Below are 69,035 nucleotides of genomic sequence, written 5' to 3'. Positions count from 1 at the left end.
GGCCTTAATTACCTACCATGCAATACTAATACTAATTGACACTAAACCTTGTGCCACTAACTACACTTGGACAGTTGGACATAAGTAATGGCTAATCTCCAGGGATGGCTAGTTACGTTTGCTATGATCTTTTGGAGGTTTATTTGGAATGGCTAGAACGGCTCGAGACAACAAGAGACAACGGTAGTTCGCTTTAGTTCTTCGTTCTAGAATATATGCATAGTGCGTTGCATGAATGCGTCCACTGTAAATGATTTTTTTTTAACACTTTTTGTAAACTAATTTTAAATCTAACACTATTTTTTTAACTACACACTTTTGGCCGCGCCTATTGTCATGGCGCGGCGAAATGCCTGTGCCGCGCCATGCATGGTGGCGCGGCAGGAGGGTGACGTGGCGAAGACTGGAGCCGCTGACCGGTGACGTGGCATGGTCTGCCGCGCCACCGATCTTGGCGTGGCACTGACGCGCCACGGCGCATGGCGCGGCAGGACCTAGACGCAGACAGAAGATCGGCCGCTTTGGGTTGAGGATCGGCAGTGACGCGATCATGGACCATGGACCCCGGCTTCCTCGACCCCTTCCTGGTGGGCTCCGACCAAGTGCTCTAGTCCGATATGGGGTCGCGCAGCACGATCGACTACTGCACGTCTAACCACGGTGCCTTCTTCGGCGATTTCGTGGCGGCGATGACCAAGCTCGGAAGGATCGGAGTCAAGACGCCGGCCATTGGCGTCGAGGTACGCCGGGACTGTTGGTTCCCGAACTAGTTGCTACTTAATCTCGTCGGCAGTGCTGCCGCGATGCATTGAAATGAATATGAAGCAAATAAATGTAGTCCGTGCGCAAGTTGACAAGCTGCCACATAAAATTTTCATTGGTTTGACATAAGTTCGACATAACATAACCAACTAAGCCTGCAAATTTCGAACGGCAATATTCGTTCGACCTAACAAACTAAGACCCAGGAGTGTAAGAATCCCTCGGACGTCTCTGTCTCTTCGGATCTATTGGCAACACATTGGGAGTGTAGCAAACGTCGGTATGGTCGCGTCGCTGGTGCGTACGGCTCGTACCCTGCAAGTATATGATACGCACGATTACTTATAATCTTTATGATCGTTAGTTCATGGAGCCTACGTATTTAAAGAAACTACCTTTGTTAGTACCTGTGAGGCTCCTTGGGAACCAAGCGGGGCACCACCTAGCTGAGACATGCCGATCTCGTCCTGCGGCTAATCGTCCCACTGGTCGTGCTGTCTGCGGAAGCCCAGGGGGTCGTCGTCGTCGTCATCGTCGCCCTCGTCGTCCTCGGTTGCAGGGTCCTTCCCAGCGCTATGATGTGGTGGTGTATGCACCACGGAAGTGGCACCTATCACCGGCTGAGAAGAGTCGGCTGGTGTCCTCAAAGAGGCTGAAGACATACCACCCGACCGCGCCGGGAGTGGCGGTTCCACATAAGAAGTGTCCATGCAGTTCAGCTTCTGAGCTAGCTTCCTGCAGCTCTTCTTCACCTTCTGCATAAATAGACGTTAAAGTTAGTGCATTTTCCAAACGCATATACACTAAAGAATAATTTCGGAACTGACAAGTTTATGTTTACCTCCATAAAAGCCTCGAGAACGTCTGGCCCCTGCCCTCTAGACTCGTGTAACCGGAACGCTGCTTCGTTGGACATCCTTGAAAATTGTGTCGCCTGCGTAAAAAAAACACGGTTGGATAATTTTAGTACACATACTTAATACCAAACTGTCTGCAGACCCTGATGAGCAAGTGAATCTCGACCACGTGGAAGAAAATAAGAGGGACATGGCAGTGATACTCGTCTGCCTCATCCCTAGTGACAGGACTCAGATAGTACTCGAGCTCTGGAGCATCCTAAGGACACCAATGCACCTGAACATTTCGTAATTGAGTTAGGTTGTGATATAGTGTACATCGAATAAGATATATGTATGATATTAAAGAGAGCGTAACCGGTGCTGTGTCAGGACGTCGAGACCATCTGTGTACTCCCTGTACTTGCTCCTCGCATTCCCTCTAACTAACTCTGCTTCCGTCCAGATATACAGAGCTGTAGGGAGTATATCCTGCCCGTTCCATTGCTGCATTGAACACGATAATGAAATAGCAATTAATAGTTTAATCATATGTAACTGCCTCAAATAATATAGTGAACCAAAGTACTTACCGGTAAACCAATATTAAGAGGCCTTCCAACGGGCCATCATTCCCAACACCAAACCTGGAGTAGGTAGGAGCACCCCCTAAGGTTCGCATACCCTGAGGTGTGACGGCAGGTGCGACGGCAGGCAACGCACAACTGTCGATACGTCCATGTCAGGACTACGCTGCCCCAGCTGTACGCCGCTATGTTCTCCCACGGCTGGCGTAGTATGTCAAGGAAGATCCAGCTGATGGTGTTGCCCGAGGCGTCTAGGAAGAGGAAAGCACCAAGAAAGTGCCAAAGCCACACTCTAACGAACCTGTCGATCTGAGCCTCCTCAGCCTGTGGGTCCAAGTAATCAAAGCGTTCTGTGATCCAGGAGGACAAAACACCAGAAGTTTTCCTAAAATTGACCAAAGAAAATGAGACCCGATGACTGCAGAAAAGCAATACAAGTATGAAATAGGCTTGAATTGCTCACTTATTTTTCTTGAAAGCCTCGTCGTCCGGTGGAAGAAAGCCAATGAACTAAGCCACCAGCTCCCTCCAGTGATCGTAGTCAACTATCCCTGTCACTAGAAGTCCCCCCAACCGAAGACCAAAGATGGCCTTCACGTCCTGCATGGTCAAGGTCATCTCGCCGCAAGGTAGGTGGAACGTGTGGATCTTAGGGCTCCACCTGTTATAAGAATAGAACGACTGTTAGTTGCCTCAAATTTGTTATAAGAAAGTTTACGTATAAAGAAGGCACTCGCACATGTCTACAGCTGCAGTAAGTAGTGCTGGGTCAAGGGGCGGAAGACCATAGTTGACAACACGGACAAGCTCAAGGAAGCCAGCACGCCGTATATACGGTGCGTAACGCTCGTCCCACTGGTGCGCCCTGGTGTGCGTGCGGGGCCTCAAAGTAGGCAAGGCCACCTGTGTGTCGGTGTCACTCAAGATGTGTGCTCGGTGCTGGTCGTCGTACTCTACCTCAAGAATGGGATACAACGGGTGATGTGTGGGAGGGGTCATCCTGTTACAAATTGATAAACAAAGGGTTAGAGTATTCAAATTAACAATATTCAAATTAACATTATGTAGCATTGCAAAATTTAAACTACTTGTTATGCAATACGAACACAATATGAAAGCACATGTATATATTTAAAGTAACATTAATAGACATATTAAACAACTTCACTAGAAAAATAAGCATTTGATTAAACTTCATCAAGTCATCCAAATCGCCGTATCACGCACTACTAAGTACCGACAATCAATCCCTAAACCCAAAATCCTAACTAACAGTAACCTAAACCCTAACTACCTAACCAAAACAACCTAACCTAAACCGAAAATCAATCCCTAAACCCTAAATACCTAACCAAACCTTAACTATCCTAAATCACTAACAAATTCTAAATCACTATCCTAACAAATTCTAAATCACTAACAAATCCTAACAAATTCACTAACCTAACTGTCCTAAATCACAAACCCTAACTAAAATAACAATCATAATAACATGAAATCGAGAGAGCCTACCTTGATATGAGCGGGTGGGCGGCCGGCGGCCGTGACGCGCCGATGTTCGTGGCGCGGCCGGAGTGGGCGGGCGGGCGGCGGGGCTCTGCGCGGCATGCGGGCGGGCAGCTGCGGTGGTCGGCGTGCAGGCACGGCGGCGGCAGGCGCTGCGGGCGCGGCGGCGCTTCGGGCAGGGGCGACAGGCAGAGGCAGGGCGGGCGGCTCGGGGGTAGGGGCGGCTCGCGGACAATATTTATCTGACCCTGCCGCGCCATGCGCCGTGGCGCGTCAAGATCGGTGGCGCGGCAGACCCTGCCACGTCAGCGGCCCCGGTCTTCGCGACGTCACCCTCCTGCCGCGCCACCATGCATGGCGCGGCACAGGTATTTTGCCGCGCCATGACAATAGGCGCGGCCAAAAGTATTAGTTAAAAAAAATAGTGTTAGATTTAAAATTAGTTTATAAAAAGTGTTAAAATTAAAAAAATTCAAATAAACCAGGGTGTGCATATCATATTTTTAGCTCATCATTAGTCTGTGCTACTAGTAGTTTATACTCGCTGCATGAACCGGTGTTTCAAGGCGCTTTGTTGGAACGACATGTAAGTGAGAAACAACTACTACAATTACAGAAATCTTGATTTGGACATGTTCATATATATTCTCGCACGCCTTCAATAATCTCGATGTTGATTCACTTTGTTCGAAAAAGGCTCTGTTTGGGACAATTTATCTCAAAACAGGGCCGAAGAAAGTAATAGGCCATCGGATGCCAGATAAACAACTGAGCAGTGTAGTAAGATGAATGTAATCGGTCGTCGTATGCTAGATGGACGGCTGAGAGCATTGCTTCATGGAAACCTCGTGCACCTCGGGTGTCTGATAGAAAACATTTCTCATGTATTATTGTACATGATACAAAGTGACATGAGTCTTATTGACCTATAATGGAATCAAAATTTGGAAACTATGGATTCAATGTAACTACATGTGCTTTTGCAAAATTTGTTAGCACGCATCACAGCGACGATCGACAAGGTTAGCTAGCTAGCACACGGTAATGTGTAGACCAAAAGAATCTCGTGGACGGACGGAGTTGTCTAGTCTTGGAACGTCAATGTTCCCAAAGCAGCAAGGGCTCCTCGAAGCAGAGGTCATCGGCGATGTCATCCCACGGCGAGCCACAGTAAGACGGCAGCGGCAGCGGCGACAACATGTACCCGAAGTCTAGAAGAGCGTGTGGCACGTCCAAGAACGTACAGCCCAGTCCAATGTCAACGTCGCCACCGAGCTGGTCGAGGTGAGCTTGGTTCTCAGTGTCGCATGCTTCCGGCATTGCCCGCTCTGGCGGCGGCGGCAGCTCCTCCGTCTGGGTGTCGGCATTGTCGTGGCCGTGGGCGCAGGAGGACGGGACGACGGGTGAAGCAGCCGCCACAGCTGCCGCCGCGAGCGTGGCGGCGGCCTGCACGTCCTTGGGCGCCGCGGACGCGGCGCGGGGCAGCTGGTGGGCCAGCTCGGGGAAGTTGAGGTGCGCGGCGCGGCCCTTGATGGCGACGGAGGCGGCGTCGTGCGCGCGCGCGGCCGACTCCGGGTCGGCGAACGTGCCGAGCCAGATCCGGGACTTCTTGCGGGGCTCCCGGATCTCCGACACCCACTTGCCCCAGCTCCGCATGCGCACGCCGAGGTACGTCGGATGCTTCAGGTCCCTGCGCGGCCGCTTCTTCGTGCCCTGCTTGCCATTGCCACCGCCGCCGGAGTCGTCGCTGGAGCTCGGCGACGACGCGTTGAGGGAGCCGCTGCTGCTGCAGGTGCAGCCGCCCTCGGACACCTGAGGCGACACCTGCTCGTCGTGCTCCATCGACGACGACGACGACATGACGTGGCGAGTGTGACGGTGGCGATCGAGTGAGCCCTGCCTGCTAGCTTGCTGCTGATCACGACGCCAAGTAGTGTCTCTCTAGCTCTGCTTCTACAACTTAGGACCGATCGCTGTGAGTTTGCCGGCACTTGGTGACTGCGATATGTGAGGTACCATTCGCATACCATATATATATGGATCAAAGGATTGGCTACAGTTGCACTGATCTCCGAACAGAAAGTCAGTGTGGAAACCGCAATTGGAGTGTCATATTTCTTTTGATTCTCCAAAGAAATGTGAATGGCATTGAAAAAATATAGAACGATATAGGACAAATAAAGGGCAGGGGAGACGGGAGAGCAAGCAAACCCAAGAGCAAGAGGTTGTTGGTGTACGCGCTTCTCTGACGGTCAGTGGTCGGTTTGCAGTACCGAGTACTGACCCCACATTTGATTCCGGTTGTTTATTGGTCTCATGCAGCAGCAGCAGCACAGTATTCGTTCGTGCAAAATGTGATTATGTGAGAGTGCGTTGCTTCCATTGGATGGGTAATGATTAAAGTAAGCTGAAAATGGCATCCCAGGGCAACCAATCCGTGGGCCGTGTGCGCAGTATTAAGCTCTGCACCAAATCCCTCATTCAGAGATCCAAAAGATGTGAATCCGTGCTAACATAAACCTGTTCGTTTGGCTGTGGTTTATTGTAAATGATCGTAAATTTTCAGTCAGAACAGTATTTTTCTTTCACATAAATCAGTCAGTAGTACTTCTTCACGAACCAGCCAACCGAACAGATTGATTAGCTTCAGTTACAATAACACTGCCAGATTCCAGGGAGAGCTAGGGCATTTAAAATACGTCGTGGGAGGAACTCGTGGCATGAGTTTTGAGATACGATGCTTCCTCAGATCACACTCCAGAGCCTTTTTGAGCTTTGTTTTAATTTGCGATCGATCAGGCGACAGAAACTCTCCTCTGAGAAGAAAAAAGGCTGGAATGGAGCAATCATTTCGGTCTTTCGGCTCGCTGCAGCCTTCTATCTGTATATTGTATGGTTTAGTCACATGAACTTTTTTGGCACTTTGATCCTAAACAGAAAAGGACTGTTGACCAATTATAGATGGTGGGGCTCCGTCGATCGTCGTCGTTCTTCTTCGACCTTCATTCGTTCTTGGTTTTGCTTCTTCGCTTTTCAGTGTTCTCCGGCTTTGCTCCCGCGAATCTGATGCAAGTTAAACCCGTTGCGTTTTTAGCCTTCTAAGAGGCAAAAGCAACAACACTTGATTGGGCCGAGACTCATTGCTCTGTCCTGATGGCAACTGCCAGCCTGTTCGGCTGGAGCTGCTGGTTTGTAGATTATTACTGCGGATTGGTTTGGTGTGAGAGAAAAATACTGTTTTGACCATATGTAAACAGTGCCCACGTGAGAGAGCTGGCTAGCACCAGCCAGCCAGCCAGCCGCTCCAGCCGAACAGGCTAGGAAAATCTTTGAGAGAAAGAGTGGCTTGTTCTTGTCTTTATTGGATTCATTCAGTTTATATTATTAGTTGCTAATTTTGCGACAGCCGGGAGCTCTGACGACTGCGCATGTGCAATTCTGTAATCGGAATGCCTTACGCTGTGCCACCTGCATGGATTATTGGATTCCTTCCGTGCTGTTTACTGAATCTCTCGACGAAATTAGTACGGTAGCTTCATGCTCCAGTCGCGCCCCCGTAACTGTCGTATATCCTGCAAATCTCAACGAGCGCATCAGAACCACCGCGTGGGGGAATGAATCAGGAACTGATCAATCAGGGCGCAACTTGCATCCATCGATCGATCGGACGGACGGTCACACCAGCATTCAAGCAAGCGGATGATGCTGTTGAGCGCTAGCTAAGCACCCGATTATTAGCTTTGGGTGCATCGCCGGCCGTTCCGTCCCGGGCAACCCGCGCGGGTCCGGCCGGCGATCCCTCGCACAAAATCTGCACTCGCCGATGCAATTTCAGCGCGCAACAAACGCCACTCTACCACCCACCTACCGTGCCTGCCTATGGGCTACGGGCGAGCGAGCGCCCGCCGGTCGACCTGGCCGGACGGCGACAAGGGTCCCCGCGCGATCGAGCCGGCCCGGACGATTAATGTAATTACCCTGCCGGCCGGCGTCGTTAGACGCCGGCGGAGCGCGCGCGCCGCACAGCACAAGCGCACATCGCAGCTCGCCATGCGCTAGTGAGGGTGCGGCCGTGTCCTGGCTAGCTGTGATGATGCGCAGCGCGGGTGTACTGCGGTGCTGCGTGCTCGCGCTGGCCATGTGACGGGGTCGCCCGCCGCCCCGGCGCTCGCATACGTACGTGCCACCTGTCAGGCGATGTGACGGGAATGTACCGACGCCAGCCAACTGGGCCGGTAACTGGCTCTGCACCTAACCTAACGGCGATTGGCCCGCCGCTGCCTGTTCCTCCCCAGCTTGTCAGAGCCCCAGCAGTTGGCGGGCGGACGGGGACAAGGGAATAAATGGCCTCTTTTAGTTCGTGAATTTTTTTGAAAAATAGTATCGTAGTATTTTTATTGTTATTTGATAATTAGTGTCTTATAGTTTAATTAGGCTTAAAAGATTCGCCTCGTAAATTTCGTCTAAACTATGTAATTAGTTTTATTTTTTATTTATATTTAATACTTCATGCATGCGTCTAAAGATTCGATGTGACGGAGAATGTTGAAAATTTTTGCAAAATGAAGTGCAACTAAACAGCACCGTACATTGCGAATTCTTCGTTTATGGCCGGTGTTTCCAGCAGCTGTGCTCTGTACAACCTCGGAAGCACAACGTGGAGTCTGTACCGAACCAGGCGCAAGATGATATTGCGAGTTCAGTATAGAAATAGAAAAAACGTAGTAACCTGCGAGAGGAGAGCAAGTGTGTCCGTCCAGTTGGCGTGACAAGTTAAAAAAAGCACTTTCGACTTTTTTGCCGTAACAACGACGCAGCAGCGGCAGCAGCAAACGGGAGCGTTGCGAACTGGAGCTGTCCACTTGTCCAGTGAGAATCTGCCAAACGTTAACATGCCAACATGGACTCTCCGTCTCTCTGCTGCTTTCGCCGGCCCGCCGGGCCCGGCCCTAAAACGACCTCCGAACAGAAGGCAGATCGCCACTAATAGTAACAGCTCAGCCGAACTATTATATTATTACATTTTTTTTCTGTTTTTGTTTAAAAAATCAACAATAAATATTATCATTGTTGATGCGAAATGCAACCATGCATCTACTACTAGAAAATAACTGCGATTTGCAAATGCATCATCAGACTGCTGCTATCAGTCGACGTCTCTAGTCCTCACAGCTGATACAGAAAGAAAGAACACACGGGACAGCTGCTCCATGCCCAAATCAAGCACAGGCAATACTCGTACGTACTAATTTAGGGAGTGTTCGGCAGTTGGTAAAGCCGCTGATGCTGATTTGTATGGCTGATTTGTTTAGAGAGAAAAATATTATACTATAACTTATAAACCAACAAATAAACTGGCCGAGCCGAACACTCCCTTAAGAACAGTAAACATACTAGTATGTGTCTGGTGGTTTTCCTTCTTTTTTCTTGGAAAAGACCCGTATACTTCACTGCTAGTGTGGTAGATTGTAGAAACGTAAGGCGATCGAGTAACTACTCGGCCCACAAGAGCGGCTCATGCATCCCGACGACGTCGCAGCCGTCGTACTCCTCGGCGGCCATTGCCGCCGCCGGCCACACCGGTGGCCACCACAGCCCGTCCCTCAGGTCGAGGAGGAGGTCCGGCAGGTCGAACAGCGCGCTCTCCTGGCCCTGCCCGCCGTCACCGTCGCCGTGCGTCGTCGTCGTCGCCGTAGCCGCCTCGGGGCAGCAGCAGTCAGCAGCAGCCTGCTCCGGCGACGCGTCGGCGTCGGCCGCGGGGGACGACGGCAGCAGCTCGGCCGACGACGAAGGCGAAGGCGACGGAGACGGCGGCGCGTCGCACTGCACGTCCGCGGCCGCCGCCTGCGCCGCCGCGGCCTGGATGTCCGCGGGGGAGGTGGACGCCGGCCGGGGCAGCTCGTGGGCGCGGTCCGGGAAGTTGAGGTGCGCGGCGCGGCCCTTGATGGCCAGCGCCGCCACGTCGTGCGCGCGCGCCGCCATCTCGGCCGTCGGGAACGTGCCCAGCCAGATGCGCGACTTCTTGCGGGGCTCCCGGATCTCGGAAACCCACTTGCCCCAGCTCCGGCGCCGCACGCCGCGGTACGACGGGTGCTTGTACCCGCTCCGGCTTGTTCTGGACGCAGCGCCCGTGGTGGCCGCTGCCGCCTCTTCGGCCTCTTTGTTGCCGACGCTCGCCTCCTTGTCGTCGGTGCTGCAGCAGCAGCTGCTGCTCTCCTCGCCTTGGTGCCCATTATTGGTGCTGCCGTCGGCTTCTACTTCTTGGGAGTCCGGCGAAGAGCCTCTCTTCCGCTTGTTCGTGCCTTTGCCGGAGTTCTTGGGAACAACCTCTTGCGGCGCGTCATTGACGACTGAGGAGGAGGATGTAGAGGACGAAGAAGAGCAAGATGTGGTGGGTGTATTGCTTGTGTCCACTGCCATGGCTCGTTGGGCTGTAGCGTCCATGGCTAGGCTAGGAGCACTGGGAGAGGGAAGTGCCGAGTGCGGGGAGGTAGAGTTGAGCGCCCCTCGGCTATAAATAGTGGTGTGCCTTTGCTCCGTGTGGACTGGTGGCCTGGTGGGGCCTCAGTTATTTCTGAATTTAAGCCTTTTTTCTGTTCACAAATCAACTTGCTAACTCATATACGTTTTAAAATATATAAAAATAGAGTAACCTAACATATTAATATAGAAAATATGTGAGCATACACAAATGACTTATAGAAAAGTGTGTAAGCTTAACTCTTCATGAAGAGTTAACTTATCATTTTTTTTGTTCTTCATACTCAATAAAATATTTTATGAGCTTGCTCTTTTAATATTGTTAGAGCTTCCCTAGGACAAGGATCAACTCCATTTCCATTACATGGTAGAAAAATTCTTAGATCTAACATGTTTTACTAAATGATTTAGAAATTTCATCAGAGCCAACAAACCGGACAAGGAGGGCCAAATTCGCCCCTGAATAGTAAAATTCTACAAAAATGGTGTTTATTTTGGCTGTTCTTGAAGGACTAAGGGCATGCTTGTTTCAAATTTTATCTAGCTTCTACAGCCAAAAGCCAGAAGCTAAAACAAAACAATCCGGCTATTAGCATTTTTTAAAACTGGAAGGTTGGCTTATATGGAAATGAACTAAAATTCTAAAAGCACTTTGAGAGGCATTTTTCTGGCTTTTGATGTGCTGAGAAGTTGAAAATACATGCTTTAAGTTAATAGAAACAAGTCAATAGAAAAGAAAAACAACAACCAACAAAGAAGTTTTAAGTTAAAAGTCTAAAAGTTGCAGCTCAAACAAACATGCCCCTAGTTTCGTTGTGGTAGAAGATTCTAGGCACTGGCATTTACTAAGTGCTAAAAAACTCAACAGGCTTAAGGCTTGTGTATAATGAATAGTTTGTCTGTCAGTTGGTTAATTGGTTACTATTAACGAATACATGCTTTCTTTCAAATTATAGTTCACTTTTATTTTGTTCTAAATTAAATTTATTTAAACTTAATTAAGTTTTAGAAAAAATATAATGTCATCTATAAGTTTACATAAACGCACTATGTAAACATTATTCCAACAAGAATTTAATAAATCTAATTTAATGTTGTAAATGTTGGTATATTTTTCTAAAAAGTTTGAAAAGTTTGATTTACAGTGAAATCAAAGTGAACTATAGTATAGAACGGAGACAATTCAATCATCTAAAAAGCAGTGTGAGCGGTTTATACGGCTGATAAGCCGACTGAAGCTGATTTGTTGTGAGAAAAAAAAATATTGTACCATGCCTAATAAACCAGGTTGATAAGTTCAAGCGAACAGGGTGATACCTATATAAAATTCAATTGTATAGCTATAAAAAATATTATTTCACTCTAATTTGGTGATAAATATTGTGCTTTTCATTATGAGTACTAAATATATGTGTAAAAACGTTGAAAAGTTATTGAGATATAGATTTGTTGTACATATTTATCATGTTTATGACGTGTTTATCGTATTGTCCGCCCCCTCCCCCCTAATTCAAAAATTCTGGTCCGCCACTGCGTACGTGGCACTGCTTAACAATATGCCAATGGTAGGTTGAGAGAGAGCATCCACGCCATGTTGTGTTGCCTTTCACCATCTCTTTGTCAAGTTTCGGTTCGCAGTGATCGGAACGTAAGTGGAATTTCCAGAGATCTTTTCTAAAGCAACCTTAAACTTGATGAAGGATAGACCACCATTTACCTTGATAGCGTGGCATTTGGGTCTGTGACGCCTTTGGCCCCAATAAATTTATATGTGAAAGCAAATGTACCGTCAAAAGCCGAAACTAGAGGTGCTCAAAAGACCAGAGAAGCATAGAAATTTTAGTAGCATATGAAAGCAAATTTGATTTTCTAATTAGTTAGAGGATACCTTTCAAAAAAGTCCATGCGAAGTACCATTCATGTGCATATACTACTAACGTAAACATTTGTTTTTTCCTTTAAAACACACTTTTTCTTATTTGCAAAATTAAGGAACATTTATTTATTCATTGTACCATTCAACTGATTTCTTTATAGAAGATTCTAGGCATTGACATAGTAAATACTCGACGGGCTTAGTCTAGTCAATCATCTATCGTGGTCCTGCAATCAATAGGTACTTCTGACCTGCTATGAGCTGAGCAGTAAGTTTTTGATCCGTGGATCTTATTCGCCTCCAGTTGCTGTTAACTAGTTAGACGATGCAAGTCAATCTTCTTCTGGACAAAAACCCAATAGAATAACCCATCCAAATACATTATTTCTAAACCGAGCAATAACGTGATGCTATCAACATAATAATGAAATGGGGAGATCAGGAGAGCAACAGATTTGTTTATATTAGACTGATTTGTTTATAGGTTCTAGAATTCTAGGCATTGACATTCACTCAGTGTTACTGACAGTCTGACACTCAACGGGCTTAAAAAGTACCACTTTAACTAACCATCTCTGCGCGGTATGAAAAAACAAAGGAAGCCATCTCTGCAGCACTATGCTAGAAGTATGCCGACACGCTGAAGGCTGAACGGTAAGCTTTTGATCCGTCACTCTCATTCGTCTCCAGTTGGTTTTAACTAGTACAGTAAGATGCAGCAAGTCGATCTTCTTAATGGGCAAAATAGTTTGTTAAACTCCATTCCAGAATAAACCATCTGTGAACCGATCAATAAACGTGATTTAGCATAATCATGCAATGAGAATTGCGGCCAAGTGGCGCTGATGCCTGCATACAAAAATGCGATGGCCAGATCAAGGAGGGCAGCCAAGTGGTGGCGGTGGCGCTTGCGTACAGAATGCGCATGCCGTTGCCGTGCAGGCGGAGCGCAAATATTATGCTCGGCGGGCGATCGTGGGTGCAAGCCTGCCGGCCGGCGCGTTGCCCGGCCCGGGTGGCCGGTTGCCCAACCAGACGACAAACGGAGGGCGTCGAGCTGGACAAATCTCGGCCAGCATTTCGCCGGAATCCGTCCCCGACTTGTTTCCCGCGAGCCAGGAAAGCCCAATTTGGCTTCGGTTTGTCCGGTCTCGCCTTTGACTTGCCTTCCCTTCCCTTCCCTTCCCTGGCTTTCCCTGGAGTTACTCCTGCTTCTGAGGTCTGATGGCCGGACGGACAGCGGACAAGGTTGGAAAGATGAAGCTAGTTAGGCCAGGGAACACCCATCTCTGCCGAATTTCAGTTCTGGCTGATTGGAATGTATCAGGAATTCAGGATTGAAATGCGATCTCCTTCAGGCAACCTCAAGACCGAATTGTCCGGTTCAGTATATACGCAGCTTCAGTGGACCTCAGCGCAGGTCAAAGCAGATACGGAGTAGTCCGGCTACATATTCTACCAGAAATGTAAAAAGGCTTTGTTGCTAGTACATCTTGATCGTCTACTTAACAAGTTCAAATAGAACATGAGACAATTTGAATGTCGTTGCATTGGACAAATCCAAGAGTGCTATACAAAAAATAAATAAGAAGTGCAACCGTGGACTGTGGACAGCGGAAGGAGCAAGACACCTAACATGCCTTCTTCAGGGCTTTTAGTGGTTCCTCATATTTCTTTTGCCTTTTTCCCTTCTTTGGTTTGAGCGTTTCTACCCAGCCGTTTTGTACAGTATTTTTTTTTGTTCTTATACACTTAATTATTCTCTAATATAACAAGCATCTATCCTCGTGAATTGAATTTACTTTTAAAAGTGCCGCAACAGGGAAGAAGATCCTCTGCACTGGTAAGATTCCTTCTACGCATTCGTGTTGCCATTCTTGGCAGTCAGCACGATGCGATGGTATATGCCACGGCCCGTGCTGGCACCAGTACGGAGACAGTGTAGTAGCAGTAGTATTTGTTTAGAAGCATCGATAAGAGTACTATCGGTACAAATCCCTAAGGAAATTGTACTACCGCAGTAGCCCTATAATAAGCTGCTGCAAGCACGCGAGAGAGAATTGCTCGGTCCTCCCGAGCAGATCGACCGCGGGCCGGAGCGTCTAGAAGCCGATGAATAATATTTTTTTCTCACATTAAATCAACCAATAGTACTTTTAGTCATAACTTATAAGCCAAACAAATCTAAATGAACAGGGCGCTTGTCCGCGAGGGGGCGGGAACGGGCGGCGGAGCCATGCGCTTCGGCGGCTGCAAGCGTCAGCGCGTACCCGTGGTTGCGACTTGCGAGCCCTGAAATCCGAAGCGATCGATGCAGGTGGGACGCGACGGGTTTCCCATCGAAATCGTGATAGATGAGCGATAGATGTGTTAAAGTAGATTAGAGTATAATTAAACTAAATTCTATTCTATTTCACTCCGACACACGTAGATTGAAATGGAAATACATGTATCTAAACAGGCTTAAGGTGGGGCGTCGGATCAGCGAGGAGGATGCTGTCAGATTACTACGGAGTACTTGCTTGTCGAGCCTGCCTAACCTGACCGACCGACCTGCGACTGTAGCTAGCTAGTGTGCGTGTGCGTGTAGCTGTACCGAACAAGAGCGAGCTAGAGCTAGCGAATCGGCGTGCGGGCGGTACACCCGTACTGTCTGTGTCGCGGCACGCATTACTTTTACGTACGTTATGGAGCTTGTCCAACGCATGCATTTACTGCTGCTACTGCTCCTCTACGATCGATGACCCAACGCGTCCGTATCATCAGCTCGAGGTCAGGTTCCAGCTTCGATCGACTTCATCGGGTCACTGTCAGAGATCTAGTAGAGCAGTAAAACCGGACTAGCCTTGCACTTAGGCATTGATACTTGATGCTGCAACATGGAGTAGTAAAATATAACGGCCACAAATGTACTTATGTACACATGTACGGAACTGCACCACTGACCACACTGCTCCTAAAGTGCAAGTAACAATTCGCCGTCAAAGTTGGCTGGTGCGTGTACCCGATTCCAACCAACTTCCGTACGTAGCTCCGGCATCAACTTCACCGAGTCGGTCAGAGCAGTAATTAGGCGCTGTTGCTGCGAGATGGGACTTCGGGAGTGAACTAGTCGTAACTCGTTAGTGTACACTGTACGGAGCTGCAATCATATACTGCTACTAGTATAACACTGCCCGACTTTGGCATCAACTTCACCGAGTCGGAGTATATACAATATGTTAGTATACTGGTATGTATGATACTTGTATGGGTTAAATACTTATAAGCCGTACTTTTTCAGCCAACGAACATTATTTTTATCTCACAACGAATCAGCCAACAATACTTTCAATCATGGCTTAACAGCCAAGCGAACAGGGTAATAGTTTTTCCATTTCCAATCTACATAATTGCGGGCTCAGAGACAGTGTCGACTGTCGAGAAAGAGAGAGAGAGAGAGAGAGAGCAAATAGCCAAATATACAATCTCAGCTCGCACTGTTACCGACAACATCAGTTAATACTCGTGGTTACGGCAAGTTAAACATAAAGATCACTCTCAGCTCGCACGAAGTGCCAAGATGCCAACGACAGGGCCATCAATGCTATTGCTATTGCTACAAGTTCTAATTTCTAACAGAGTACAGCAGAGCAAAGCGAAAACAGTAACCTCACGTTACCCTCCTAGTACTACTAAAGTCCTAACCGAGATGTCAATGTTGGATCGTGTTGGATCGACAACAACAGCTGGCTCCCGAGATGCCAATGTTGTATTTTACTTACTCCTATCTCCGATGATGTAATGTAAGTGAGAGAGTCTGAGACGGGATCAGTGCAGTGTCAACGCAACAGGCTGTAAACGGCTCTAGTTTAACCTGGCGTCGGGCGCCGATGCCGTCATCGGTCATCGTTTTTTTATCGCTGCTGGCAAGCAAAAGGGAAAGAAACGCAGAGCTTGACATGACCAATTAATGGAGCCTTTAAACCCTAACCTGCTTCTTCCATCTTGAAATTAGGAACCCTAACCAACTTTTGGCGTCAACGGTTTACTGAACCTCGTTAGGCACAGGCTCAGCCCCGTTCGCGTGCCCTTAAATCCGGCTCGATCCGCTTCTTTTTTCATTCGGAACAGTGTTTTCCTCTCACAGATTCATCCAAGCCATCCAAATTCCTCCAGAACACCAAACACTACTGCTACAGTACTGGTTTGTCCACACGCATCAACACTCAACAACATGGATTTTCCGGGCTGTGTGTTCAGATAATTGGAAAGGTGAACAGTCATCGTTCAGCTCTTTTGATGCTATCAGTAGGGCGCGCAGTCTCGGTGCAGCGACTGATGCGTGGCTGTGGCTGCGCTGTTCTTGCTTGGATGCTTCTTCCGCCAACAAGTTGGCCCCGACCCAAATGATAATGGCATCCGCGAGCACACGGCCAAATGCCCTAACTACTGCACGAAACCTGCTAGATTGGCAGTCAAAACTGGAGAGATTTTTCAGGAAAACGTGCCTGGCAACGAGTGGCAAGAGAGGAGTCAATGGTGACGGAAGCAAACGGCGGATCTCCATTGGAATATGCACGCGCAGCTGGACACAAGAAAACTGCAGGAATTGTAGCAGCACATAGCCACATAGGATTTGTTTTGCAGTGGATGCGTGGCATGAGCCTAGAAGTTGTTCGGTTGGGATCCCAGCTAACTCAGGAATCAGGTAGGAAAATGTCAATAATGTTAAAAGGCAGTGAAAGTAACAGTTAACGAAACAGAAAGCCACGTACTATAACTACTGACTGCATCATGATCTAAGAGGTACCGGAACTTTGACTTCACGTCTTCATAGTTCAGAAAAAGGGAACACAGGGTGGTTATGTGGTTTCCATTATACGACGATCAACAGCAGCCAGCTCGTTTCTGGAATTCTGCCCAACCTTCACAGCGACTAGACTTCTCAGCTACGAACCACAAAATCAGATTACTGCATAAAAGCCTGCTGCTCAAGAACTTTATTGAATGTTTCACCGTATTTACATAGTCCAGTTTCAGATTCTCACATCTCAAACGCTGTTTCTTCTTTTTCGCAGTTTAGTTTTGCTGCTCCGACGGACAGTGTTTGTAATTATTTTTGTTTCCTTTTTATTCTACTAATAAAATCTCGGCAAAGCTTTTGCCGACCTTTCCAAAAAAAAAAACATCTCAAACGCTGACATGACAGTTTCAGATTCTCACATCTCAAATGCTGACATGCCAAGTCCCAGGCTCCCAGCAGCAGGCGACCAGCATTCTGTTGAACCAAAGATAGCACCCATGATAAGTTTAACAAACCATATATTCCCAACCAAGCCGTCATTATCACCATATGTTTACATACTTTGACCAGTACAAATGCCTAGCTGGCATCTGCTTGTCTATCCCTATATGACTGACAATTGATAGACTTGACAGTAGCTATAGATCTAGCATACATATTAACATCTAATTAAATAGCAAACCCTAAAACATGCTAGTGCGAGAAATAGAGAGAAAGAGAGAGAGAGAGAGAGGTTGCGGAGGTGCAAACCATCGGACGCCTTCGTAGAAGACGAGCTTGCCATGGGGTGCTTGTCGGTGGCGCGGTGAGGTCCGGCGGTGAAGTCACGGACGCAGTGACGGCGGTGCAGAGGCGGCGGTGGCCGGTGGCGGTCTTCCCGTCGCTGGCAACGCTCCCCCTCACTAGATCGGCTTAGGGTTTAGGGACTATAGGTGAGGCGTCTGGCGGCTCAGGTGATTCTAGTGCGTTGTGCCCCGGCCCCCACCTCCATTTTTATGACGTTGTGCAACGAGGACCCACCAACCATGGAGTGGTTGGACGCCCCTGATCAGGGCGCGGATCCAAGGGCCCAATTGGCCGTTGGTGGAGATCAATCTAACATTCTCCCCCTTATCTCACCTTATGACTTAAACTTAACTTACTTACTTTATCTTGTTCCTATTCCATCACAGATCAGTGCATAGAGCGTGCCTCATCGTCACGGTCAGTAGCAATTAGATTAAACAGTTACAATGCACCTCTCTGTTTTGAAACAAATTCTCAACTAGACCCTTATTGTCCAGGAATCATAGGCTTTCTCTTAAACCCATGTCGGCTAAGTGTTCTCTGAACACGCTGGGTGGTAAACCTTTTGTAAGCGGATCCGCGAGCATCTTTTCTATTCTTATATGCTCAAGTCTAATTATATGATCTCGGACTTTGTCTTTCACAACATAATACTTTATGTCAATGTGTTTGTCAGCACCACTTGACTTATTGTTGTGAGCATAACATACTGCTAGATTATTACCGCAGTATAACTTGAGCGGTTTATGTATGTCGTCTATCGCTTTCAACCCGGGCATGAATTTCTTCAGCCAATTCACCGCCCTGTGGTCTCGTAACATGCTACAAACTCGGCATAGATTGTGGACGATATAGTGACGGTTTGTTTTAAACTTTTCCACGATATAGCTCATCCTGCGAGAGTGAATATGTATCCTGACGTGGATTTTCTGTCATCTCCCGTATAATCAGAATCTGTATACCCCTCTATGTGCAGGGAATCAGATCTTCTGTACGTTAGTATGAGACCCTTCGTACCTTGTAGGCAACGCAAAACTTTCTTTACTAATTTCTAGTGTTCTATTCCTGAATTACTCTGATATTTGTCAAGTAACCCGGTAACAAATACTAAGTCAGAGCGAGTACACACTTGAGCATACTGTAAACTTTCGACAGCTGAACTATATGAAACCGCTTTCATTTGATCGATCTCATATTGGTTCCCGAGACATTGAAATTCCCTATATCTATCGCCCTTGACTATATGGGAGCAGGTGAAGACTTATATTTTGCATAGTGTATTTTTTAGAATTTTTTCTAAGTATGCCTTTTTGTAATAATCCTAAAACCCCATTTTCTCTATCTCGATGAATCTCTATTCCTAGGACGAACGAAGCTTCACCGAGATTCTTCATATCAAACTTTGAGGACAAGAACTTCTTTGTTTCTAGTAGTAAATTAACATCACTACTAGCGAGCAAGATATCATCCACATATAAGACTAGAAAAATGTATTTCTCATTCTTGACCTTTACATAAACGCAATTGTCCTCTACATTTTTTTGAAACCCAAACTTTCTTATTGTACTATCAAACTTCAAATACCATTGTCTTGAAGCTTGTTTTAATCCGTAAATTGATTTCTTCAGGCGGCATCCCATACGTTCTTTTTCTTCCACAACAAAACCTCCTTACATATGCATCACATCATAAAATGAAACTATATCAAATGGATGTGAAAAGTGTATTTTTAAATGGCTTTATTAATGAACTAGTCTATATTGATCAACCTCCCGGGTTTGAAAACCCTAGATATCATAATCATGTTTATAGGTTGTCCAAGGCATTATATAAGCTTAAGCAAGCCCCAAGAGCTTGGTATGAGCGTCTTCGGAATTTCCTCATTGAGAAGGGTTTCACCATTGGAAAGGTTGACACATACTATTCACCAAGAAGCTTGATGAATATATCTTCATTTGTAAGTGTATGTTGATGATATCATATTTAGATCATCAAATAAAAATTCTTGCAAAGAGTTTGGTGAATTGATGTCAAAGGAGTTCGAGATGTCAATGATTAAAGAGCTTACATTCTTTCTTGGTTTCAAGTCAAGCAAATGAGAGAAGTGATTTTCATCTCTCAAAAAAAGTATACCAAGGATCTTCTCAAGAGGTTTAATATGGATGAATGTAAGTCAATGAAGACACTAATGCCATCTAATGAACATCTCGACCTAGATGAGGGAGGTAAAATGGTGGATCAAACTCTCTACCGCTCTATGATTGGTAGCCTGTTATATTTAACCGTATCTAGGCCCGACATCATGTTTAGTGTGTATATGTGAGCTAGATTTCAAGCTAATCCTAAGCATTGGCCTTTGGTATCCCAAAGAGCTATATTTGAATTAGTTGGCTATTCCGATTCGGATTATGCCAGTTGCAAAGTTGATAGAAAAAACACATCCGGAGGGTGCTATTTGCTTGGTAGATCACTTGTGTCTTAGTCCTCCAAGAAATAAAATAGTGTGGCTTTGTCCACCGCCGAAGCGGAATACATTGTCGTGGGTGCTTGTTGTGCACAAGTACTTTACATGAAGCAAACTTAGCTAGACTATAGTGTTGTTCGAGAAAAGGTACCTCTTTTGTGTGACAATGAGAGTGCAGTAAAATTTGCTAATAATCTGGTTTGCTTGGTAGAAGTGGGAACATACCATGCTTAATAATTTCACCAGGATTGGACTTGATTAGAAGCTGCCTACCATCAAGATGGGTCAGAATGAACTGGAATCCACATAAAGCCTCTGTCAGAGAGATTGTGTGCTCGATGAACAGGTCATCATATTTCCTCTTGAATCTTGGGTGCTCTTTAACTTGCAAGACGAAAATAATGTCTCCTGACACTGTCAGGCTGCAACAACATGGACGGCATATTGCAATATTAATTGTGGCAAATGCAGTTATAAATAACTCAATGGATGTGTATACGTCCTGCATCTTATGGCTACAGGAAAGGGGGTGGATTGAGCTCACAGCTTGATCAGCTTCACCCTGGAACACAATCTTTTGGCCATGCTGCATTCCTTTCTCAATATGAACCTCAAGAACCTTCCTCTCCTGAACAACTTTGCTGGCTCTGCAGCTTGGGCACCTATCCCTTTCACTTATGATTTCACCTGATCAAGGATACATGATTACAATCACAAGAATGGCTCAAGCAAAACGCATTTTGCAGGAAGATACACACAAATGGAATAAGAGTAGCATACCTGACCCTCTACATTCAGGGCAAACAGTGTTCATCTGTTGGATCATGCCTAATCCTATCTGTCTTGTTATAGTCCTCATTCCTACACCATGACATCCGTAGCATGTTCCAGGTGCTCCAGACTTGGTTCCTTTCCTGGAAATAGGGAAAAGAAGCAACAAAAAATGTGAGACATCATTAGACTTGTAATGTAGAAGATCCTTGCTCTTCAGAGAGAAACAATAAAGTACAGTGTAAGATAATATTATTATGATACAACTTCAAAGGCCTAGCAAACTGTGGTTAAAATGAGTGAAATAAACAAGCTAGTTCTTACTGTCAGGTGGCTCGAACAGGATATTGACAGGATAATTCGGGTGGGCTTGATTTCATCACGGTTTAAAGGGGGGGCCGATAAGTTGGTTAGATTCACCTAAGGCCTTGTTTGGATGCCCATATATCCACCTCAATCCACATATGTTGGGGTGGTTTGTTATGGAATTTAGAGTTTAAATTCCACAACAAACCACCCAAACACACATGGATTGAGGTGGATACATAGATATCCAAACAAGGCCTAAGGTTCAGTGTAACATGTTTAAATTGACAGCATAGGACTACTGTACAGGGACGAACCAAACTGGCAGTGAAAACATGATTCAACAAAATATAAGCTCAATAGATGGAAGTCAGTTGGGCTTGGATGATAGGTAGTGAATAATCCATGGGACATGATGATTGATGCATGATTGTGGATTTTTATTGGGTTATTAGGTGCATCAGACTTGTTTACTTTTTAAATGGGAAATCCAATTTGGCTGTCCATTGGATTAGTTTTTTATAGAGCATAAATTTAAATAGAAAAGTTTTAGCAAATTTGTTTTTTTTAACATACGCTTGCAGACATCCACCTGAACAGGATTAACGCACTGTGGTATACAACTTAATACCTGCATTGGAACCAAGCATGTTTCCTTAGTGTTGAAAGAAATCCTTGTTGTACCAAACTGAAGTTTCCATAGTTGAAAATTGTGTCCCAATCATTCTTTTCATATTCTGAAGTTTCAAGAACAAAAGTAGTTCACTTAAAAAATTTAAAAGACCACCCTACGAAACCCTGTTCGCTTGATCGTATCAGCCATGCTTATCAGCCATGATACAGTGTTTTTCTCTCACAATAAAACAACATCAGCCGGCTTATAAGCCACAGAAACGATTAAGTGAACACAAGCATGTTGCCACCAGTAACTTCGTGGCTACACACAATCTGGATTACAAGGAAGGGATTCAAATGAAACAACCCACGTGGAATTTACAAGATGTGAACAGCCCACAGGATTGATATCAGAACACACATCTAAGTACAAGTAGGATCAATAAATAGCTGAAACGGATGTGTTGGTAAATGTGGAAAGAGTAAAACTGCCAAGACGCTGCAAATAATACACTTTAGAACAATTAAAACATTGACCATATCCAATGGTTATTGGTAAATTCGAAAGACGGCAGCTACGTCTCGAGCTCCGATTATCAGCACTAGAATCAGAGGACACATACTATACCTAAACCACATAGATGGACTGGGGAAGCCATTCCTATATGAGCTAGCATACCTAAAGGCTCTTTTGAAGTTCCAAGATATGACATAAGACATTATCACAAAAAAAGATTGTCCGTAAGACTTAACGATATAATAGCTCTATAGGACCAACGAAACACTGAAAAGCTGCACAGAAGCAAATAAATTTTTTTCTCAAACATGCAGGAGAATTGCATACCATTGCATTAATAGAAGAAGCAAATAGAGTCGGTAAACAATTTAGCAGCATGAATGTTGTTTAAATTCCTGTTGCTATAACCAGCAGTATAAGTGTTAAATTCCCAACACTGTATGTGGTCGTGAAAGATGTTCTGTATCTTTTGTGAATATATTAATTGAGCCCCCACTGCAACCAAAGCAGGACAAGAGAAAGCACAAGTGTGCAATGCCTTGTGCAAAACTACTAACATTGTGCAATGTACATGTTTCGGTCTAACAAAGCCAAGTTTTGATGATACAATCATCACAAATTCACATAACCAAAACAAGCCATAACGTTAATAGATGGAAGTTTATGGCTGCAGCATTATCTCATTTGGAATATGATGAGGACAAACTGTTGCACAGGAAGCATTCAGGGCATTCAGTAAATCAAGATGCAACATGATCACAAATGCAGTTTCAAGCCTCTGCTACTTTTACCAAATATGCCAGTGGTTGTATTGATTTGCATGCAACGACCAGTTCAACCCAAAAGCTTAAGCTGATAGGGAGAGGTAGAGCAATTCACTTATACTTAAACACCCCCCAACCCCCGTGGAGGCTCCCTCAGGCCTTAGACGTGGAGTAGGAGGCGAGCAACAATTATCTTATTTAATTGCGCTAGCCAAGATTCGAACTCGAGACCTTTAGTTTTGATACCATATTGAGTTGCATGTACTAACCAATTCAAACCGGAAGTTTAAGCTAATAGGAAGAGGTAGGCAATTCACTTATACTTAAACAGGTTGCAAATATCATCCTACAAGCCAACAAATAGTCCAGCACATGTGGACAAGTAGTTTACTTTAGTACCTTAGTGTGTATTTTGAAAAATTCTATTTATCATGAGTGCATGACAAACAGTATCCTGTTATACATGGTGACATCATCTTGAACAATGAATGGAATTTTAGCAGGTTAAATAAATATCACATTACCACAGAAATAGATGACCCAAAATTTCCATAACAACATGTTGACTTTTTTCGCAATTATGATTATAATCTAGGAGTTTCTCTGATTTCCACCAGATTCAATCAGATGAAAATAGGTTTCAGCAACTCAAATTTTCAGTAGATAGTGGACAACCTAACTTGAAACTGAACAAGAATTGATTGCACATAGTGGTACGACTATAGGTGTCCCTCTGTATCCCTTTATTCTTGCAAAATTTGGCATCTTAAGTACAGAAGGAGCTAAGTTCAAAATTAGTACATTCAACTTCAAATCAGCATATTCCAAAATTCAAACCATGTGGTGGTAAGTGTGGGCGGAGACGACTTACCCCTTGCATTTTGAGCAGAGAACATTCTGTGATAATGATAGTCTCTTGGTAGCCCCATTGTACACATCTTCTAAAGAAATATTCAATAAATGCACCACATCGTCACCACGTTTTTGCCTGCGTACCCTTGAGCTACTCCCTTTGAATCATATATCCTTGTGTAATTACAAAAATTCAGGGAAAAAGTATTGAGGAACTTAAGACATATAATTTGCATTACCCCCAAAGGCACCACCCCCAAAAAACTGCTCAAATATGTCAAACGGATTATGGTAATCACTGCCTCCTCCCATTCCCTCCTTGAGACCATCCTCCCCATATTGATCATATATCTCCCTCTTTTCTGGGTCACTAAGCACCTCATAAGCTTGAGATAATTCTCTAAACTGTCCTATCCATGAAACAAAAATCGTCAGAACAACTAAACAGTCCAAATTCAAGCAAGTAAGCACTGTGTATCTTCATACCTTTTCTGGGTCTCCACCCTTGTCAGGGTGGCTCTTTATAGCAGCCTTCCGGTATGCCTTTTTAAGCTCATCCTGGCTTGCAGTATTGGAGACGCCAAGGACCTCATAGTACTTGGTGTTGTTGCTCCTCCTTGGAGCACACCCAAACATGTCTTTCAACCAGAGGACAATCTCCCTGCAATTCTGGAAAAAAAAAACTCAACTGAATCAACTAAAGAAAAGTAGCCTAAAAATTCACCAATTCAAACAATCATTTTTATAGCAGAACTTGAAAGATGAACAATTTTATGATCTGCTGCAACATCAGTTTAGTATCATAAATGTGGACGCTTTATAAGCATTCACGAACAAATAAAAGATTTGTAAGCAGGGGCGGACCCAGTATGGAAATAAAGACATGCACCAGAACTCAAGCTATGGACCAAAATTAAGACATCATACATACAAACCCCCTAAATTTGTGCAACTACAAAATCGAGCAAGCAGAACCAATTAAGAAGTGAAACTAGATTGCGCAGTATAACCATGGATCCCCATGTCATGATAAAAGTCTGTAAGAGGTCAAAGAACACCTCCTTTGCACATCAAGAATCGATCATAAAGGAATTGTTAAATTGCCACAGTTATACACAAACTCCCACACCAATCATTAAGACTGCTTCCGCTATTGTTTTCATTTAAAAAATTGAACTATCCTTATCCCAGAAAACCACACAGCATCACAAGATGTGTACTTATACCACTATGGCAACAAGACCTCCAGGCAAGAAACCTTACTAGACATCACAAAGGCCAAATCTTTCAACGAGGATGTATAATCTGCAGATGAGGAAAGGCATAACACGGACTTTGGAGAGCTCAGAGGGAGAGTTCCATGCAATTTAGGGTTCACAAGCTGCTCCTCCAGCGGCATCTTGATGTCCTTCACTGCCTGCACCACCAGTGTTGCCCTCCGCAGACTCTTGCCATGAAGAGAGACAAAGGCGATACCTTGGGGGGAGGAGCAGATTGTGTACAAGGAATATGGCAGATTTTCCAATTCAAAGAGGTTCAGAAAATAAAATAAAGTTTGTTAAATTCGGTATTCTACTTAAAGACCCTTCTACTCTTTTTCCCTTCTTATAAGGTCAAAGATAAATACATCCTTATATTTACCCTTTGCTTTTGGCTTGTTACTCTAATAACTTAACATTTGTCTTAGCTTTTGTACATTTCAAATGCTATTGTCAGTAGTTAGCCTAGTGTTGATGTTTTTCATTTACCTACTATAGCTATTTACTATTCACTGTCATGTAAGGTTTCAGGTTCCTTGGCAACCAAGTTGATCATGGTGCCTTGGCAACCAAGTAGGAATCATAACATCTGCTTTATGCAGTTAGAATATGCTAAGGAGTAGGTACACCACTTGCTTATATATGCAGTGGTTAGCATCTTCTTGTATCTAAGTCATTTTTGCAATACAATCCAAGCGGCCTGTTGGCCAAGCTGCCCTCTGGCAGCCAACAATTGGTATCTAGAGCCGGTTGAGAGATAGGGAAAAGTATGGCCACCTCCGCAGAGAGAGCAGCAGCAGCCGCCGCCGCCGCCGAGCAGCGGGCGCAGCGTCTGGCCGCGGCAGAGGCCGCAGCCGCACAGGCGCAGTAGGCCGCGGAGGCCGCAGCAGCAGCAGCTCGGAACGCGGCCGCCACGGCCGCGGCTCTGCGTCGAGAGTTGGTGGAGGAGGATCCGCGCGATCGCCGCCCGTTTCTGTGGAGGAGTCCGGAGCGCGAGCGCAGGTAGACGCGGTCGCCTGATCGGGATCAGGATCGCCGCCGCGGACGGGCCAGGGGCCGCTCGCCGGTGATCCAGACCGTGTACAAGGACTCTGGCGCAAGTTCCACCTGGCCAATGCTCACCAAGACAAACTATCATGAGTGGGCCTCGATCATGAAGCTGAAGCTCCAGGCGCGGCAACTCTGGGATGCGATCGAGTACCAAGACCTGCCATACCATGAGGACAGGCGCACGGTGGAGGCGATCATCGCCGCCGTGCCACAGGAGATGCAGATGCCGCTGTCTGAGAAGGGATCAGCCAAGGAGGCCTGGGACTCCATCGCCGCCGCACGGATCGGAGTCGATCGGGTGCGCCGCGCCACGCTCCAGCGACTCCGCAGCGACTGGGAGAAGCTCGCCTTCCGTCCGGGTGAGCAGATCGAGGACTTCACCCTTTGCTTGATGGACCTGAAGCAGCAACTTCTTCTCCACGGCAACAACGACATCGATGAAGAGCGCGCGGTGGAGAGGCTCCTGCGCGCCGTGCCGCCGAAGTACGCTCAGCTCCGGATCACCATCGAGACGCTTCTGGACTTCCAGGACCTCATCATCGAGGAGGTGTCTGGGCGCTTGAAGACGATGGACGACATGGAGGCGTTGGACGCGGAACCGGCTGCCATCGGTGGACTGCTGCTGACGAGGGAGCAGTGGCGTGCCAAGGAGAAGGAGGCGGCTGCCGCTTCTGCGTCGGGCAAGGAACCGCGACGTCGTCCACGCGGCGGCAAGAAGCAGCGCGGGAAGGGAAATCGCGGCGGAGGAGACAGAGGCGGTGGCGATGATCGCGGGGTGAACGACGACACCTGCCTCAACTGTGGTGATCGCGGCCACTGGGCACGCGACTGCCGCCAGCCGCGCCGTGGTGGTGGTGACCGCGGCGGCGGCGGTGGCAACCACCGCGGAGGAGGCAACCGCGTTGGAGGTGATCGAGGTGGACGGCGCGGTGGAGGGCGAGGCGGTGCTGCGCACGTCGCAGAAGCAGAGGACGATGATGGTGCTCTGTTTTTCGCCCACGGCTCCCTCGAGCTCGACGAGAAGAACGAAGTCGTCTGCTCCAAGGCCACGGTCTCCCTTGACATCAACGAGCCGCGCGCGCGTGTCTTCCTCAACACCAGCGCCAACGAGGAGGCGCTCGACGGATGGTACCTCGACAGCGGGGCCACGCATCACATGACCGGCCGCCGGGAGCTCTTCGCCGAGCTCGACACCATGGCGCGCGGCACGGTGCGTTTCGGCGACTCGTCTCGAGTGGAAATCAAGGGGACCGGCTCCATCGTCTTCCAGGCCAAGAACGGAGAGCAGTGCGTCCTCCATGGCGTCTTCTACATCCCAGCGCACCGGAACTCGATTATGAGTTTGGGGCAGCTCGACGAAGGAGGCTCCAGGGTGGAAATTGATCATGGAGTGCTCCGCATCTGGGACCGGCGTGGTCGTCTTCTCGCCAAGGTACATCGCGGGCCCAGTCGGCTATACATCCTGCACTTGGAGGCCGCGTAGCCGGTATGTCTTGCTGCCAGGAAGGAGGACGAGTCATGGAAGATGGAAGTATCAGGGCTGATCACATATCCACCACTGATCAGCTGGCTGACATTCTAACCAAGTCTCTTGGAAGATCAAAATTTGAAGAGATGAGGGGAAGAATTGGGCTCAAGCAGATCACTTCCAAGGACCACAAGGCTAAAGGGGAGAATTGTCAGTAGTTAGCCTAGTGTTGATGTTTTTCATTTACCTACTATAGCTATTTACTATTCACTGTCATGTAAGGTTTCAGGTTCCTTGGCAACCAAGTTGATCATGGTGCCTTGGCAACCAAGTAGGAATCATAGCATCTGCTTTATGCAGTTAGAATATGCTAAGGAGTAGGTACACCACTTGCTTATATATGCAGTGGTTAGCATCTTCTTGTATCTAAGTCATTTTTGCAATACAATCCAAGCGGCCTGTTGGCCAAGCTGCCCTCTGGCAGCCAACAATTGGTATCTAGAGCCGGTTGAGAGATAGGGAAAAGTATGGCCACCTCCGCAGAGAGAGCAGCAGCAGCCGCCGCCGCCGCCGAGCAGCGGGCGCAGCGTCTGGCCGCGGCAGAGGCCGCAGCCGCACAGGCGCAGTAGGCCGCGGAGGCCGCAGCAGCAGCAGCTCGGAACGCGGCCGCCACGGCCGCGGCTCTGCGTCGAGAGTTGGTGGAGGAGGATCCGCGCGATCGCCGCCCGTTTCTGTGGAGGAGTCCGGAGCGCGAGCGCAGGTAGACGCGGTCGCCTGATCGGGATCAGGATCGCCGCCGCGGACGGGCCAGGGGCCGCTCGCCGGTGATCCAGACCGTGTACAAGGACTCTGGCGCAAGTTCCACCTGGCCAATGCTCACCAAGACAAACTATCATGAGTGGGCCTCGATCATGAAGCTGAAGCTCCAGGCGCGGCAACTCTGGGATGCGATCGAGTACCAAGACCTGCCATACCATGAGGACAGGCGCACGGTGGAGGCGATCATCGCCGCCGTGCCACAGGAGATGCAGATGCCGCTGTCTGAGAAGGGATCAGCCAAGGAGGCCTGGGACTCCATCGCCGCCGCACGGATCGGAGTCGATCGGGTGCGCCGCGCCACGCTCCAGCGACTCCGCAGCGACTGGGAGAAGCTCGCCTTCCGTCCGGGTGAGCAGATCGAGGACTTCACCCTTTGCTTGATGGACCTGAAGCAGCAACTTCTTCTCCACGGCAACAACGACATCGATGAAGAGCGCGCGGTGGAGAGGCTCCTGCGCGCCGTGCCGCCGAAGTACGCTCAGCTCCGGATCACCATCGAGACGCTTCTGGACTTCCAGGACCTCATCATCGAGGAGGTGTCTGGGCGCTTGAAGACGGTGGACGACATGGAGGCGTTGGACGCGGAACCGGCTGCCATCGGTGGACTGCTGCTGACGAGGGAGCAGTGGCGTGCCAAGGAGAAGGAGGCGGCTGCCGCTTCTGCGTCGGGCAAGGAACCGCGACGTCGTCCACGCGGCGGCAAGAAGCAGCGCGGGAAGGGAAATCGCGGCGGAGGAGACAGAGGCGGTGGCGATGATCGCGGGGTGAACGACGACACCTGCCTCAACTGTGGTGATCGCGGCCACTGGGCACGCGACTGCCGCCAGCCGCGCCGTGGTGGTGGTGACCGCGGCGGCGGCGGTGGCAACCACCGCGGAGGAGGCAACCGCGTTGGAGGTGATCGAGGTGGACGGCGCGGTGGAGGGCGAGGCGGTGCTGCGCACGTCGCAGAAGCAGAGGACGATGATGGTGCTCTGTTTTTCGCCCACGGCTCCCTCGAGCTCGACGAGAAGAACGAAGTCGTCTGCTCCAAGGCCACGGTCTCCCTTGACATCAACGAGCCGCGCGCGCGTGTCTTCCTCAACACCAGCGCCAACGAGGAGGCGCTCGACGGATGGTACCTCGACAGCGGGGCCACGCATCACATGACCGGCCGCCGGGAGCTCTTCGCCGAGCTCGACACCATGGCGCGCGGCACGGTGCGTTTCGGCGACTCGTCTCGAGTGGAAATCAAGGGGACCGGCTCCATCGTCTTCCAGGCCAAGAACGGAGAGCAGTGCGTCCTCCATGGCGTCTTCTACATCCCAGCGCACCGGAACTCGATTATGAGTTTGGGGCAGCTCGACGAAGGAGGCTCCAGGGTGGAAATTGATCATGGAGTGCTCCGCATCTGGGACCGGCGTGGTCGTCTTCTCGCCAAGGTACATCGCGGGCCCAGTCGGCTATACATCCTGCACTTGGAGGCCGCGTAGCCGGTATGTCTTGCTGCCAGGAAGGAGGACGAGTCATGGAAGATGGAAGTATCAGGGCTGATCACATATCCACCACTGATCAGCTGGCTGACATTCTAACCAAGTCTCTTGGAAGATCAAAATTTGAAGAGATGAGGGGAAGAATTGGGCTCAAGCAGATCACTTCCAAGGACCACAAGGCTAAAGGGGAGAATTGTCAGTAGTTAGCCTAGTGTTGATGTTTTTCATTTACCTACTATAGCTATTTACTATTCACTGTCATGTAAGGTTTCAGGTTCCTTGGCAACCAAGTTGATCATGGTGCCTTGGCAACCAAGTAGGAATCATAGCATCTGCTTTATGCAGTTAGAATATGCTAAGGAGTAGGTACACCACTTGCTTATATATGCAGTGGTTAGCATCTTCTTGTATCTAAGTCATTTTTGCAATACAATCCAAGCGGCCTGTTGGCCAAGCTGCCCTCTGGCAGCCAACAATTGGTATCTAGAGCCGGTTGAGAGATAGGGAAAAGTATGGCCACCTCCGCAGAGAGAGCAGCAGCAGCCGCCGCCGCCGCCGAGCAGCGGGCGCAGCGTCTGGCCGCGGCAGAGGCCGCAGCCGCACAGGCGCAGTAGGCCGCGGAGGCCGCCGCAGCAGCAGCTCGGAATGCGGCCGCCACGGCCGCGGCTCTGCGTCGAGAGTTGGTGGAGGAGGATCCGCGCGATCGCCGCCCGTTTCTGTGGAGGAGTCCGGAGCGCGAGCGCAGGTAGACGCGGTCGCCTGATCGGGATCAGGATCGCCGCCGCGGACGGGCCAGGGGCCGCTCGCCGGTGATCCAGACCGTGTACAAGGACTCTGGCGCAAGTTCCACCTGGCCAATGCTCACCAAGACAAACTATCATGAGTGGGCCTCGATCATGAAGCTGAAGCTCCAGGCGCGGCAACTCTGGGATGCGATCGAGTACCAAGACCTGCCATACCATGAGGACAGGCGCACGGTGGAGGCGATCATCGCCGCCGTGCCACAGGAGATGCAGATGCCGCTGTCTGAGAAGGGATCAGCCAAGGAGGCCTGGGACTCCATCGCCGCCGCACGGATCGGAGTCGATCGGGTGCGCCGCGCCACGCTCCAGCGACTCCGCAGCGACTGGGAGAAGCTCGCCTTCCGTCCGGGTGAGCAGATCGAGGACTTCACCCTTTGCTTGATGGACCTGAAGCAGCAACTTCTTCTCCACGGCAACAACGACATCGATGAAGAGCGCGCGGTGGAGAGGCTCCTGCGCGCCGTGCCGCCGAAGTACGCTCAGCTCCGGATCACCATCGAGACGCTTCTGGACTTCCAGGACCTCATCATCGAGGAGGTGTCTGGGCGCTTGAAGACGGTGGACGACATGGAGGCGTTGGACGCGGAACCGGCTGCCATCGGTGGACTGCTGCTGACGAGGGAGCAGTGGCGTGCCAAGGAGAAGGAGGCGGCTGCCGCTTCTGCGTCGGGCAAGGAACCGCGACGTCGTCCACGCGGCGGCAAGAAGCAGCGCGGGAAGGGAAATCGCGGCGGAGGAGACAGAGGCGGTGGCGATGATCGCGGGGTGAACGACGACACCTGCCTCAACTGTGGTGATCGCGGCCACTGGGCACGCGACTGCCGCCAGCCGCGCCGTGGTGGTGGTGACCGCGGCGGCGGCGGTGGCAACCACCGCGGAGGAGGCAACCGCGTTGGAGGTGATCGAGGTGGACGGCGCGGTGGAGGGCGAGGCGGTGCTGCGCACGTCGCAGAAGCAGAGGACGATGATGGTGCTCTGTTTTTCGCCCACGGCTCCCTCGAGCTCGACGAGAAGAACGAAGTCGTCTGCTCCAAGGCCACGGTCTCCCTTGACATCAACGAGCCGCGCGCGCGTGTCTTCCTCAACACCAGCGCCAACGAGGAGGCGCTCGACGGATGGTACCTCGACAGCGGGGCCACGCATCACATGACCGGCCGCCGGGAGCTCTTCGCCGAGCTCGACACCATGGCGCGCGGCACGGTGCGTTTCGGCGACTCGTCTCGAGTGGAAATCAAGGGGACCGGCTCCATCGTCTTCCAGGCCAAGAACGGAGAGCAGTGCGTCCTCCATGGCGTCTTCTACATCCCAGCGCACCGGAACTCGATTATGAGTTTGGGGCAGCTCGACGAAGGAGGCTCCAGGGTGGAAATTGATCATGGAGTGCTCCGCATCTGGGACCGGCGTGGTCGTCTTCTCGCCAAGGTACATCGCGGGCCCAGTCGGCTATACATCCTGCACTTGGAGGCCGCGTAGCCGGTATGTCTTGCTGCCAGGAAGGAGGACGAGTCATGGAAGATGGAAGTATCAGGGCTGATCACATATCCACCACTGATCAGCTGGCTGACATTCTAACCAAGTCTCTTGGAAGATCAAAATTTGAAGAGATGAGGGGAAGAATTGGGCTCAAGCAGATCACTTCCAAGGACCACAAGGCTAAAGGGGAGAATTGTCAGTAGTTAGCCTAGTGTTGATGTTTTTCATTTACCTACTATAGCTATTTACTATTCACTGTCATGTAAGGTTTCAGGTTCCTTGGCAACCAAGTTGATCATGGTGCCTTGGCAACCAAGTAGGAATCATAGCATCTGCTTTATGCAGTTAGAATATGCTAAGGAGTAGGTACACCACTTGCTTATATATGCAGTGGTTAGCATCTTCTTGTATCTAAGTCATTTTTGCAATACAATCCAAGCGGCCTGTTGGCCAAGCTGCCCTCTGGCAGCCAACAGCTATGTGGTTCTGTGCATATTCTTTTTCGATAATATATGGTGTTTAGGTTATTTAGGTATTTACAGTTGTCTTTGGTTTGGTGTAAGAAATAGATGGTTCGCTTTGCTGTGTGAATGAAATTTGTCTCTGATTTTGGATGTTATATCATTGAATGCATATGAAAACTGTACTAGCTTTCAAGTATGGATTAGCGGTGATAGGATTGAATTCTTAGATTATGTAAAGTGTACTATGATAATGCTTATCCATGTGTTTTTACGTATAATGAACTAATTAAACCTGTGAATTGTTTGTCATTGATGGTCTTGGAGAAAAGAAATGAGTATCTTTTTTGTATGTGTTCTTTAGTAAGTTGGTCCTTGTGAGCTGTAAGTCTGTAACCTGCTCTAGAAGTTTTGTTTTACGATTCAACTTACTGTGTGCACTCAACTTTGTCTAGCGCTTGAGTCATTTGGGTTGTCTTCAGTACGACAAAATTGGGGGTGGGGGTTCGCTTTTGGTGTGACTAGATGAGTGAAGTTGTGCTATCGCCAGTTCAGTTATGGTTATGTTTGATATATGCAATGATAATTTACTCCAAAGATATACTAGAGCATTTTTACTGTAGTTCATGTAATATTTTAGTTATAAGTTTCTCTTTTACATATGATCTCTGAATGCATTAGGAAAAGCAGGTCCCTAGCACATATGGCCTTCTCCCCAGAAGCTACTAAATACAAAATACTTTGCATTACAAGATGGAACTGAAAAGAAATGGCGTTTACCATGTCAAATCAAAGAAGAGAGGTGAAAGATACCATAGCAATGTGTCTCCCCAGGATATAAGTTAAAAATGGATGTGATATGTTCATATGTTTATGATCAGTAAGCAAGAGCATATTGAATATGGAGAAGAAAAGCAGTGCTAATTGGAAGACTGCTAGCTTGTTTGGGATGCACAATCTAAATTGGTCCAACATAATACCGATGGGAAGCAGCTCTCCTGCGTGTTTGAGAAAAAAAATACAATGGGAATAAATTTAATTTATATCAGGAAGAATTTCATATAATCACAAATGTCAAGATAATAGCATTAAACAAGGGCTTATGGGTTAGTAAAATAGTAGTCTACAGCGGAGTTAGAGAATCACTCCTTTATAAACAAAAAAAAAAAGAGGCAAGAAAACTACATCTGTGTATTAGAATCATTCAGTGCCACATTTATCTCGTGATTTCCACATTTGTATTAAGTGCCAAGCACCAATATTCTCAAATAGGTTGGTCGCTTACTACCTAATGAAGAAAGGAAGATATATTATTGCATCACAATTTATGATAGACAGAAGACAGATTACAGAAAACCTCATCCACTCATGCTATCATAAGCAACTGGCGACTGGAGCTTGAAACAACTCAGTGCCAATTACTTTTGAGATATTACGTAAAATGAATAGGAAGTGGTGAAATGGACGTTATAGATGAGAAACATAATTACCTTACGTAACTCAGAAAGGGCATTCACCTTTCGTTCTGGATCTAACAGATCAAGGATAAGAGATTCAACAAGTCCCACTTCTTGAGGACTAGGATAGTAGGATACACGAGGATCAAGACTGTCTAGTGAGAAAGCATATGCAACAGTCATATAAATTGCCTCTACAAGAATGGAACACAGAACCAGTGGGTGATAGGTTTAAATAGCTGTAGCGATAGATGTCGTGCACGAAATAACACTAGAGAACTTTGCATGTTACTTCGCTGGAATCCAAAACCACATATGGACACTATCTACCCCCACTGCAATTTCATAGGACAAGTGTCCATCGTGCTATCAACTTGCACTTTAATGAGCTGTGTGGACACTGTATCAGTTGTAAAGAAAACTAAAGCCCTCAAATATCACAAAAGGGTGCCCCATAAGTCTAAATCTAACCCGTCGTATCTGGCCATGAGTCATTCAGAGGATAAGGATTAGGCATTCTGTGTCATTGCGTGTGAATACCTCAACAAGCCGACACCATTTATGTGCGATTATGCATAGAGCAAAGTTGTATTTCCCTCTTACTAAACAATGGCTACGAACCCTCTTATGACCTTTTTTATTTTCTGTCTCTTTTTACGTTCCTTAAACTCTGCTTTTGTTTCGTACTATCTTTTTTCATCTATTTATAACATACATAAGCAGTAGGGGGAAACTCCTGTTGATCCCTCAAAAAATAAACATTTATGTGCGACTAATGGAACCAGCTTAGGCAATTGATAATGTTCACACTCACATTTCTAGCTGACTCTCATTGATGTTACGCGGATGCATGTCTATTTTACCCGATTGCAGTTCAGTGAATTCTTCCCTTATATGGTGTATTGTTCAACCTGCTCATAATAAATTGCAATTGAGACGAGGGTGATTTTTTTATCGAGGATTGTAACACTGTGTTTTCGAAAAAAGGGGCAAAAAGTTCAGTTGCTCCTAAGAAATATGGAAACATCACAGCCTGGTACATTGGTGAAATATCAACATGTGATTTGATAATTTTGACCCACTCACAGCACAGGAACAAGACACAAAACACTGGTGCACATACACCCGATAGTTTTTGCGAAACAAAATCAAAATTAGTAGCCATAACACATGAATATACCAGTAATTTGGTCAGATCCGATTTGGGTGCTCGGTTTCGAAAAGCAGGAAGGAAGAGGACGGGCAGGATACCTGGCGGGTGCCAATCGCTGGCCAAGCGCCCGGTGAAGACCTAGCGAAGGGCGCCCCTGCCCTGCTCGCCGACTCGTCGCCGCGAGGAAAGAACAACCATGAGACATGGGAGGAAGGACGAGGAGGGGAAGTGAACGCAAACACGCTCGGGTCGTCGGTCCGTGTACTAGTGTTGATGGCAAGCGCATGCCTGATATTTTTTCCATATCGATGGCTAGATGATTTCTTTTTTTTGAAAAAAATTGCAAATATGCCATCAGCCAATGTCCTCTTTATTATTTTAGAACGGGATTTTATATACTTTGTCCGTCTCCTTAAATAAGAGCACATTTCGCTTATTGAAAAGTTAATTTTTATAAATTTAACTAAACATATACAAAAAATACTAATACTCATGATATGTAATAAGCTTTATTACATTAATCGTGAAATATACATTCATAAATAAATTTATTTAAAGATACAAATACCAAATATTATTTTCTATATAACTAGTTAAATTTAAAAGAGTTGGACCCCTCAAGGAATGAGATGTGAATTTGTTTTCGAAAAGAGAAAATACACCATAATCGTGGTTTTCATCGTACTGTAATCACTTTCTTGTTGGAACATGTTTTTCACATCGTTCAGTTTTTTTGTTGATATAAATTGGCCCTATAATCTGTTTATGATAGATATCATGTACATTAAGAGTAAGTATGGTCAAGGGCTATAGGTGGATTGTGTATACTAAGGTGGAAGAGAGAGGATAAATGTATTGTAAGTTTACAGCCAGATTATGCACAGGAACCAAGACATTTTTTTAGAGAAACAAATGGGCCATAGACGAGCTGATAGATTGGTTGTAAGTGTGCATTCGGCCAACAACAGACTGTATTATTAGTCTTGCTCTAACAAGAAAGACTTATGACCATGAAGTAGCTGAGAAGCCGCAAAATGAAAACAAATTGTTTCTTGAGCAAGTAGAAGTGCTAGAAATGTTTAGGACTAATTTAGAAGAGGAGATAAGCCCAAGGATGAAAAGCGCCTTATAAAAAACTAAGTGGCTAATTAAAATGATAGTATATTCATGGATTGTCTTTTATGGGAAAGGCCTGAAATCCCAAGAGAATTGAGTAGTTTCCAAAGTAGTCCTCAAGTAGAAGTGCAGGCACTGCAAGGTGCATTCTCTATTACTACTAACATCTTTAGCTAAAGAACTATTTCGACCATGGTTTGAAATATCTCAGCCTTCAACAATCTTGTGATCAGTGTTGTTTATTTTCTATTTCTCATTCTTAACTATAGATGTATACCGCATACATCAAATATTTAAATATGATGACATAAGCCTCTCACTATACTTTAGCACATTGCATTTTTCTCATAGGATTCCTTTCAGGTGTCCCCTACAAGCAACACAGTCATCAAGTTTCCAGGAGTTACTGTTGCGGATAGATACAATGTAATGATCAAACATGGTAGAACACAATCTAATTTAAGAGAAAGTTGTCATTAATACTTTCGATTTGTTGATGCAATAAAGCGTGAAACCTTTTCTCTAAAAAAAAATCAGAAGTCAAATATCAAATTATTATACAAACTTCAACTATTTCTGAACCAATAGAGTATGCTACCTTAGTTTCCTACAGGTTTAGCACCTTTTACTCAAAGTTTCCTGCAGAATTAGCATAACAATGGTCGTTTAGGGAAATAAGAAGTGTATGTTTTGTACATGGAAATAAGAAATGTATCTTTTGTGCATGAATGTGCAGCCATGTTTCAGTGCAATAAAAACTATGAAGATGATGAGCCGCCCAAGGAGATTAGTATAGTATCACCGATGGTTGTGCTTGGGGTGGCATGGCATGAAGAAGGCGAAGTTGCACAAAGCACGAGAGAGCTGACCCAACTCCCACCTCTAATGTAGGTAGCATAATACCCTAGGGGTTTCATATGGATTTTTCTATAGGATTCCAATCCTCTAGAATTTCTCCATTTTTCATTTGTTCCGAAGGAGGCGTAAGATGTGTCAACATCCCGAACAATTTGTATTTGTCATTAGAGACAGTCAAGACTGTTGTACAATGAGAAGTCAAAATTGCACATTATTGAGTCATATTATGGTCCTTTTATATGATGGTCCTTTTCACTTAGTCATGACTCATGTGAGCCGCCGCACGTGTCACCTCTACAGTAAACAAATGGAAGCCAACCCCGTCAATTTTAGATCAAGAATTCATGAACAGCAAACTTCATTTCCTTGTGACAAACTTTTCTTCTTCAGAGTCCGGAAACTATAGTGCAGTAAGTATATTGCCCAATAAAAACCATCTGGCCCCCAAATGGCACTAACACTGTTACATAGTACTTACATGCTAAACTTCTTGCATCTCTGATACCGATCTTAATCTTACAGCATACTAAGCTTTACATACATCACAGGCATGTGATTAATACTTAATGCATCTTGCAACTATGGTTACAAGCATTGCAGTTTCCATGTCCAACGCAAAGCTCAAATTTCAAGCATTGCAAAGTTAAGTTGCCTGCAATCTCAGGCTACAACTTTCAATAGCCACTAGTAGCCTAGTACTGGTTAGCAGCGTCAGAACAGGCAAATGCCCAACCAGCCTCAATGGCAAGTTTGGCAACTACGGCACTCGTGATAAGAAAGGTCAATCTCAAAATCCAGAGCTCGTCGCAGGCGGTGACAGTGGCGGGGGCGGCTGATCAAGGGAGTCGAACATGTCCGGCGGCAGGTCGTCGAAGAAGTTGTCGGGCGCCGCGTCCGGAAGCTCGGACTTGACGCCGCCGTGCGGGTACTCCGTGCCGAAGAACGGGAGCATCATTGGAGCGGGTTGCGTCACCGGCAGCAGCTCCTGGTAGGCGAGATGGTCCATAGCGCCGGCATTGGCGAACCCAGGAGCCATGTTCCAGCCCGCCGCCGGTAGCCCTGGGAAGTCGAGCAGAGGGCACGGAGGCTGGTCCAACGGCAGCAGTGGTGGCAGTGCGGCAGCGTTTGACGACGAGCACGCGTGGGTGTCGGAGGCCAGCGGCAGTGCTCCGTCGAAACTGACAAGCCCGGAGCCTGCCCAATCGTACGGGGCTAGTGCAGCACTCTGCACGTCCATGAATGGTGTCAGGGTCCTGAATAGGTGTTGCTGCGCTGCATGGGTGGACACCGGAGGAGCTGCCCTCCAATGGAACTTTCTGCGCGTCCATGAATGGTATTGCTGCTCTGCATGGGTGAACATCAGAGGAGCTGCCCTCCAATGGAACTTGATCCAGGCAGGGAACCTGACGACGCATCAGGGATTCATGTTAAAAAAGAGAATTGCATCAAATTCAAACTGCAAACTATAACTTCTCTGAAAAATCATATCAGTGAATAGCGAGGGACAAGACTTGTAAAACAAGTAGCTAAGAAAGAGGAGCGGGCAATGTGTGTTGCAAACTTGCGAGGGCTTTACCACGGTGGCGGGTCGCAACTCCAGAGAGGAGGCAACAGGCGCCTGCGCCCTGGCGCTCCTGCTCCTGCTGGACCGGCCGCGGAGAGGTGTTCCCAGCAGCCTGGCGAACCGCTTCTGGCGGGTGCTCCAGAAGTTCTTGACGTCGTTGTCCGTCCTGCCCGCCAAGTAGGTGGAGATCCTCGCCCACTTGTTCCCGAACTGCGCCTGCAGCTCCAGCACCACCCGCTCCTCCTCTGCAGAGAACTTGCAGCCACTGTTGCAAGGCGCCCGATCACCATGGTGAATTCGTGATGAACCGTGCACGTACAAATGCAGAACACAACAAATCAAGCGCAGTGCCGAGAAGAGAATACGAGGGGTGGGAGGAATGGTTCGGGATCAGTGCAGCCTAAACCTAAGCAAAACGAAATTCTGACAACTAGAATCGCATTGATTATCGCCCTGTTCGGCTGGCTAGAAAAATGGCTCATGCTGATGCAGATTTTGATATGTTGGGAAAGAAAAATACGGTTATTTCACTAAAACGGTACGGCTGATAAGTTCAAGCAAACAGGGCAACAATGCAAATGCAGTTAAGAATTCACAGTGCACTCAAACTAAGCAAAGCGAAGGAGAAGTGAATCAGAGGGGAGAAAACAAAGGGAGAGAGGTTTGCGCGTACGTCTTGAGGTCTGGCCTGAGCTTGTTCACCCAGCGGAGGCGGCAGGACTTGCCGGTGCGCGGTAGGAAGCCTTTGGATCGAATGGAGCTCCAGTTCCGGGGCCCGTGCACGCGCACGTGCTCCAGCAGCACCGCGTCCTCCTCCGCCGTCCAGTGCCCCTTCCGCACCGCCTCGCCCCCGCCCGCCGCCGCGTCCCTCCTGCCGCTGCCTCCGCCCCGCCGGCGGGCTCCGCCAGATGCTCGAGCCATTGCCTCCACGCTAAGCGATCTCGCAGGCAGTAGAAGTGTTGCGGGAGAGCGCTGTCTGCGTCGTCGTGCTCCTTATGGGGCCCGGGCGGGGGCGAGCGAGTGGCGCACGTGGCGCTGTGGGGGGCGTCCGGCTGGGATCCGACGGACGGGTTTGATTCCCAAGGGGCGCCGCCAGCGTCGATGGAGCGGGCGCACGAACGCGGGTGGTTAACCGCTCGTCCCACCCCCACGAGTCCACGACCTCCGATTTCCGCGGCCCAAGGCACTCCGTGTCTAGCCTCCGACACATGGTGCGGGAAATAAAACATTTTGTTTTGTTGTTGCAACCTGGCAAAAATCCAGGCGTTCTGTTGCCGTCCGATCAGGAACTTACGACTTGCCATCCTTCCAACCCAACCGATGTTCGGTAAAAGTCGATTTCAGCTGGTTTGCATTTTTTTTCACCAAAAAAGAAAATCAAGCAAAGGATGCAAAGTAACTTCGGAGTATGTGCTCTATGGGAACAAGGTGATCAAAATAAGCTTGTGATACAATACAAGGTACAACAGTGAGATCTTGGCCCGTTCGCTCGGGTGAAATTGACTAAAAAAACACTAGCTGAATTATTGCGAGAGAAAAATAATGTTCCGAATAAGCCGGATTATAAGGTAAGCCCTGCATTCTGCATTCATTCCGCTGGTCAGTCACTACCTCCCGCCCGGCGAGGAGGAGCTCCCATCCACCGCCGGATGCTCGCGCCCACGCCCTTCATCTCCTCCACCTGCAGATACACACATCACATCACACGCACCAGATCAGCCAAAATTCGAGCAGCAAAATCGTTCGCCGCACGGGAGCGGAAGCTTCGATTAGACGCCTCACCGATCCGACGCCCGCGGCAAGCACCCCAGCGGCGGCGGCGGTGGCGCCGGCGCCGACGAAGAGGGAGGCGATGGCGAATGCCTTGAACGGCATCGCCACCGTCGCCCCGCCCCTGCCCCGTCGGAACCACGCGACCCCGGCCGCGGCCTGGGCCGCGCTCGCCGCCGCCCACCACGGCCACCTCTTGGCCTGCCCGCCGCCGCCGCCGCCTCGGTCGTCCATCCACGCCTCCGTCACTAGGGTATTCGGGGTTCAGCTGCGGGAGTGGCACCCTATACAAGCCCGAAACTGACCGACACGTGGAGCCCGCATTGAAGTATCAAACTGCCACCCCACTGACATGTGGGACATGTCCCCATCGAAGCGCCTGTATGGCTGTATGAGCAGATCGCGGTAAGCTTAGCAGTTAGCACCCAGGCACCGGCGGACTCGCCAGTCCGCCCCTTGTATCCAGAGTCAATCGCGATGCCCGCTTCCATGGATTCCATGAGGCGGAGCTCCGTGCGGTTTCTTATAGGGCTCCTGCTAATTCGGTTTTATTGGTGCTCGGTAAGCGTAGATCCGATTCGATTTGGTCTGTGGAGTTGTATTGGTTTGTTACATCATTTGATTGATGACGGATTTCGATTGTTGGGGTTTGTGGGAATGCAATCAGGGGGTGGGCGACGAAGGCGCGGGTGAAGTAGGCGCGGCGTTCCCGGTGGTGGTGAGCACCTGGCCGTTCCGGGAGGCGGTCAGAGCGGCGTGGAGGGTGGTTTCGGCGAGTGAAGGAGGTGGTTCGGCCATCGATGCTGTCGTCGCTGGCTGCTCGGCTTGCGAGGAGCTCCGCTGCGATGGTACAGGTCAGTCCCTGCTCCCTTGCACATGCCGTTCTTCTTATGGCAATCGAGCAAGGCCACAATTGTAGCTCACGAGACCGCCGAATGGCAATAGCGATGCTGCTCTCTGAAGTATATTGATGAATCAGCAGTAACACATTGAATCGAAACATGATACAACATCAGGGATTACAATAGAAATGGGTTGTTAAATTCATGGTTTATATCAGGACTATCTATAGTTGTTAAGTTGTATGCCAACATTGCTGTTTGCATCTGTAGTTCTCCAGCAGTAAAGTAAAGCTCTCTGTATCAATTGCATATGTTGTTCAATGCCTGGTACCACACCTTTAGAGCTCTTTTTTCCTGCATTGTCCCATCACAAGGGCTTATGCGTGAAACTGGTTCAAAATTTGTATACCTATATCAAACTGGATTTAGATTTCTCTACATACTATACATGTGCTTCCATTGCTGTCATAATTTAACATTCAAACATGCAGCCAAAACATTTCTCATAGACCATTGGTCCCTTTTGAGTTCCCCTAGTGGTACATTGAACCCAATTCTGTCCATTCATTTGATGAAGTAAATGGATAAACAATGGTTGCAGAGCTTAAATTGGATATTTTTCAGTTATGTGGCCTTATTATGTTGGCAATACTAAAAGATTCTAGTGATATGCGTGCCTGCATAATTCTTAACGCTTTGCTTTACATCGAGTTGTGAAACAAAATATAATGGTAAGTCTGAGGTCTTAATCTTAATACAAAGAAACATTGTGGTTTTACATTGCCTAAATTATTTTTCTCTTATGTAGTTACAAAGGTAAAATAATCCATGCACCAAAAATCCTTAAATGGTTAGCAGTGCAGTGTGAGGATAACACGAATTGCAACTGCTATTACATGCGGTTCATAGTGTTTTAACTCCTAATCCATTTATGGACAGTAATGGTCAAGCAGCCCTGCTTCTTGTTTTTTACTTATTGATTTGAACAACTTGCCTATTTTTAGCAGTGCATCTTGAATATATCAACCTGGTTATAATTTTAGTTATTTTACATGTCATGCAGTTGGTCCAGGTGGAAGTCCAGATGAGAACGGTGAAACTACCTTAGATGCTCTTGTCATGAATGGGGTAACATCTGCTTTACTTACTCATGCTGCAGTTCAGATTGATATTTTATTATGTTCCATCATTCATAGGGGATGCATATTGCATTATTTTCGCTTAAGGAAACTGTCAGGCAACAATGGAAATTGGAGCTGTGGCAGCCATGAGATATGTGAAGGATGGAATCAAGGCAGCAAAGTTAGTCATGGAGCACACCAAGCATACTCTGCTCGTTGGAGAGAAAGCAACAGCATTTGCAATTTCAATGGGTCTTCCAGGGCCAACTAACCTCAGTTCACCAGAGTCAATTGAGAAATGGGAAAAGTGGAGACAGAACTACTGCCAACCAAACTTCTGGAAAAATGTTGTTTCTGTCGTTGAGTGTGGTCCATACCGTCCTATCAATTTAGCCTCAGTTGAAGTTGAGGACTCTGTAAAGAATGAGGTAGATGGGAATCAAGATGGTCTCTGCCAGGGGTATTATGAAAGTGATAATTTCCTGGAGCCAATAAAGTCTTATTCGAAGATCGTTAATCGCCACAACCATGACACAATTTCTATGGCTGTGATTGACAAGGTAGCTATCACATTCGACGTTAGCTGACTCTTTCTGTTGTTGTGAAACTAATATCTGTGTTGTTTTCTATTAGATGGGCCACATAGCAGTTGGGACATCAACCAATGGTGCTACATTTAAAATTCCAGGAAGGTGAGCACTTTGACTACTGTTGGAATGTTGGGTGACTTCACATCACATCCCAACCGGCTTATCATAATTCTAACTAATCATGGACACTAAATATACTAGTTTCTGTTGATGGCTAAAATTATGGCCAACTGTTTGGGCCTGGTTGTTTAGGTAGTACCTGTCTTAGCTAAGTGTGTTTTTTTTCCTGTAACTCGGGCATTTTATTCACCGGCATTTTGTGTATCTAATTCCTTTGTACCATGAGATCTTACCATTTCATGGATCTTTCATATGTTTTTGGAGTGTGGTATCTAGTTACTGAGTGTCGGTGTTTCGTACAAACACTGGCAAGTAAATTTATAGTTATGCGCGTTAGGCTCGGATGGCGCGCTAAAGGACACAAGATTTATACTGGTTCGGGCCGAATGTCCCTACGTCTAGTTTGTTGCTGCTCGTGTTATTAGCACCGTGAACGGTTTATAGTAGGGGGTACAAACGATCGAGAGAGGGACTGGTCCCAAGTCTCTGATTGAAGGGTTGAAAGGAGACCAAGAGCTTTGTAGCAGCTTGACTGTGTGTGTGTTGTTCGGTCAAAAGTCCTCCCTCCCTGATGGGAGAAGCGCATCCCCTTTTATAGATGAAGGGGCTGACTTTACAAGGATGAGGGCTTTACCTAATCTTGTGGCTCACGTCTACGCGGCCTAGTTCTTCATTCTGATGAGTGCGAAGGAAAATAAGTGCCTACAATACTGTCGATGCCTCTGTAGAATGTCAGGTTGGTTACAGAATGCTGCCCTGCGCAGGGTATGGGTTGCAGCACGGTGGTTTGACTTATGAGCCTCCCCAGCCTTGCTCCGCACGCCTTCTGGTTCCTATGAGTCTTTGTCGGAGGGACGCGGGGTCGGGGTCCAGAGTAGCGCCGTGGGCAAGCTGTCCTGACTTGGTGGACCTGAGGGGTCAGGAAGCGGGCTCCGTTCCCTTGGGTCCATAGCGTGGCGACGGAAAATCCGTCGTTCGTGGGGATAACAAATTCTTTTCTGGAGCGTAGCGGTTGTCGTATATCTCTGTCGGGTTCTGTGTCTCAGAGCTGAAGGCGGCGCCTACAACTCTACAGGGCGAGGAGCACGCACCTGTAATACCTTTCGGGCTCTGTGGCGCCCGGAAGGGTCTAAAGTACCTGTCCCATCGTTTCCTGGCAGTACTTTTCCTGCCAGGGCGCAGGGTATGGTCCTTGGAGCCATGGTTGACCCGAACGTCTTGTCTTGCCCAGTCCTTATCTCCTAGGCGAGATCGAGCCCGCCCCCTCGCCCCTCCGGGGTCGGGCGAGGCGAAGTCTATCCCTCAGCCCTCGGGCGAGACCGAGCTCGTCCCTAAGGCGTCGGGCGAGACGGAGACTAGCCCTGAGCCCTCGGGCGAGGCAGAGCTATCTTCAAAGGCGTCAGGCGAGGCGGAGTCTATCCCTCAGCCCTCGGGCGAGACCGAGCCCGTCCCAAAGGCGTCGGGCGAGACGGAGACTAACCCTGAGCCCTTGGGCGAGGCAGAGCTATCTTCAAAGGCGTCGAGCGAGGCGGAACCAAACTCCTATCATTCGAATAAGGGACGTAACGGCGCCCTTATCCGTCCAGAAGTTTTTAACGTTCGGTGGTTATTGGTTCCACCTTCTGGGGTACCCCGGTATTAGGTCCCCGACAGTAGCCCTCGAGCCTCTAGGTGATTCGAGTAGAACCGTCTGGAGGGTGTTTTTTGATTTCGTCGAAGTTACTTTGCTAGAGGGTGCGCGCGAGCGCACCCGATGGGTGTAGCCCCCGAGCCCTCGGGTGATTCGAGTAGAGTTGCCCGGGGGGTTGTATCGGCCCCTTCGCGGGTAAGGCTGAAGGACTTAGTTTTTCGTCAACTGGATGTTTTTCCGAGGGGGTCGTGGCATCCCGTTCGCGGGGAACTCATTCAGGGCTGACCTAACTGGTGCTTGCGCCCTTGATTTCGGATCGTTCGCGGACCCTTCCTCAGTTGGGCCGGCCACTGAGCTTCTGGGCCCTAGGTGGGCCAAAGAGAAAAATGGTCTTCATGGCTTGTGTTTCCAGGTGGGTAGAGAGTCCGGATTCGCCTGGGGAAGGCGAACCGTCCACCGTGATTTTTGGGGTGAGAGGATAGGGACTGCGGGCGCGTGTCCCGTGACGTGACGCGGTGGTGCGCGTGGCAGGCCCGGAGATCGAGGCGGACGGTTGCCCTTCTCGCGTTCGTCGCCCCTATAAAACCACGGGGTTCACCCCCAAGGTTCCGTATTTCGCTCCCCTGCCTTTGCGTTCTGAAACATCCGCCGCCAATCGCCCCAACCTCCTGCGCCCGCACCGCCACCGTCGACCAGCTTGCATCCGTGTTGTAGCCGTCCGTTAAGCTTGCGCCTGCCTTTCTCCCCAATTGCTTTAATGGAGTTGTGAGGTAGATCTAGCATCACCTCACGGCGTTTGGAGGGCCTCGTCCATCGTGGCCTTCTCCGCCCGCTGTCCGCCGTCCAGGAGTGGCTGCTACCTGGCGACGAGGGTGAGCCGGTGCCGCCCGAAGGGTATGTCGTTTCTTTCGCTATCTTCCATGAGCGGGGATTTGCGGTACCCGCGCATAGATTCCTTCGGGGCTATTGGATTATTATGAGGTGGAGCTACAGCATCTTACTCCCAACGGGGTTCAACATATGGCGGCGTTTGTTGCCCTATGCGAGGGTTTCCTGGGGATCGATCCCCATTTTGATCTGTGGCGGCTATTTCTTTACCATTAGTTTGTCGAAGAGGAAGATTGGGGGGAAAGATGTGAATGCGCCGATGGGATGTGCCAGCATTCATCTGCGCCATACCCGGTCGAGGGGTTACCCATACATGCGTCTGGCGACATCCAACAAGGGATGACACTCGCAGTGGTTTTATGTTAGGGATAATGTGAGTGCCACCCTACCGAGGTACACTGGATGCCTTATTGAAGAGGCTCCGGAGTCGTGGGGCTGGGGCGTCCAGTCCAAAGACAAGAAACACCTCTCCGACCTTCTTTTCGCCCTCCAAGCCCTGAAGGATCGAGGGCGTAAAGGGGACGGGGATTATCGGCGCCTATCATGCGAGGAGGGTGGCGCCGCTGATGGCGCGTGCGCTTCCCCTGCATCGGATGATGCCCGAAATGTTGTTCGAGGGGACGGTGCTTATTGACGAGGCGCTCCCTTTTTCAGAAGTGGCGCAGCGCATTAAGGAGGCGACGGAGCCGATGAAGGATTCCAAAGGCAAGCGTCCTCGACATTGTGTATCCGGTGCCCAGGACATCCCCCAATGCGGCCGGAACCTGGGTTCTTCGAATTCGTAAGCCCTCTTCTCCCGTGCTCTTTTCTTTTTCCTGAATCTCTATTTTTTGATACTTGCTTTTGTGACGTTGGGACCAGCCGAGGGGGCTAGTCTTCAAAGATAGTCCGGTTCCGCTGCCGAAGGACAAGGCCGTGGCGGCGGTGAATCGACTCGCGGCCGAGCGGGACAAGAAAGCTAGGGAGCAGATGAAGAAGGCGAAACGACTGAAGCAGGAGGCACGGGACCGGGGAGAGGACGTGAGCAGTGATGATGACGACGACGACGATGATGACGATGAGGTAGTCGTCGACGTGGATTGGGGCGTCCTGGAGGATGAGGACACGCTGACAAGTGCCCACCCATCCGTGCAGGGACCCTTCCCGTTCCACACGGAGGGAAGTGAGTCGGTGGAGGCCGGAGAGTCCGCCGCTTCGCATGGCGTGCCGGCCGAGGATCGGTGGATGGGGGAAGGCGGGCTTGCCGCCGCCGACCCCGATATGATGGTGGAGGGGAGTGGCTCTGGTGCCGCGCCCCATGAGATGATGGAGGGGAGCGGCTCTGGTGCCGCGCCCCATGAGACGATGGAGGGGAGCGGCTCTGGTGCCGTGCCCCATGACGAGGTGAGGGAGATGAGCCCCACTGCCTCAGGAGCAGGGGGCAGGCTCGAAACGGTCCTCGCCTAGATGAGTCGGGGCAGGGATCTGGGGATCCGTCCCCAAAACGCTTCCGTCGGCCGAGGGCGTCAGCGTAAGCTGCTAATTCCCCTGTTTTCATCCTTTTTCCATTTCTATTTTGACCTAATGGCTATTACCTTTGTGCAGGTTCTTGCTGGACGGGTCGCCCCCTGGGGCTGGCGCCCAAGAAGAGCCTCGCCATTCAAGTGGGATGGATGGCGTCGCCTGGCGTCACCCCTGTTTCGGGCAGGAGTGGTGTCGACGTTGGAGCCACGTTGGCCGACCCGACGACGTCTATGGTGGCGCCCACGCCTGCGGTGGTTACCGAGCTGGCGGCTTCCTCCATGGCGGACGTGGTACAGCCGGCCGAGGGCCGCATACCGCCGGTGGAGGTGGTCGTGACCGCGCCAAGCCAGGATCAGCCGGGCGCAGCTGCGGTGGCGCTCGAGGGCGTAGTGCAATCCGCACCACCGGGGGCCCAGGTGGATCCGCCCATGGCGCTCGAAGTGGCCCAGATGGAGAAGGGTCTGGTCGGAGGGTCCTCGAGCGCGGTGGTGGTGCCGCATAGGGTCAGGAGGGAGCCGCCCCTGGCCCCTTTGTCGGGAGGAAGCCGCTCCCCCGCATGGGGGGAGCCGCCGCTCCAATGGATGGCCGCCCAGGATCCGACGTCAGCTCTTTTCTCGCTCGATGATCATGCCGAGAGCATGGAGCGGGAGGGTCTTGACATCGGAATCTCGACCATGCTGGATGCCCTGGACCAGGCCAGAGGAGCCCTGCGTGAAATCGTTGTTCCTACTACCCAGGTATTCGCTTGGTTTTCTTCTTTCTTCGCATGTTTTTGTGTTTTCGCATTTCTGATACCAGTCTTCTTCCTCTTCAGATTCTTGTTGCTCGTAGCCGGAATAAATCCCGATTCCTCCACGAGCAGAAGGCAGAGTGGGATCGCCTTTCCGAGGAGGCCTGGCTGCGAGCAGACATGGCCGCACAGCTTGCTGCCGCCCAGGAGCGGGAGGCCCAGGCGCGTCAGGACGCGGAAGAGGCCCATGGGATGTTTGAGGATTTATCGGCGAGGTCAAAGCTGGATGGGGAGGTGATCGCCAGGCTCCGAAAGGAGCGAGACGAGCTGCTGCAGAGGAATGCCGCGGCTAATGAGAAGGCCGGCGAGGTCCTAAAGGAGCTAGAGATGGAGCGGGACCTCAGGCGGAAGGCCGAGAGTAGGGCCACGGCCCTTCAGCAGAAGGTGGACGAGGACGTCGAGGTGGTCCGCTCTCTCTGGGCGGATCTCGGTGACGCGGTGAGCCGAAGGTTGAGCGCCGAAAACGTCTCCGTCAAGCTGGAAAAGGAGCTTGCCCATGCACGAAGGGCCCTTCAGGCTGAGAGCGATGAGCACGATCTTCTGCAAGCTACGGTCGGGGTGGTCCTTGATGCCCTGAAGGTGGTGGAGCCGGTGGAGACCAGCCCGCTCACGGCTCGTGCCGCAGGTATCACGGCTCGGGTGGGCCAGCTTGAGGAGAGTGCTTTTCACGCCGGGATCACCCAGGCCTTCACCATCGCCCATGCCCATTACGAGAAGGAAATCAACCTGAAGGTGATGAGCGAAGTTTTCCCATCCACCTATGAGGATGATGAGCTGGAGGCAATGGAGAAGATGGTTGCTCCCCTTGCGAAAAACCTGGCGGATAATCTGAAAGAGATGGTTCTCCCTTCGCGGGAGTAGTTAGTCGAATAATTTTGAGAACAACCTATATGTAATATGTGAACAAGTGTCGGTATTTTCGAGTCTGGACGCAGTTTCATGATTTTGCTTCGTAATTTTGTTTTGTTTGATTTTTTAGCGATCTTACCAATCTGTTCCCCCGAATCTTGCTGCTGGTCTTGATGCGAGGAGATTGTTTCGAAAGAAGGAAGGGAGGTAGCCGTACCTTAACCAGCCCCCGAGTAAGGTCCGACCCCCTGCATTTGCTGGGGTCAGGGGTTACTGGAGACCGGAACGTTCAGATGGAATCCTCATTCCGTGGTTTTGGTGACAGGGTCGACGAAGTCCTTGGATGGCATTGCAATATTCCCCGCCCTGTCTTCCAACAAAAATCCCCAACTGGGGACTCTATGGGCTCGGCAAGGTAGGGCCTTCGAACATGTGTCCCTGTATTGATTGGCTCGAGCCCCCGGGCCTTGTCAGGGTCTGATAGGGGTCGGCCGTAATTTGCGTGTTACCCCGTCCTCGATTTTCGCAATCGGAGGGGCTGAGTAAACGACACTTGCCTCGACGGCTCGAGTATCGCGCTCAACGAGCTCACTAACGGGTACGTTCGCGTGGAATCCGGGTCCATCATTTGCTGATGGGGTCGGCAGAGCCCTCTGGTGGCACTCCACAACTTCTTAACCCGCCTCCCGGCAGATGCCCGAGCCGTTCGATAGGCTCAGGCGGCCCGATGGCCTCTCCTCGATGGAGATTCTGTGGGTTTGGCTCGGGGTTAGAATCGAACGAGAAAAGGTTGAGACATCCCTGTCCGCTTCTGAGCGGGGTCGGGTCAGGGCCGCTGGGGCTTGTCTCAGTTATTTCTCCCTGGCTCTGTTCGGCACGAGGCGGCCTCGAGCCCTTCGCGGGCCGGCCTTCGAACCTTGGCCTGCTGCCGCCTATATCGAATGAGGCGACGGCCGTTTCGTGATGCGACACGAAGCGTTGGGATGTTTTGCATATGTATAATATAATTGAAATGAAGGCGGGGTCGGTAATGTTACCTTGGCGGTATGAGTGACGAAAAGCTCCTACCAGATGTGTCCGTGCGGGGTTCGGGCCCTGATGTTCGCGATGAGGTTAGAGTAACCTGCATAAGAATCACTATTCTTTGTTTTTCGTATCTCAGGTGGCGGTTCGAGCCGTTTAATTGACTTGGGCAGCCTGACAGCTTCTCCCTTGAGGGGAGATTCTGTAGGCGGACCCCTCCGAACCCTTCCTGAGAAGGCAGGCGTCGAAGCTGGAGACGCGGGGGGCGTTGAGTATGATTTTTCTGGTGAACAGAAACACCAGTAGCTACCGAGGCGTAGGGTCTGCTAGTTCGTGCAGTTTTACTCAAAGTTTTATGCCCGTATTTCGCGCCCTTAGCTTCAAGCGTATAGAGGGGTCGGGTGAGGAGGATGTCTAGACTGGTAGACATCCTCGGTAGCCCCCGAGTGATGTTCGTGTCCCCGCCGTTTGACGGGGTCGGAAGCTCGAGAATGAATTTTAATGCGTAAAGTAAGAAGGCAGAGATGCTTATCTTTCTTTGGACGTTCGTTCGTCGTCTCTCCTGGGCCGAATGGCCGGCCTAGAAGATCCGTTGGGGGTCAGATCGTCCCGTGGTCCTGCATGGGGAGGCGAAGGGTTGTCTGCCCATGTGGGTGCCTTAATTGCCGCGTCCGGAGCGGGTCAGTGGCGGGCCATACCCAGGCAGTGTCTAGTTTGACCAGGGGTGACGCCTCGTCGATCGGGGCACGTCCTGTCAGTTTCGGCGCGTCCCCTTAGGTATCTATCAGCATTAATTCCATATTTAAGGAGGCGAAGGGAGACGGTTTTTCGTCTAACCTTTCACCTTTCCTTAGCTGCAGCGCCTCTTTAAATAGGGAGGGGGAGGGGAGTTCTCATCCCACCTCCTCTTCTGCCTCTGAGCCGCTATCTCTCCTTCTTCCTTTCCGCCGAATGCATCCGTGTGTCGCGGCGGTTCCTGAGTGAGGAAGAGTAATGCCAGAGAGAGAGAAAACTCACAAATTCGCTCGTGAATCTGGAGCGTGATGTCGAGCCGAAGGTTATCCAGTGTAGATGAGATGGTGCGTGCCGCCCTTGCTGAGGAGTCGCTACTGCCGAAGGAGAAGGGGTGCTGGTGGGCGCCGTACGTCGTCGACTTCGTCGTCGTTCGCTGTGCTCCTCCTTTGGCGGGAGGCGTTTCCTGCCCTGACGCCGTTATCAGGGTTGTGGCTGGCGACGATGGCGTAGTCCCCGGACACCCTGGCGAAGGAGTCGCTGTCGAGGTTGCGGCTGACGACGATGGCGTAGTCCCCAGATGCCCTGGCGGAGGCGTCGCTATCAGGGTTGCGGCTGACGACGATGGCGTAGTCCCCGGACGCCCCGGCAGAGGTGTCGCTGATGACGGCGCCTTTGAAGATCCCGCAAAGCGACGAGATATCGTCGATGGAGAGTGTGGCGTGGTGGCCGCAGTAGACGAGCTGGCTCGTGTACATGCCCCGGGCGTCGCCGATGGAGAGCATGGTGCGGCGACCGTAGTAGACGAGCTGGCCCGTGTACACGCCCCGAGGCGTCGCCGATGGAGAGCGTGGCGCGGCGACCGCAAGCAGTACTTGTAGTAAAGCTAAGCAGAGACTGTAATTGAATAACTTTGTGGGGAAGACCCCGAGTAAACAGTCCTCTGAATTTACAAGTATATTAGTCCTTTTTGTAATGAAATCACTTTGTAAGTGGCGAATTTGTGCAAAAAATGAACAAATTTTCATCTTTTGCTTATGGCAAGCAATTTTTTATTTTTCTCTTTTTTGTAGAAATGATTTTAGTGCCCTCTGACCCTTCTCTCGGTCTAAATCGTAAGAAACTAGGAACGTGGGCGAACTAATTCTGATTGAACTGGTGAGCAAAGAGGTTGCAGCCACTAGGACGTGGGTGTCCCGCAGTCCTACCAGTTGTATTCAGAATTTGTTCCCAAAATCTTAGCCCTTAGGACTTGTTTATGAGAAGAATGGAAAACTTAGCGAATGTTTGCAAATATAACACAGGAGGTTTTTTGCAAGTGTAAGCGTAATACATGTATTACTCATGTCAGCCTCCGAGTGAGGTCTGGCCCCTCGCGATTTTGCAGGGGTCGGAAGTCACTAAGGATCGAGGTTTTGTAATGACAAAAACTGATAAGGAAGAGTGTATGCTTATTTTAAGGGTAAAAATGACGTAGCTGCTCAATGTTCCAGGCGTTGGTGAAGACCTCGCCGTTGATGGTTTTCAACCGGTAGGCGTCTGGGCGAAGTACTTCCGCGACGACGTAGGGCCCTTCCCAGGGCGGGGAGAGTTTGTGGCGGTCCTTGTTGCTTTGCACAAGACGGAGGACGAGGTCTCCGACGTTGAAGGCTCGACCCCGCACCCGTCGGCTGTGGTACCGTCGCAACGCCTGCTGGTACTTAGCCGAACGGAGGAGGGCGATGTCGCGGGCTTCATCTAGCTGGTCCATGGCGTCTTGGTGGGATGCCTCGGACCCCCTGTTCGTCGTATGCTCTGATTCTTGGTGCTCCATAGTCAAGGTCCGTTGGAAGAACTGGCCTCGGAACCGTAGACCATGAAGAAGGGTCTGTAGCCGGTGGCCCGGCTAGGAGTTGTCCTTAGGCTCCAGAGCATGGCCGGGAGCTCAGCGAGCCAGCGCGCGGCGAACTTGTTCAACCGGTTGAAAATTCTGGGTTTGAGGCCTTGAAGGAGCATGCCGTTTGTGCGCTCGACCTGCCTGTTCGTCCGGGGGTGTGCGACGGCTGCCCAATCGATCCGGATGTGTTGTTCATCACAGAATCGAATGAATTTCCTACCGGTGAACTGCGTGCCGTTGTCTGTGATGATGGAGTTCGGTACTCCAAAGCGATGGATGATGTCGAGGAAGAATAAGCACAGCTTGCTCGGATTTGATCGTGGATATTGGTCGAGCTTCAATCCATTTTGTAAACTTGTCTATGGTGACAAGCAGGTGGGTGAAGCCCTCGGGCGCCTTTTTGAGTGGCCCAACCAGGTCGAGTCCCCAGACCGCGAAGGGCCACGTGATGGGGATCATCTGGAGTGCCTGGGCCAGGAGGTGTGTTTACCGAGCGTAGTACTGACACCCTTCGTAGGTGCGTACAATTTGCTCGGCATCGGCTACTGCGGTGGGCCAGTAAAAGCCTTGTCGGAATGCATTTCCAACCAAGGTTCTTGGTGCGGCATGATGACCGCAGATTCCACCGTGGATGTCGCCCAGCAAGAGTTTCCCCTGTTCGCCAGGGATACAAAGTTGCAGAATACCGATGTGACTCCGTTTGTAGAGTTCGCCCTCTACAAGAACGAAGGACTTGGCGCGTCGCGCAAGCTGTCGGGCTTTCCGTCTTGTCCACTGGTAGTGTGTCGTGGAGGAGGTAGTCGAGGTAAAGCGTTCTCCATTCGTCGGGAGGGTCGGACTCTGCTGCTGGGTCCTCTTCAAGCGCCATGACCTTGGGGTCGGGCGGAGCGATTGGCGGATTGGCCCCTGGGATCGGACTAGATGGGCCATCGTCGGCTTGTTCCGACCCCGTGTAGCGTACCGAGGGTTTGTGCTGGTCGCTGGCAAAGACGCCTGCCAGGGACTGGATCTTGGCCGGATGCTGCTTTCGCAAGCGCGTTGGCTGCTTCGTTGAGGCGCCTTGGGATGTGATTGAGCTCAAGGCCGTCAAATCTGTCCTCCAGCCGTCAGGACTTCTTGGCAGTATGCCTCCATCTTGGCGTCAGTGGTAGCTCGACTCCTTCATGACCTGGTTGACGACCAGCTGGGAGTCGCCTCTGACGTCGAGACATCGGATGCCCAGCTCGATAGCGATTCGTAGGCCGTTGATGAGCGCTTCATACTTTGCGGTATTGTTTGATGAGGGAAAATGGAGCCGAACCATGTGCCTCATGCAGACCCCGACGGGAGATACGAAGATTAGTCCCGCGCCGGCGCCCTTCTTCATCAGCGATCCGTCGAAGTACATCGTCCAGTACTCTTGATTGGCGATTGTTGGTGGCATCTGGACCTCGGTCCACTCTGCGATGAAGTCAGCCAGTACCTGAGATTTGATTCGCTGTTCGGGGGGCATAAGAAATGCCCTGATCCATCAGCTCGAGCACCCACTTTGCGGTTCTTCCCATAGCGTCATGGCTACGGACGACCTCGCCGAGGGGGAACGATGTCACTACTGTTACAGGGTGTGATTCGAAGTAGTGGCGTAGCTTCCTCTTGGTGATGAGGACGGTGTAGAGGAGTTTCTAGGATTTGGGAGTAGCGGGCTTTGGAGTCGGATAACACCTCGCTAATGAAATACACAGGGCGCTACACCTTGAAGGCGTGCCCCTCTTCCTCTCGCTCTACCACCAAGGCGGAGCTGACCACCTGGGTGGTGGCCGATATATACAGTAGGAGGGACTCTCCGTTGCATGGAGGAACTAGGACCGGAGGTTTAGTTAAAAATCGCTTAACCATGTCAAGCGCCTCCTGAGCCTCGGCTGTCCACTCGAAGCGGTCAGATTTCTTTAGGAGTCGATAAAGGGGGAGTCCTCGTTCGCCGAGGCAGCGAAATGAATCGGCTGAGGGCGACCAGGCACCCTGTGATCCGCTGAACCCCCTTTATGCTTTGGATCGGGCCCATCCTTGTGATGGCTGATATCTTCTCTGGGTTGGCTTCGATGCCACTGCTCGGAGACGATGAAGCCGAGCAGCATGCCCCTCGGGACCCCGAAAACGCATTTTTCGGGATTGAGTTTGATGCTGTTTGCCCAGAGTTTCGCAAAGGTTTGTTCAAGGTCGGCGACAAGGTGGTCAGCTCGCTTGGACTTGACTACGATGTCATCGACATAGGCCTCAACGGTTCGCCCGATGAGGTCTCCGAAGCAATTGAGCATACAGCGCTGGTAAGTCGCCCCAGCATTCTTCAGACCGAACGACATTGAAATGTAGCAAAACGATCTGAAGGGGGTGATAAAAGATGTCGCGAGCTGGTCGGACTCTTTCATCGCGATTTGGTGGTAGCCGGAGTATGCGTCAAGGAAGCAGAGGGTTTCGCATCCCTAAGGTGGAATCGACTATTTGGTCTATTCATGGTAAAGGAAACGGATCCTTTGGACACGCTTTGTTGAGGCCGGTATAATCGACACACATTCTCCATTTCCTGCTCTTTTTCCGCACAAGAACGGGATTTGCTAACCACTCTAGGTGGTATACTTCCTTAATGAATCTTGCGGCCAGCAGTTTGGCTATCTCCTCGCTGATGGCCCTACGTTTCTCATCGAAGCGACGCAGGCGTTGCTTTCACCAGCTTGGAGCCCGGGTGAATTTTTAAGGTATGCTCGGCGACCTCCCTCGGGATGCCCGACATATCCGAGGGTTTCCACGCAAAGAATGTCTTTGTTATCGCGGAGGAAGTCGACGAGCGCGCTTTCCTATTCGGAGGAGAGCGCGGTCCCAATACGGACTTTTTTGCCCTCGGAGTTGCTGGGGTCCAAGAGGACCTCCTTGGATCCTTCCGTCGATTCGAACGACCCGGACAACCTCTTCATGTCAGGTGCCCCTTCAACGACCTCCTCCCTGAGGGTGGCGAGCTCTTTGGAGGCGATGACTGCGGATGCGTGTCCGCAGCATTCGACTTCGCACTCGTAAGCGCGCTAGAAGGAGGTGCCGATGGTGATGACCCCGTGAGGGCCCGGCATCTTCAGCTTAAGGTACGTATAATTGGGAACGGCCATGAACTTCGCGTAGCATGGTCGTCCCAGGATGGCGTGGAAAGTCCCCGGGAACCCCAATACGTCGAAGGTGAGGGTTTCAGTCCGGTAATGGACCAATCCCCGAAAGTTACGGGCAGATCGATTTGCCCTAGTGGCACGGCTTACCTACCAGGCACGACGCCATGGAAAGGCGCTCGGATGGGGTGGAGGTTCGTTCGGTCGACGCTTATCTCGTCGAGCGTCTTGGCGTACATGATGTTGAGGCCACTGCCTCCGTTCATCAGTACTTTCGTGAGCCGCTTTGGTCCGACAATCGGATCGACGACAAGCGGGTACCTTCTCGGATGTGGGACGGCATCCGGATGGTCGGTCCGGTCGAAGGTTATGGCGGATTCCGACCACCGGAGGAAGGCTGGCGTGGCCGGTCCGGCTATGTAGACCTCGCGGTGCGCGAGCTTCTGGCGGCGTTTGGAGTCGTAGACCGTTGATCCTCCAAAGATCATGAGGGCGCCGGTCGGCGTTGGGAAGGCGTCATCCTTCTCCTCTGCGTCGTCTGTGGCAGGGAACATGCTCCTTCCCCTGCTCCCCTTTGTTAAGGCCCCCAGACAAGTATTTGCGCATGAGGCCGCAATCCTTGTATAGATGCTTGGCCGGGAAGGCGTGGTTTGGTCATGGGCCCTCGAGCATTTTCTCGAAGTGGTTCGGAGTGCCTTCCGCGGGCTTCCGGCCACCTTTGCGGTCAGCAGCGGCCACGAGCGAGTTGTCGCGCCGTTGCTTCTTATTTTTCCTTTTGGCGGGACGGTTGGAAGCGCCTTCGCCGGCGTCCTCGTCCCGCCTTGTCCTTCCGTCGGAGCGATCGAAGATGGCTCCGACCGCCTCCTCTCTAGAGGCGTGACTGGTGGCGATCTCCAGGAGTTCCTTGGTAGTCCACGGGCCCTGCGTCCTAGCTTGTGGACCAGGGATTCATAGGTTGTCCCGGATAGGAAGGCTCCTATCACGTCGGCGTCGGCGACGTTAGGGAGCTCGTTGCACTGCCGAGAGAAGTGCTGGATGTACCCGCGGAGGGTTTCATCGGCCTTCTGGCGGTAGTTCTTGAGGTCCCATGGGTTTCCAGGGCGTTTGTACGTGCCCTGGAAGTTCCCACGAAGATCTTCGTCAGATCCGCCCAACTTTGAATGGCGTTGGACGGTAAGTGCTCCAGCCATGCTCGCGCCGAATCAGCCAAGAACAGCGGGAGATTGCGAATAATGAAATTATCATCACTCGCTCCACCGGCCTGACATGCAAGCCGATAGTCTTCGAGCCAAAGCCCGAGATTTGTTTCGCCAGAATATTTAGGGATGTTGGTAGGCGGTCGATGCCTTAGGGGGAACGCAGCGTTGAGGATGTGCCGATCGAAGGCCTAAGGGCCAGGTAGGCCGGGGCTCGGGCTTCGGTCCTCGTTGCTGTCGTAGCATCCGCCACGTCGGGGATGGTAGCCGCAGCGTGCTGCTTCTCCATCGTCGCCATAGGCGCGTTTGCGAGCGTCGATGATGCTGCGTACATTGTGGTCATGGTCGAGGCGTTGATGCACTGGGACGGCGGAGGGCTGCCTGCCGCCTGGCGGTGTTTGGTGAACGGATGCGTCCTTGGTGGGACGCACTGAGGGCGTGCGCTGGCTCGTGTCGGGTTCGTGTCGTCAGGGACAACGAACTTTCCGCCTGCTGCGCCGCCGCACGCTCGAGCAACGTGCGAATTTCTCGGTGGGCGCGGCGATCCTCGGACGTCGTGGCCTCCGGAAGGCCATGCAGCAAGGCGGTTGCTGCGGCGATGTTCTGGCTGGCTCGGGCAAAGTGAGGAAGGGTCACATCGTCGGTGAGGATCCTTTGGTGTACGGTGCGGGCCGTGGCGCGTGCGCGCCCCCCATCTTTGTGACGTTCAATCTCGCGATTGATGTCCACGTAATCCCGGACGAGCCCTTGCCCGGCCTCATCGATCTCTTGCTGACGGGCCCTCAGCTGCTCCATCCTTAGGCGAGATGGGGTTGTCGTCTCTTCCCCGGATCTGCCATCAGGGTTGTTTGTAGGGGTGACCTCTTCCCTGGAGACACTTTCGACGTGACCGTCGGGGGTCTGCGTCATGAATCATTCCCGGGAAGGGTGGTGGCTCCCCCTTCTGGAATCTGAGCTGGAGAACGATCCTGGCTCCTCGTTGAGGAGCCCGTAGAGGGTCTCCGTATCATGCTCAATCGCCCCCACGAACTCGATGTCTGTGGGTGACTGAACCACACGTGCCAGAATGTGGCCAGCGGTCGCCGCAGCGTTGCGGAGACCGAACGGAAACGCTGTCGGGGCGCTCCATATGGGACCTTCTGGACACAGGGTGACGTTGTGCGAGGCCTCCCTTGACGACTAGGGTCCAAGGGAGTTGCCCAGCGGGCCCTCAAGCCTAAGACGGCTGAGGTCGATGGAAGGGAGAGACGGGGCGGCTGTGTGAGTCAGCGCCTGCTCTCCTCCTAGTGTGATGATGAAATCTAGGTCGCCGAAACGCACGTGTGCGCCCGGGGCCCAGCTGACTGCATGGGTGGCCATCCGAGGCCTGATTTGGAACGCGCAAGCACCCCTACCTGGCGTGCCAACTATCAGTGTTTCGTACAAGCACCGGCAAGTAAATTTATAGTAATGCGCGTTAGGCTCGGATGGTGTGCTAAAGGACACAAGATTTATACTGGTTCGGGCCGAATGTCCCTACGTCCAGTTTGTTGCTGCTCGTGTTATTAGCACCGTGAACGGTTTGTAGTAGGGGGTATAAACGATCGAGAGAGGGACTGGTCCCAAGTCTCTGATGGAATGGTTGAAAGGAGACCAAGAGCTTTGTAGCAGCTTGACTGTGTGTGTGTTGTTTGGTCAAAAGTCCTCCCTCCCTGATGGGAGAAGCGCATCCCCTTTTATAGATGAAGGGGCTGGCTTTACAAGGATGAGGGCTTTATCTAATCTTGTGGCTCACGTCTACGCGGCCTGGTTCTTCATTCTGATGAGTGCGAAGGAAGATAAGTGCCTACAATACTGTCGATGCCTCTGTAGAATGTTAGGTTGGTTACAGAATGCTGCCCTGCGCTGGGTATGGGTTGCAGCACAGTGGTTTGACTTATGAGCCTCCCCAGCCTTGCTCCGCATGCCTTCTGGTTCCTATGAGTCTTTGTCGGAGGGACGCGGGGTCGGGGTCCGGAGTAGCGCCGTGGGCAAGCTGTCCTGACTTGGTGGACCTGAGGGGTCGGGAAGCGGGCTCCGCTCCCTTGGGTCCATAGCGTGGCGACGGAAAATCCGTCGTTCGTGGGGATAACAAATTCTTTTCTGGAGCGTAGCGGTTGTCGTATATCTCTGTCGGGTTCTGTGTCTCAGAGCTGAAGGCGGCGCCTACAACTCTACAGGGCGAGGAACACGCACCTGTAATACCTTTCAGGGCTCTATGGCGCCCGGAAGGGTCTAAAGCACCTGTCCCATCGTTTTCCTGGCAGTACTTTTCCTGTCAGGGCACAGGGTATGGTCCTTGGAGCCATGGTTGACCCTGAACGTCTTGTCTTGCCCAGTCCTTATCTCCTGGGCGAGACTGAGCCCGCCCCTTCGGGGTCGGGCGAGGCGGAGTCTATCCCTCAGCCCTCGGGCGAGACCGAGCCCGTCCCTAAGGCGTCGGGCGAGATGGAGACTAGCCCTGAGCCCTCGGGCGAGGCAGAGCTATCTTCAAAGGCATCGGGCGAGGCGGAGTCTATCCCTTAGCCCTCGAGCGAGACCTGAGCCCTGTCCCAAAGGCGTCGGGCGAGACGGAGACTAGCCCTGAGCCCTCGGGCGAGGCAGAGCTATCTTCAAAGGCGTCAGGCGAGGCGGAACCAAACTCCTGTCATTCGAATAAGGGACGTAACGACGCCCTTATCCGTCCAGAAGTTTTTAACGTTCGGTGGTTATTGGTTCCACCTTCTGGGGTACCCTCGGTATTAGGTCCCCGACACTGAGCCTGTTCGCTGGTTGGTTTCTGGGCTGATAAGCCCAGTTGGTGCTGGTTTGTTGTGAGAGGAAAACACTGTTGGCTGGCTGATAAGCCCTGGCTGAAACCAACAAGCGAACAGGCTGACTGTATGAATCAATCAGATCCTCTGGTCTTGTTATACTGGAGTGGTATTTTATATTTGAATCTCTCTGTATTGGATAATGATGTAAATCCGCCAGCTGTATTCTTTTTCCATGTACCAACTGCGTTATGCATTTTGCTTTTTTGTTACATGTGCTTAAACCATTTTTGCTATATGGTGAAACATGTCAGACTAGAACTCCTCTCTATAAGCCAGTGTCAGTGTCATCCATTGTTCCCCTAGAAACCTAAATGTTGGACTCTCTGCTTGGCATGGTACCCGCTTATTCATTTTTGTAACCATCTAACTCATAGAAATATAAAATCGAGATGAATTCATCTTTCTGCGAGAGGCCAATCTAGTTCTAAAATCCTCAATATTTTTGACAACTGAATGACCTTTGTGAAGAATTCTCAATTTCACTCTTTATAGCTAGTACTGAGTACCGACCAATCATTTGATTCCAGGGTAGGTGATGGACCAATACCAGGAGCTTCTTCATATGGTGATGATGAAGTTGGGGCTTGTGGAGCAACTGGTGATGGTGATATTATGATGCGCTTCCTTCCATGGTAATGAAAACATAATTTGTATTCAAAATGACATTTGAAAAAAGATGGTTCAGTGTGATGCCTATCTTCTCAATAGAACCGGATTAGTTGCTCCAAGCTGTGTGTTGGAAAGCCTGGTTTCCGGCAGTCGAGACACAAAAAACAATGATAGCCTTCGCCCGGTTTGGAGCCATGGGCGAAGGTGAGAGTAGTGAAAGGTGGGTCCAAACTTGACTAGAGTTGCATTAATGTCTCCCTCTCTCTTATACAGTGTTTGAGTCCCTCCTTTTATAGGGCACTATTTGCTAGAACTATTTTTTTACATTTTCTACCCCTTATCGGTTACAGTACATTCTGGGAATATTCCTATGCTAATGCAAGCCCCATGGGGGCAGTTTGAGTATCTTCTTTCCTTTACCGCCTTTGCCTGTTGGGCCGCCGTCGACGACCCAACATCGGCCCACGACCCAGTAATGCCGCCTGAGCGAGGGCTTTCCTTTGTTCCGGGGCCTTCGCCCGGGAAGCCTTCGTCGGAGCTTCCCGACCTTCTCTTCTCGCGTCCGTGACATAGCCTTCGCTCGTGCCGCAAGAGCCTTCGCCTCCGACTGCGTCCTGGCGCCTTCGTCGTGGCTCCTCGGCCTTCGCCTCACGCGATTTCTCGGGCGAAGGCCTATGCCTCCTTTCCCTGCACACTGTTCATAAGACTCGTTACCTTGTTAGTTCTTATAGCTAATGCAAACTTTGTCCTCCGCGTCTCATAACCGTGTCCCAACGGTTTCCCCATTGAGGGCTTGGTCTGATGCTGGCGGGCCTTGCACTCGAAACCTAGCCGTCAAGTTCTGAGGCGCGGAGGCTCTTTGCGTACGCGGAGGCTTTGGCACCTTTTCCCCTGGGACGCCTAGATCAGACCGCTGTGTTGGTGATGTGTCGTTATTTGATTCGCCGCGGTGGTTGCGGAACTAACGTGTTTTTGAACGGACGTGACCGTTGGCCCCAGAAGTCGAAGTGACGCAACGGGGGCTATATATGGGTCTATAGGTGAAGGCTCCCCTCGTCCCTATCTGAGCCATCGCTTTCGCTGCTGCTGCTTTCTACGTTGTCCCTTTGCGCCTAGTTTTTGCTTAGTTGGTGTTTGCCTTCGCTCCCTTTTGGGCTATCGCCGAGTCTTAGAAGTGGCTACGCTTGTCAGTCCGCCTCTGCGTCGGGCTTCCTTCTTTGGGCTGTACCGTCGCCTTCTCGGTGTTAGGTCTAGTGGGTGGTCTGTGCGGTTTCAAAAGTGTATGATTGTCAGTGCGAAGGCGTTAGGGCTTGAGGAGGATCTTTCTGGAGTTGAGGCCTCCGTTGCTGATTTGATAACCGTTGAAGAGGCAGGAGACATGGCTGGCTCATCTAGGACGTGGGATTTTGGACCTTCTCTTATGACGAAGGACATGATCGAGGAATTGCGGCAGTTGGGCTGCTTTGGTGATGCTAAGGTGGGGCCACCGGAGGGGGAGACGATTCCTAAGTCGAAGGCCGCTGATGCCGTGGTTTTCAAGGATTTCTTCCTTTGCGGCCTTTGCTTCCCGAAGCGTGCTTCGTTCGCCAAGTCTTGGAAGCGTTCGATCGAGGTACAACTTCACCATCTTACGCCCAATGGTATTGTTACCCTGACTAAGTTCTACTGGGCCTACTTGTCTTATGGCACGGAGCCCAACGTTGGTACTTTCTGTGAGTACTACAAGCTCTAGCGCCAGCCTAAACGAGTTAGCGAAGGCTAGTTGGTGGCACAGTATGGAAGCTATGCTTTTATGCCGTGAAGGAACCAAAAGGGCGAGAAGTTAGAGATCTCCTTCGCTTAGAAAAACAAGTGGTCGAAATATTGGATGCAATATTGGTTCTACGTGAGCATTTTACCTTTGGGTCCTATGATGTACCCGAGCATTTTACCTCTGCTTATGCCGAAGACACATTTTTCTGTATTGAGTTTTAGCCTGACTTCTCTTAGATTGGCGAAGGTTTCCTTTAAATCTGCTATGTGGTCTCCTTCATTGTTGCTCATCACCACAATATCATCAACATAAACTATAATATTTTTCTGCAGCTGTGGGCGAAGGACCGCCTTCGTCATTCTAGCGAAGGTTGATCCTGCGTTTTTTAATCCTTCGGGCATTCTTGTGTAACAATAAGTTCTGAAGGGGGTAGTGAAGCTTGTCTTCTCCTCATCTTCTTTGTTGAGCCAGATCTGGTGGTATCCTGAGAAGCAATCCAGGAGAGAGAAGCACTTGCATCCTGTTGCCTTATCGACGGAGGTGTCTATTCTTGGCAATGGAAACAGATCTTTCTTGCATGCTTTGTTTAGATCTCTGAAGCATATGCACATTCTCATCTTTTTTATTTTTCTTTGGCACTAGTACTAAATTTGTCAGCCATTCTGAGTACTTGACTTCTCTAATGACATTTGTGTTTAACAATCTCTGAACTTCGGCTTTTGCTGCTAAAATTCTCTCCTCTGACATTTTCCTTTGTCGTTGTTTCTTTGGCTTTATTCTAGGATTGATGTCAAGGGAGTGTTGTATAATGTCCCTGCTGACCTCTTTTAGGTCGGAGGCTGACTAGGCGAAGATGTCTTTGTTTTTTGCTAAGGTTTCTATGAGTTCTGCTTCCTCTTCTTTCGACAGGTTGTCTCCGATCATGACCTTTCTGTCTAGGACTGCATCTTCTAATGGGACTGCTTTTGTTTCTTCTTGATCCTTGAGATCTGTTTTTCTCTTCGGCATGTCCAGAGGCTCTGATAAGTTGTTTTTGGTTGTTTCAACAGAACTGATATTGCGCTGAGATTTATAGATTGCTCTTTCTATATTTCTTGCCCCTTTCTAACTGTCGTGGACTGTGATGGTTCCGTGTAAGGCTGGCATTTTTATACACAGATAGCCCATATGGATAGTTTCATTGAACTTGTTTGCAAACCCTCTTCCGAAGATGGCATTATAGGAGTAGTAGAGATCTACTACGTCGAAGGTTATGTATTCTGTTCATTGCGTTTTCCTGACCTCCGAAGGAGACTGGCAAGGATATTTTTCCTAATGCATCGATCCTTTTTCCTCTGAAACCTATTAATGGCGAGTCCGAAGGCTGCAACTGACTCCTACTTAGCTTCATCTAGTCGAAGGCATTGACAAAGATAATACCTACAGAGCTTCCTGGAATCTATGTGAACCTTGTTGATTTCCATCCTGCAATGTTAGCCTTGATCACCATGGCGTTTGTGTGAGGGTAACTTTCTAGCTGTAGACCTTGTTCTGAAGAAGGTGATTGGTGTCTTCGACTAATCTGTGTAGCGCACTAGGCCTTGGACTGCTATGTTGTTGACAAGCCTGAGGTGACCCTTTTTCTGCTTCTTTGTCTAGAACTCCATTGAAGAGCCTCTAGCTATATGCAATATCATGACGATGGTGGATAGGGGTGTGTGGGGGTTGATTTGGTTTTCTGGGTTGGGTTCGTTTTTAGGGTGTTGTTGGTTGTACTGGTGGAGGCGGAGGCAATGCCTCTAGCTACCTATCGTGTACTTGAGATGGTTGAGTGGTCTCGATGAATGTTATATGCGGAGGCCTTGGGTTTATGTAGATGAGGTTGGCTTATGTCCGTTGGTTGCTAGTTTGCCCCTATTGCTGGGTACTTGGTCGCCATGCGGGTAGGAAATTTGGGTAGTTGGCGGCGGCTAAAGTGGATGGGTGAATTTGGGTGGAGTTTAGGCTTGGGTATATTGGGCAGTATTGCTGCTGTGGAGATGCAGCGAGGGTATGGCTTACCTCTCTTGCGGGTTGTTGTGGTGGAGGTTGTGGATTTGCTCTGCTTTTGATCCTCTCTTGGGTCTCCTTAGCATCCGGGTAGTCCCTAGTGATGTGCCCCTTATTTTCTCCATGAAAGAAGCAATACTGCCTTCGTTGTCTTTGGTTTTGGTGTCTATTTTAGTTCCTGCCTTGGCCATTTCCCTTGCTTTCGGCTTGTTTCTGAGGTGCGTTGTTTGGGCCTGCCTTCGTCAGGTTGCTGCCCTTGTTGGCCGCTTCCTTGCTGCTCTATATTAAAGACATGTTGTCCTTGCCCTTGCGGTGGCTTACGACTGGCCTTGGCTTCTGCCTCCTCTCTGGGCGTTTCTGCTGTTGCCCTGGAATTGTTTACTCTGGTTTTGCTCTTCTAGTCTTCTGCAGAGGTCATTGTCAGATCTGCAATATTTCTCAAATTCTCTATAAAGGTCTTCAATAGTCCTTGGCTTTTCTCTGGCTAGATGAGCTGGCCTTGATTGCTGCTTCGATAGCCACATCTTCCGGAATATTTGGTGCTTTTGCTTTTATTTGCACAAATTTTTGGAATTAGTCTTTTAAGGCTTCTCCTTGATTTTGCTTGTATTGAAACAGATCCATGGAAGTCAAGGATTCACTTGAGAATCCCTTAAAATTTGCACGGATCTTGCCGCGGAGGTCTTCCCATGAATACTAAGAGCTTGGCTTCAGCATCTAATACCAGGCTAGCGCGTCACCTTCTGCCGCAATGACGAAAGATTTGGCTAGCACCGCTTCATTTCCACCAGTGGAGGCTACAGTTGCCTCAAAGCTCATGATGAATTGTCGTGGGTTTGATCTTCCATTAAATTTGGGCAAAGTGATGGGTTTGTATGAGGGAGGCCAGGGTGAGCTCTGGATGCCTTCGGATAGTGGTGATTTGGAATCAATGGTTCTGTGGGTTTATGGCAAGGTGTAAGGTGTGCCGAAGGTTGGTTGAGCTGTTGTGCGTGACGGGGGGGGGGGGGGGGGGTTTGGCTTTGATTAGCTGAGTGGAGCTGGTTGGACGTATTGATTTTAGATAGCAAAGGCTACATACTTTGTATGTCCGCCCGTAGAACGGCTAGCTGCTGCCTGATTTCCGCTGCATGTCTAGGCTGCCCGTTGATTTTTGCGGCGAAGGCTGCTGTGACCCTATCTCTTTCTTGCTGCATGCTCTGCAACTGAGCCTGTAGTTGTTGAAGCTCTTGCTCCGGAGTGGGACTTGGGGCTTGCTGCTCCTCGGATGCGGGAGGCTGGTCTTCGACCACGGGCTCTTCTTCAACTTGATCTTCTGGGGCGCTAGCGTAGGTGCTGCGGGCACTACGCCTTGGTCGTCCTCTCGTCGAGGGCTCTGCGGGAATCCTAGCGAAGGCTGCTCTCTTTCTTGCTGTCGTGTGTCTTGCTTGGCCAACACGCGGTGGGCGCTAATGTTGGAAAGCCTAGTTTCTAGCAGTCGAGACACAGAAAAACAATGATAGCCTTCGCCCGATCTGGAGCCCTGGGCGAAGGTGAGAGTAGTGAAAGGTGGCTACGAACTAGACTAGAGTTGCATTAATGTCTCCTTCTCTCTTGTACAGAGTTTGAGTCCCTCTTTTTATAGGGTACTATTTGCTAGAACTATTCTTTACATTTTCTACCCCTTGTCGGTTACCGTACATTTCGAGAATATTCCTATGCTAATGCAAGCCCCATGGGGCAGTTTGGGTATCTTCTTTCCTTTATCGCTTTTGCCGGTTGGGCCGCCGTCGATGACCCAACATCGGCCCACGGCCCAGTAATGCCGCCGAGCGAAGGGCTTTGTCTGGTTCCGGAGCCTCCACCCGGGAAGCCATCGCCGGAGCTTCCCTGACCTTCGCTTATGGCGTCCGTGACATAGCCTTCGCTCGTGCCGTAAGAGCCTCCGCCTTCGACCGCGTCCTGGCGCCTTCGCCGCGGCTCCCCGGCCTTCGCCTCACGCGATCTCCCGGGCTGAAGGCCTATGCCTCCTTTCCCTCACACTGTTCATAAGACTCGTTAGCTGTTAGTTCTTATAGCTGTTGCGAACTTTGTCCTCTGCGTCTCATAACCGTGTCCCAACACTATGATTTTCTTTGAAAGAAAGAGAGATGACAGAGTTGTGCTCTGGTTTTTATGAACTTTTCCCCCCTCATTTTTTTTCAAGTGTAGCATCCTAACACATGATGGTATGCAATTGCAATCATATTTGGGCATTCAATTTTAAACAGTCCCTGCATATCCAATTGTAAACACTAATGCTGGTAACAGCTTATGCTAATCATTTTCTCTATCCCAACTTTATCGACTCTCATGCACTTCATGCCAGTCTTATTATAAATTCTGTTGTAGCTATCAAGTGGTGGAGAGCATGCGACAAGGGATGAATCCTCGAGACGCTGCCAAAGATGCTACATCGATAATTGCCCGCAAATACCCAGATTTCATCGGTGCTGTATTTGCAGTCAACAAGGAGGGAGTGCACGCCGGGGCATGCCACGGATGGACATTCCAATACTCTGTACGGAATTCCAGCGTGCAGGATGTGGAGGTCATCACTGTATATCCTTAGCAATGGAAATTCACCGAAAACAAAAGTTTGCTTTATCAGCAGGTAGAATATTTACTCGTGGTGATGAACATTATTTTTTTTCACAACCGCCCCTGTTGATGTTTTAAAAATGTCCTGTGCAGATTATTCCAATGTTTTCTTAAAGCCGATTGTTTTGACACGAGTAGTACTATAATGTACCATTTTGACCTTAGTTTTTTTTTCTTCTATAAAAAGTGTCAAGAGTGTCTTCCAAACATCTTCCATTGGATCTGTCCTGTTTCTTTTTTCTCGAATACGCAAAAGATTTACGTATCATTGTAATTAAGAAGAAGAAGTTTAACCATACACATGACACGCTTCTAATGAGTGCCCTAGAAGGTCTTACAGTTGTGACTGGACCTTCCTAGCAGACTGTTTTGAACTTTGATATTACATAAAAAGTAAACAACTGAACTAAGAGCAGCACAGTAACCAACGGAGCTGGGCGTCTCCGCTACTGGCCACGCGACCCTGGTTCGTCATCCAAGAAGAGTCTTCTACCAGTCCTAGCATTGGTCGCCGGGAATAGTGCGTCCAGTGCTTCGACTTCGCTCGACGTCAAGTTCCTTGCGAATAAGTCGTCGTATGCTCGCTTGGACGCGGATGAGATTGGAGTTGCCGGCGGTGCAAAGCCCATCCTCTGCATGAGGAGCACCTCGCCCTGATTGGAGGTCGGAATGTGCGCCAGCGGCTAAGCGGCAATCAGTCTGCTCCGTTTTGGTCGGGGTTGCCTTGTGGTTGCCACCTTCTACCTTAGTGGGCTAGCAATTAATGGCGACATTTGCTTGAGCTGCACCTCCTCAGTGAACCGTGCGAGATGCCGGGCAGCTTCGCGTGGTGTGGGCGTCGCATCGCTGTGGTTGGTGCAACCATCTGCGACGCCGGGTGCTCCCGCTCGTGGCGGCGTGAGCTGTGGTGGCCCCTGAACTAACGACATCAGAGACAAGTCTGTCGTCCACTGAGCAGCCGTCGTCGGGGAATAGGTGTCCGCCACTGGTGCTTCAACTTCCTAAGGGGCTGTCGTAGCAGGCAGACACTCAGGTGTTGCTGCTCTCATTGGTCGGCTCACGACGAGCGAGGCGGCAAGCTCCTCAAACATCGGGTCGAACGAGACGACCCTTGCGTGAGGTCCCACGCTCACACACAACGCCAATGCCAGCGGATAAGCAAAGTGTAGTAGCAGAGGAAGCGGCGTTGTCGGCAGGCGCGCCCCTGCTGATGTCCCTTGTCGGTTTACTCCGGCGGCGGCGGCGGCAGCGTCGGTGGCAGGTGCTGTTGGCGCCCTCCATGGCCCCATGCGTGGCCCCATCCAAGCTCGGTGGACCACCGTGTGGCTCCTAGGAGGTCGAAGGGTCACCACAAGCAGAGTGCCATGGCAGGTTGGCACCCCTTGTCGCCGACTTCATAGATCTGTGCCGCTTGCAGTCCCTGGCGAGGTGGCGGTAGCCGTGGCAGCACAGGCAACGTTGTGGCAACCAGCAAGTTGCGACGTGGTGCGAGTAGGAGAGACAGTTAAAGCATATGTCGTGAAGCTCTACGGGGATCCTCTGTGCCTGCAGGAGCTGCTTTTGGCGATGCTCAACCGAGGCAGTCACAGGTTGCGTCTCCTGCCGTAGGAGGATCTCCCGCCACCCATCGGCGTTGGGGGCGGAGATCCTTCCGCGGCGACCAAGGCGTTGGCGGGCAGGGGTACGGCCATCCGATGGCCGAGCAGGCATACCGTGCACCAGCTGGGGGCGTGGCCTGCTGCGTCTCCTCCGTCCTCGCCTAGGTCCCTGCCGTCCAGCGTCCACCACGCCACGGCCTCGAGTCATGATTGGACGAGTCTGGGCGCACGGCGGGGACATATCTACCAGCTTTACCGGGCGACGAACGGCGTCGACGTAGGTTATAGGGTTGTCGTCGTCGGACTCATCGCCGCTGCCGTCATCCGCCCAACCGAGGTCGTCACCATCACCGAGCCGCATCGGGGAAGGGGGCTGGGAGGCGGTCGGCGTCCGCTCCGTATCCGAGACATCGAGGAGGCCATCCTCATCCTCAGGCCCAGCGATGAGCCTTGGAGCATCCCCTCGAGCGCTCCTGTGGGTGGAAGGGTTGGGCGAAGGGAGAGAGCGAGGACGGCGAGGTTGCGGCAGTGCATCACGAGGCAACCTGTGGCGCCGGGCTGAGCTCACCGCAAACTGCGCTCTCCGTGATGGGCGTAGACCAAGAGACAAGGGGCGCTCCCCCATCATCGGGCCGCGTAGCCCCAGATCCGGTCCCAGTCATCCCCTGACGGCTG

General features: G+C 50.2%; 6 protein-coding genes across 12 annotated transcripts; 1 reads left to right on the top strand and 5 right to left on the bottom strand.

The window, feature by feature from the left end:
* Positions 1–4,636: 4,636 nt before the first annotated feature.
* On the bottom strand, positions 4,637–5,714 carry LOC136495287 (ethylene-responsive transcription factor ERF039-like). The gene has a single exon (XM_066491253.1). The coding sequence runs from the start codon at positions 5,549–5,551 to the stop codon at positions 4,790–4,792; it is 762 nt and encodes a 253-aa protein (XP_066347350.1). The 5' UTR covers positions 5,552–5,714; the 3' UTR covers positions 4,637–4,789.
* Positions 5,715–8,798: 3,084 nt separating this feature from the next.
* On the bottom strand, positions 8,799–10,164 carry LOC136498087 (ethylene-responsive transcription factor ERF024-like). The gene has a single exon (XM_066494027.1). It carries the CDS (start codon positions 10,133–10,135, stop codon positions 9,185–9,187), a length of 951 nt encoding a protein of 316 aa, XP_066350124.1. The 5' UTR covers positions 10,136–10,164; the 3' UTR covers positions 8,799–9,184.
* A 6,856-nt stretch (positions 10,165–17,020) lies between these two features.
* On the bottom strand, positions 17,021–35,579 carry LOC136496891 (chaperone protein dnaJ A6-like). Of its 7 annotated transcripts, XR_010769152.1 has the most exons (8): positions 35,422–35,579; positions 24,395–24,577; positions 24,148–24,313; positions 23,928–24,066; positions 20,864–20,997; positions 20,309–20,770; positions 17,584–19,288; positions 17,021–17,307 (listed from the first exon to the last, which is right to left on the bottom strand). XR_010769152.1 is itself a non-coding variant. In XM_066492664.1 (7 exons), exons 2-7 carry the CDS (start codon positions 24,542–24,544, stop codon positions 17,249–17,251), a joined length of 1,110 nt encoding a protein of 369 aa, XP_066348761.1. In that variant the 5' UTR covers positions 24,545–24,577; positions 35,422–35,579; the 3' UTR covers positions 17,022–17,248. The 7 variants fall into 7 exon arrangements, 6 of the variants coding, with proteins under 6 accessions (XP_066348761.1, XP_066348758.1, XP_066348759.1 ...); XM_066492664.1 differs by lacking the exon at positions 17,584–19,288 and having other exon boundaries at positions 17,022–17,307; XM_066492661.1 differs by lacking the exon at positions 17,021–17,307 and having other exon boundaries at positions 17,314–19,288.
* A 2,119-nt stretch (positions 35,580–37,698) lies between these two features.
* LOC136498638 (probable transcription factor MYB58) lies at positions 37,699–39,799 on the bottom strand. Its single transcript, XM_066494525.1, has 3 exons — positions 39,535–39,799; positions 38,874–39,126; positions 37,699–38,700 (listed from the first exon to the last, which is right to left on the bottom strand). Exons 1-3 carry the CDS (start codon positions 39,780–39,782, stop codon positions 38,134–38,136), a joined length of 1,068 nt encoding a protein of 355 aa, XP_066350622.1. The 5' UTR covers positions 39,783–39,799; the 3' UTR covers positions 37,699–38,133.
* Positions 39,800–40,293: 494 nt separating this feature from the next.
* On the bottom strand, positions 40,294–40,867 carry LOC136497885 (uncharacterized). Its single transcript, XM_066493766.1, has 2 exons — positions 40,644–40,867; positions 40,294–40,542 (listed from the first exon to the last, which is right to left on the bottom strand). The coding sequence occupies exons 1-2, from the start codon at positions 40,863–40,865 to the stop codon at positions 40,462–40,464; spliced, it is 303 nt and encodes a 100-aa protein (XP_066349863.1). The 5' UTR covers positions 40,866–40,867; the 3' UTR covers positions 40,294–40,461.
* Positions 40,868–41,061: 194 nt separating this feature from the next.
* Positions 41,062–66,891, top strand: LOC136497884 (probable isoaspartyl peptidase/L-asparaginase 3). The gene is made up of 7 exons (XM_066493765.1): positions 41,062–41,192; positions 41,299–41,485; positions 42,537–42,601; positions 42,711–43,154; positions 43,228–43,286; positions 60,281–60,385; positions 66,514–66,891. The coding sequence occupies exons 1-7, from the start codon at positions 41,109–41,111 to the stop codon at positions 66,731–66,733; spliced, it is 1,164 nt and encodes a 387-aa protein (XP_066349862.1). The 5' UTR covers positions 41,062–41,108; the 3' UTR covers positions 66,734–66,891.
* The last annotated feature ends 2,144 nt before the right edge of the window (positions 66,892–69,035 follow it).

Source organism: Miscanthus floridulus, chromosome 12 (assembly GCF_019320115.1).
Source record: "Miscanthus floridulus cultivar M001 chromosome 12, ASM1932011v1, whole genome shotgun sequence".
NCBI lineage: Eukaryota > Viridiplantae > Streptophyta > Magnoliopsida > Poales > Poaceae > Miscanthus > Miscanthus floridulus.
The sequence above is the reverse complement of the archived record's forward strand: the minus strand, read 5'-3'. Positions and strand labels throughout refer to the sequence as shown.

Bases quoted from the DNA above. Each gene is read 5' to 3' on its own strand.
- LOC136498638 (XM_066494525.1), bottom strand. From the start codon at position 39,782: ATGGCTCGAGCATCTGGCGGAGCCCGCCGGCGGGGCGGAGGCAGCGGC. The intron at 39,127-39,534 runs GTACGCGCAAAC...GCCTTGCAACAG, and splicing joins CTCAGGCCAGACCTCAAGAC to TGGCTGCAAGTTCTCTGCAG. The intron at 38,701-38,873 runs GTAAAGCCCTCG...ATGCGTCGTCAG, and splicing joins AGTTGCGACCCGCCACCGTG to GTTCCCTGCCTGGATCAAGT.
- LOC136496891 (XM_066492661.1), bottom strand. From the start codon at position 24,544: ATGTTTGGGTGTGCTCCAAGGAGGAGCAACAACACCAAGTACTATGAG. The intron at 24,067-24,147 runs GTAATGCAAATT...TATGATTCAAAG, and splicing joins TGGGGGTGGTGCCTTTGGGG to GGAGTAGCTCAAGGGTACGC. The intron at 20,998-23,927 runs GTAAGTCGTCTC...CCCTATTTCCAG, and splicing joins CTCTGCTCAAAATGCAAGGG to GAAAGGAACCAAGTCTGGAG.
- LOC136498087 (XM_066494027.1), bottom strand. From the start codon at position 10,135: ATGGACGCTACAGCCCAACGAGCCATGGCAGTGGACACAAGCAATACA.
- LOC136497884 (XM_066493765.1), top strand. From the start codon at position 41,109: ATGCCCGCTTCCATGGATTCCATGAGGCGGAGCTCCGTGCGGTTTCTT. The intron at 41,486-42,536 runs GTCAGTCCCTGC...CATGTCATGCAG, and splicing joins GCTCCGCTGCGATGGTACAG to TTGGTCCAGGTGGAAGTCCA. The intron at 60,386-66,513 runs GTAATGAAAACA...ATTCTGTTGTAG, and splicing joins ATGATGCGCTTCCTTCCATG to CTATCAAGTGGTGGAGAGCA.
- LOC136495287 (XM_066491253.1), bottom strand. From the start codon at position 5,551: ATGTCGTCGTCGTCGTCGATGGAGCACGACGAGCAGGTGTCGCCTCAG.
- LOC136497885 (XM_066493766.1), bottom strand. From the start codon at position 40,865: ATGGACGACCGAGGCGGCGGCGGCGGCGGGCAGGCCAAGAGGTGGCCG. The intron at 40,543-40,643 runs GTGAGGCGTCTA...GTGTATCTGCAG, and splicing joins TTGCCGCGGGCGTCGGATCG to GTGGAGGAGATGAAGGGCGT.